Below are 69,566 nucleotides of genomic sequence, written 5' to 3'. Positions count from 1 at the left end.
ACAAACCGGAGTCAGCTGCTTAGAACATTTTTCAGACTTAAACTGTAGGAGAACAGAATTAAAGATTAATGCTGTGTATAACTCAGCATCCTAGAAGAAAGAGCGCTGAAATAATACAGCAATATTTCAATAATGAGCAGAACTCAGCAATGCAGAAATTAGATTAACACAAAGTTCCTTGTAGATAGAATACCAGAGGTGCAAAAGGAAGCTGAAGGGTGCACACAGGCCCCTGGGGGAGCAGGAGCAACCGTGTCCTTACTTTTCAATTAAAAAAAAGTTAATGCTGACTCATCAATTTGTTGGCCAGATCTGCAAAACCTCCTGAGTAGTATATAGATTTTGATAAAAGTATAAAACCAACAGATTTTATTATGTCTTACTCCGTGATGCAAAGAGAGGTGATGATTTTCATTGCACACCCTATTACATGCGATGTCAGACGTACCCTCAAACCATGACCTCTCGATGGGAGAGTGCTTCGGGAAGAAGCAACTCCAGCTGCTTCCTCCCAGATTCGAGGGCAGTCCTACTCTCATGTGAAAGCATTTTGCATCCCGGGACTTGGACCTCCCAGACCTTGCGGACCCCTGACCCACCGGCGCATCACCGGCTCGTCCTCTGCGGACGGGGATCCCTCGTGCCACGGGGGTTCCCACCCACCACAGGGCTTATTCACAGAAGCAGCTTCCATTGCATTAGATACTGGCTGGCCTTTGGGCAGGACTGTAACGAGAACAGGAGCAATGATCTTAGCCTCTGCTTAATTACCCGTGGCTGAAGGGAAGATGTGAAACCCGTGCGGCCGTCCTGCCTGAGCCTCTGCTGCCGGCTGTGAACACAAACTCATCTCAAGGCACGGCCTCGGGATCGGTCTCTGCTTTATGAAACAGTCTGGGCAAAATGCGTTTAAACCCAGAGAGACTAGCAAGGCAAACTAGTAAATATTTCCCATCTTTTAAGAAATCCAATAAAAGATTCAGATTAGATTAAAATTTAAACACACCTACACCACACTGGGCAAAATCCAGCCTGGCTGGACCTGACTGGCCGCATGCCCTGCAGCCTCTGTTTGCTCTGCTGCTTACAGACCGCGCCGGCCGAGCACGGCACGCGGGCTCCTGCCGAGAGCCTGAGACGTGCCACGGAGGGATCCCGGTTTGTCGCACAGATCTCTGTGGGTTGCTCATCAACCTGACATTGCTGCAAGAAGTTATTATTTCTTTTCCTGTTGTCTCCTGAAGCTGAATTTTAGTCCTTTTTTTCCCTGATGGCAATGCTGAGACGCATACTTACGGTTTCAGGAGCGCACGCAGAGTGAAAGCTCTACTTTCATATCTGAGTAAAGTTAAAGATACTGAATGGCTAATTTTGATGCAGCTTTATCTTTGTTCATGGTTTTGCAGAAATCATCAATGTGCTTATTCTCCACCTTGAATTTATTTCCATTTAAGCAACTAACCTGAGCGCGCTCTTGCAAAGTCGCGGAATGCTTGCTAGCGACAGCAATGGGAAGATGCTGCGCTAGGAAAGGAAGACCAGCTCCAAATCAGCTTTAGATTAAACTAGTTTTCAGATGTGTTTTAAACTAGTTCAGAACGTTTTCTCCCCAGTGTCAAAGCTACTGGACCTGTTCTTTGCAAGCGCTGCTCCGTGCCACAGCCCCGTGGGGCACCTGCCAGCGGGAGCACAGACACGGGGACGGGGTCGGTGGGAAGAGCTGCCTCAGGCGGCATCCCTACCCCGCCACGAAAACACACGGGTCCCAGCATTAAAAGACCAAGTTAACAAAGGTGTGCTGGCAGTACAGCCAAGCAGACAGCCACAGGTTTTGCAAGGGACATCCTAACATGGCAGCAGAGCGAAAGACCCAGGTTTACTCTTCCTTTAGGCATAAGCTGTGCTTTTATCAAATGGAAGGTCATTTGATAAAAGAAACGGCACTAAGCAAAAGCTGTGCTTGACCATAGTTGTTTGACATTTTGTCAGTCACTTTTTCATTTCAATGGTTTTCTTCTTACCTTTATTTCCAGAATTTTTCCAAATAGACTGCTGCTTTCTCACTGCCGAAAGCCGCTCTGGGCGGCTGCCTTGCCTGATCGGAAGCCAAAGCCCCCGTTACCGGCGGTCTCCCTGCCCCGGGCACAGAGGCTCAGTGCTCGGATGCTGTAGCTGTTTGGGGGGGCTTTGGTACCGGTTTTGGTGTCAGCCTGGAGCCTGTCCTGCTCTCCCCCATCAGCGGGCTGTACCTGGAGCAGGAGGGTGACAAATGAGGGACACAGATAACTGTCACTCCTTCCCACCCCCCCACCCCCCAGAGAAAGGGAGCGGAGGCTGCGGTGGAACGGGAGCCGAGGAGATCGGGGCTGGGGACTCAGAAAGTGCTTCCCCCTCGATGGACACGCAGCCCGGTGCCTGCTGCGAGTGGCACGCGGGGCAGACTCATGGTTACAAAAATCTGTCCCTGCTGCCGCCCTCAAATCCCCTGTTACTCGCACAGCATGCGACGCTCGGGCGCCCGGACATTTGGCAGCTCCCAGCTGCTGCTCACTGGTTTTATTTCTTTTTTGGCTGCCCCGCTTCCAAGGCCCTGGTCAGGGAAGGGGAACACGCACCCGTTAGGCTCCCCCACTCCTTTTCTTCCTTCGCATTTTTTATTGTCACACCGCTCCGTTCGCAGGACCGGTCTGTAATGTGCGGGTAAGAACTGGCTTCGTCCCCTTTGCGGGTGCTGTAGCAGCGTGTTACTGCTGCTGGGCAGCCCTGAGGGTCCCTGCAGCGCAGGCAGCTCACACCGTACTCTGCAAGCGCCGACCTCGCCAGCTCGTGCTGGATCCTCTCCGGGGAGCCGCTGCTGCTTCCCTCGCCACCTCCCCACCGCCGTGCTTTGCCCCGGGCTGCCCCTTGTCAGCACGCTGGTGTCATCCAAATCGCCTGTCAGGAACCCACCCTTGGGCCACAAAGTCCCTGCGGTGCACAGGGTGCCGCATGCCCCTCTCCTGGCAGGACCCCCATCCCCGTGACGACCGAAGCCATCCTAAAAGCAACCTGCGCCTGGTTCCAACCTGGTTTGCTTTGCGCTGCGAAGGAGGTGTCCTCACCTTCCCCCAGCAGCCGCAAGTCCGGCCCTGCGTCACCCCAGCATCATCCCAGGTGAAACTCCTCCACCTCACGGGTGAGATCAGACTCCCACGTTACGAAATGAGCGTGTTGACTGCGTTGGATCTCCTCTGGGGTTTTCCTAGGGCAATCGCCACTTAAGGAAATAAACACATAAGCAAAACTCAGCACACTTTTGGAGGCTCCAGGGTGGTACCTCATCTGCAAAACCACTCCAGCACTGCTGGGCCCGATACTGCAATTATTCAGCACTTTCTCTGCTGGGACACAAAACAGTCACTCCTCTCTGATCGCTGGCTGCTCATCTGCCGTCTTCTCCAGAGCCTGGTGAAAAGACCTCGTTTTCCTAGAGAAGACATTTACGCTATCTAGTGGTATCTCTGCAAGTTGGCGGAAAGGTTTCTATTACATCACAAGTTTACAGGTTGGCAGTTGAAAAAGCGGAGCAGTGACGTGTCAGTGAGCAATGAAAACCTTCTGTGAGCCCGGGGTCACAGGGTGCCCCGCAGATGCTTTGCCTTGCTGCAGGGTGTGAAGAGAACGGCCGCTGCACCCAGCCGCCGGCGCAGGCACCCACGGCCGCCCCGATCCGCACAGGCGCCTCCGGGTCTCTAACCCCGACGGGCACACGTGCAGCTCTCGAAGAGGATTTACAGTCTGGAAGTTTAGATAGCGTTTGACTGACTCTCTGTTCCGTCTCTTAGATGCTCCATGCCTTCTCCCCCTGCCTGCCCAAGCCTGTGCTTCCCGCGATGTCCCGTCTCCTAGGACGGTGACAAGCCTCGCTCCTCACGTGCCAGTAAGGGCACGTCGCTGAGAGTTACCTCTGCTGCTCGTGCAATGAACAACGTGAATCCTGGAACGTAAGAGGAGCAAAACCCCGCAGCAGCCCCCTCCCACGCCGCAGAGCTCTCATTCCGCGCAAGGCCGGTGTCCCGGAGCGGGAGCATCCTCTGCCCTGGCCGGGGAGGCAGCAGCCTGGGGCGGACAGCACATTTCCCACGGCAAAGGAAAGAGTCGGTGAAGTATTCAGAAAGCCGCGGTCTGCTTCCATACCTTATGGAAGGGAGATTAACGAAAACCCCGTGTAAACAGAGATTAAATAAGAACCACTACGCCTGACGGCAGTCTCCGCACGTCCAGGCTACCTGGCTGGCACGAAAAGCTGCACCGTCGTTGCAAAAGCAAGCAAAGCTCGCTTGAGTCCCCGTCCGTCTCCGCGCAGAAAGACACCGTGACCGAACTGAAGATTTTCATTCCACCCCCCCGCCAAAAAACCCTCACCTTATTTTTCTCCCTCTCTAAACAATATTGTGCCTTAAAACCGCAAGAAGTCGGGGGGAGGGAAACCGTAGTACCATTTTATGCTGACATTTCAGCGAACCCACGCAGGTCCAAGCCCCACCACGCCGGTCCCTTCGCCCCGCGTGGCCGCCGGAGGGATGCACTCGGGGCCGCAGGGCCCGGCCAGCCCCGACCCCGTTCCCCGGAGGCCCCTGCGGTCCCCCACGGCCCCCCACGGCCCCCCGCGATCCCCCGCGGTCCCCTCATACCTGCCGGCCGCGCGGCCCCGGCAGCGCTCCCCGCGGCGAGCGGAGCGGCCCCGCCCCGGCCCGGCCTGGCCCCGCCCCGGCCCCGCCCCGGCCCGCCCCGGCCCGCCCCGTCGTCACTTCGCCCGGGCCGCGGCCGGCGCGCGCGCGGGCCGCGTTCGAGTCGCGCGTTAATTTTCTGCCAGAAACGCTGATTTTTTTCGTAGCACCAACACCCCCCGCCCCGGAGCTGCGGCCGCTTGTGCTGCCCCCAGGACCCGCCGGGGTCAGCGGCGCAGGGAGGCCCGGTCGTGCCTCCCTCCGCTGCTGGGCGGCGGGCGCCTCCTGGGGTTCCTCCCAAAAAGCGGAGAAGGCCTGTTGGACTGGCAGGCGCGGGGGAAGGAGCGCTGGGGCCGGAGCTGGGACGCAGGCAGGCGCTTGGAAGGTGCAGGGAGACTTTGGCAGCAGGGCCAGGCCTCGCGGCCGCTGCCCGAGCGCTGCAGCCGTCTCCGGTGTGTTTCTCGCCCCGGTTTGGAGTGTCCCAGGCGCCAGGACGTGGCCCTGCTGCTTTGGCTTCCCTTGTGCCCGCCAGCACCCGCGACAAGCCCTCGACACAGGCTAAATAACTGCGGGTGAACAGCGCTAGTGTTTTAAAACAGTTTTATAATCCTTTTTTTAAAAGATCTTAAATTTTTTTTTTTAAAGCAGTGCAAGATCTTACAACCTTTTTTTTGTTTTTTTCCTTAAAAAAGTCTCCCTGAGCAGCTGTGTTTGCTATCAAGACTGCTGCTGGGCACGCTTTCCTGGGAGTGTTTTGTACACCGTGCGTCTTTCGGGTGCGGACTACAGAAGATGTTGATGCTTAAACAGAAGGGGCAGCAGTCTGCCTCGGCGGCACCGGCGGGCTGAGCCCGGGAGGTGACAATCTCTTGCCAGGAGAAATGAGCTCTGCTTCCATAAAATGACAACGAAATTAAAAGACGAGGCAGCTCTTCTTGCATCTGAGGGTGGGGCGTGAGTGGCTCGGACAAGGCCACACACCCTCATCAATCGTAGCCCCATTGTCTGTGATTTTCAGGGTGTTCAGCGTGCACTTTTGCATGTTAGGGCTTAATCTTAATCTTAATCTTACATGTGTTGCACACCGATTCCTGTTGATCACATAATTAATCCCTTGGCGGGGCTGGAGGGACGCCCGCCCCCCCATTTATTTTCTGTATTTTCTTATGCTGGGGCCAGCGCACTGCATGCCGTGAGGTGGGACCCCTGAACCCAAGAGTAGCGTACAAACACAGCTCAGAGGTAAAACCCTGAGCATCCTGAGCGACTGTGGGAGACGTTAACTCCTCACAACAGAACAGTAAACATGTAGAAACCTCCTTGGAACTATAAATCACTGCAGAGCAGCAAAAGCATTGTAAAAGGTAACGACTGCCTCTTGCTAGGAAAAGTAATCACAGGTTCTCGTTCAGTCAGGACTCCGTCAGACTTTCCCAAATGTCCCTGTGTTTCGTTGTTTGGGAACAAAAGGGATTTTTATTTTTAAATTGCACAAGTGTACCTCCTACCATGATGTCAGAAGTGGAATGCAGGATTGTGTTTAAACAGTATTTCCAAGTGAAGCTAGATCGAACAGGTTTCATGGTGAGTTCTGGGACTTGCCCAGTTTCTAACCTCTGTCCTGTCAAAATAATTGCCCTTCTATCGCTACTTATTTCCCCAGAGAACAATGTCTGTTACCGGCACTGGCAGCTCTAACGCTGAAAATAGCGCAGGCTGCACTTGTTCAGTGGTTTGAAACATCAGCTGTGAAGCCAGTGAAGCCAAGTGACCTTGAATTTGGCTTGACTTTGTGTTGTCTCTCTCACTTGCTTCATGACAAAGTTTATTTCATAAGCAAAAACCTCCTGCTAAAAATACAGCTGAAAAACACCGTGGAAAGCTCTTCTGCAGCCCAGGCATTGTGTTCCGAGTCAGGGTGTTGCGCTGGCACGATGCTCACGGCCAGCAGCTAAATACAGCTGCGAAACCGGGTCCGCTGGGCAGCTCAGCCCAGAAAATGGCACCGTGGGTCTAATCTGTAGTGTTTCGAAAGTATCAGCTGGTCCTAAATTTATCTGGTAAAATACTTTAATGGTGACTGGAGTGGCCACAAAGAAGGTTTTTAGGCCCGTACGTAAAGATGAAGAGGAGTGGAGGTGCTTGTGCCGGAGTCCGACGCAGAGATCCAAGGACAGCTCTGCAGGAAGATCGCCCCAAAATTACAATCCTGTTGGTAGCACTGAGTTCAGGTCACCGGAAAAAACATATGACTCGTTCATATCTGGTTCTGTGTAAATCTGCATTGCTTTTGGCCAAATTACGGCCTTTGGCACGGTGCGGGGACCCAGCCTGGCGCAGCCGCGGGGGCGGCCGTCAGACCCGAGGCCACTCCTCGGTGCTCAGGGGTTTCCTGGGGATTTGGAAAAGCTCTTTGGGCTCCAGAAACGGGAGGGAAGCGGCGCTGTGAATCCCGCGTTACCTGCCCGGCCTCTGCGGGAGCCCCCTCTCGGGCAGCCCTTCTCCCAGCCCGGTGCCGGGGCAGCATGGCCGGCGGCCCTGCCTATGGCTGACGATAGGCACCGCCAGCACACCCGCGCCCGCTAATTAGATTGCCATTTAGCAGGAGCCGTGAGATGTGTGTGCTACATTAGTCACGTCTGCAGCCTGACTTCCAGCTGGACGGCTCTGGGGTTTGCCGGCAGCCCTCCCGCTACCGGGCACAGGGAGGAGCGCGGCCGTCGCCACCGCTCGCCCCACGCGGGTGGTCGGCGCCGCTCCTGCTCCGCTCTGCCGAGGGAAGCCGGGCATCGCCCGCTCCCGAGCAGGGTGCAAACCGGCTCATTCAGCAAGTTAATTGCTCGGTTTATCGGGTGCGCTTTCAGAGGCGTGCTGTCACCGAACAAAATAGAGTAATTCAGTTGTGACCAGTAAAATCGCAGCCGGATGACAGCGAGCATCTCGCCAGCCAACCTACGCCGGTAACCGCTGCGTATAAAACCTTTTTAACTGACCTCTGTTTGCGTTACAAAGATCAGGCAGTAAAACCAAGACTGGTTTTGTTTTACAAGCAGCAGAGGGGAGGGAAGCGGCCCCCCCCCCGGCCCGGCCCCTGCACGCCTGGCACAGCGCAGCAGCCGGCGGCCACGGCCTCGGTCCGTGCCGGGGCTCATGCTGCTGCGGAGCGGGTACCACCGCTCTGCCATTCCGCGAGCCCAGCTGCTGGCTCCAGCACGGGAGGGATGAGCAAAACCCAGCTCAGGCACCGCTCCCTTCAGCCTGAGCGTCTCTGACGCTGGTCACCGGACCTCGACGGGCCCCGCCGAGGCTGCGCTCCTCGGGGTGGGCGAAACCGCGCAGGCTGTCGGTGCAGGACCGCGGCAGGCTGCGTGCTCGGGCAGCGTTTGTCACAGGTGGGGTTTGCCCCGACCCGCTCCGTAACTAATTGGTGTGACAGGGAATTCTTTACACTCATTTGCCTTTTCTGCCATAGAAGTTTACTGGAAAAAATAACCAGCCAGCCATGACTCCAGCGTCTAGGGACGCAGTAGCATCGGGTGGGGTCCGGCCCTGGGGATGCCACGCTGCCCCGATGCCAGCCAGGATGGAGCGCTGTCAAGATCCCTGCGGGCCATGCTTTACGGTCCTCTCCCATGTTCCGGGGGAAATGTGAAATATTTTGTGACCGATGACGTTTTATAACAAGAACAAGAGCGAGGGGTGATCACCCTGTGTGATTATCTAGGGGAACAGGTTGTACCCTTCAGGATTCGTTATGTAAACTTGGGTGAGAAGGTCTTAAAACACGAGCGAGGAAGGTACTGCAGGAAGAGGCATTGCGAAAGCAGCGTGATTCACCACAGCTCTGCCCGGTACCCGCATTCAGCCATGTTTCGCGACGATCGCATCTCCACTCGGACTGCGGCATGTTTTAAATCACCGGTGAATAAACCTAGTGTACGCACACACGTTTTTCCATCTCTAGAAACATATTTGGGCAAAGTACGTGAGTGGAAGGAGACAGAATTCTGTCTCCCGTATCAGCACGCTGGGTAGGGCCGGGCTTGCTCGGCTGCCTGGAGTGGGCTCTCGCGTGGGTGGCAGGCAGGCAGGTCGGGCATGACACTGCTTCGTGCCGCTAGGCCTGACAGGGCCTTTGCTGGCGACCTTCCCCTCCTCTGCTTCGCGTCCCACTGCTTTCGGGAACGCTGCCCGACAGCAAGGCTGCCAGGGCGAAAGTGGGGCACGGCACCGGTGGGAGCGCGCGTGGAAAGCTGCGCAGGGCCGGCAGCCTGCCTGCATGCCCGGCAGCGCAGGAGGCTTGTCCCGGCTGCGGCTCCCACCCGGCTCCTTCTGGAAGGGAAACTGAGGCAGGAGCGTAAGTCTGGGAAGACAAGGCGCTACGGGAGTGTTGCAGGGAAGTGCCACAGTGCCAGTGATGATACAGGAGAGGACAAATCCAGGAACACGTTGTCCGTGGCCCCAAGGGCGGGCGCGTTTCCCTGTTTATACCTGTTGCAACCGGCCGGGGAGCAGGAGTGGCTGCCGGGTCAGCGCCCCGAGCCCGCAGCTGCCCTCGCCGGGGCCGAAGGGAAGAGCTGCGGCGCAGCGTGGCCGGCTGCTGCACAACCCGCCGTGTGGCATTCCGCCCTGCGCCCAGAGCCCCTGCCCACCGCCCCCACGGCCCCCCGCCACCCCCAGCTCCCCGGGGCCAGGGCGTCCTGAGCCCGCAGCGCTCTGGGGGGATGAGTTGGACGCCTCTCACGTGCCCTGGAGTGAGACGAGCGGATGAGTGGGACGAGCGGGATGTGGGAGAAGAGCCTTTGCTTTTGGGAAGAAGGGGGACAGATGGAGAAAGAGATTTCAATAAAAACCCCGAGGGATCGGGGTGCCCTTGCTGCCGGGCAGTGGCAGTCCCAAGGGAAAAGCTGTTCAGGAGTGATGCGGTCGGATAATTGTGCCGTCGCTTCAGAAAGCACCCAGTGCCCAGCGCGTGCGGCGCAGAGAGCTGCAGACCCGTGCTCATTTTGGGAGCAATCATGTGGCCCTGGGCCGGCAAGTGCAGCCCGATGCCCAGCAGCCCCCAGCTAACGGGCGGCTGAGCAGAGCTCGGTGTGCGCGTGGGGCGCGTGGGGCGCGTGGGGCGCGTGGGGCTGGCTGGGCCGGGCCGGCAAGTGAACGCTGGCGCACTGGCGCGCAGGCAGAGCCGGGCGGGCGTGCGTGGGCGTCTGGCAGAGGAGAGGGCTGTTGCCGGCACTGCCCTTGGGAGCAGCGTGGCATTGAGCCGCCGGCACAGCGTGGGGCACGAGGAGACTTTGGCGAGCACAGGAGGGAAGTCCGCTTTCTCGGATGGGATTGCCCAGCCTGGCTGGCGATTTCTTCTCTCCTTCCCCTCCCCAGACTTCAGTCACACTCAGCCCCGACTCTCACTCTTCCTGGGGTGCGTCGGCCACGACCAGCGCCGCCTGCCCAGCCCCACTGATGGCGTTGCCCACGTGTGCCGGCCGAGGCGTTGGGAATCGGTGATGACTCTGCGCCTCCCGGTCCATCCTGTTCGCAGGGTGATGCTGGCGTCGGGATTAGTGCCGGAGCCATGTTACGGCACGTCACTGCAGAGGGCAACTGCTGCAATTGTGGGTTAGCCTCTGACTCATGCCCGCCTGAAACCGCTCCGGCCCTGCCACGGCTCGGGTCTGTGCTCGGGATGCTCCGGCTGTCGGCAGCCCTCCCGGGCTGAGGCTGTGTGAAAACGTTTCTGCAAAGCGCTGAGCGCGGGCCGGGCTGGTGGGGGTGGCTCAGACCTGGCGTCTGGCGTGGGGAATTGCTCCGGTGGGCTGCCCAGCTCCAGCCGCGTGGCACTTGCCGCTGCGGTTTCACCTGAGACAGGTGATGGGACTCTCAAGTCAAGGCAACCATTTTGTACAATAAAGTGCCTGCCTGCCGGCACCCTCCGGTGCCGCACACCCGGCCACCGCAGCCTCCCGAGCCGATTTGAGCCCCGGGAGTGGCGCCGGTCTGGCTGCAGCTCCAAGCAGAGGGCAGTCACTGCTGCCCGTCGAGAACGCCCATCGCTTTATTGTGCCATCGATGGGCTACCGGGGTCCGGCGGCAGCTGCGGCTGCTGGTGGCGAGGCAGCAGCGGTTCCCCAGCTGCGGGGCTTTGGCGGGGCGGGGGGCACGGGCGGCTCTGGCGGGGCAGAGCCCCTCGCTTGGGTGCTGCCTGCGAGGCCTGACTGGAGAACGCAGCGGCAGAGCCGCCGTAGCCCCACGAGCGCCTTCGTGGTGTCTGGAGGAGAAACCTCGGGATGCGGATAGTTACGGAGCTGGTTCCCCCTGCCCTGGGGGCAAAAGGGTAAAATGAAAACGTCCGCAGTCTCCAGGCTGGGTCCCGGCCTCCCCGGAGCTGCGCCTATGGCAGGGCACAGTGGGGCCTGGCAGCCTGGAAGGGGTTTCCATAGGCATGTGCAGAGATGCCTTTCCCCAGCCCAGCCCCATTTACCTTAATGAGGCTTTTAACTCCCAAACCTGTTTGTGGACCACTGCAACGTCACCCAGCGTGGAAGGGGGCCCGGGCAGCCTTTAACCCCCTCGGTGCTGGCCAGCTGTGCCGGCTGCACCTGCTGGGAGCAGCCTTGAGCAGCCATTACCCCTCCGGGCTGACACCCCCGGGGCTGCAGCACCCGTGGGGCTGGGGGCTGCGGGGCTTGTCCAGCTGGGATCGGGAGGGGGCCGGGCTGCGGCTGGATGCTCCCATTTGTCTCTTGATTACCGGTTGAAACGTTGCCTGTTAGGGAAACCCGACATCCTCCGGCCTGCCTCTGAGTCACCTCTGAGCAGTGGAACAGGCAGAGTCGGGGTGAGCGCCGGCTGTTCCACACGGGGAAAGCCTTTGCCCAGCAGTTTTGATTCTCAAAAGTACTTAAGCAGCAAGTCCCGCTACTGCAGATGGAGTTTGTTTCTGCCCAGCTGCCCTTCTCCCCATGGATTTCATGGCAGCTGCTTGCACACTTGTGCCAATGGAGCTGGGAGCACTGGGAAAGCCACCAGTGGGCGAGGCCAGCAGCGGGACGGATGCCTGGTCCGTGTTTCCACCGTGGCTCGGACAAGCCCATCTCCAAGCTCCTCGTGGCGGGCCGAGAGCCCGCGTAGCCGCTGCAGTGCTGCTGTGGGGCTGCGGGTAGGGCACGACAGCTACAGAAGTCAGGCACCCGCAAACAAAATGCCCGAGCTGTTCGGGCTAGGGTGGGTTGGGAAGATTTTGCTGAAAAAAACAGATCTGATCCGTGCCCCTGAAGGCTGCTGTGGGGCAATTACATACTGAGACAAAGCTGGGCCTGGGTACGGTTTTCAAACCCCATTTCCCTTTGGGCATCATTTGCTGCGAGAGGCACTGGCAGATTCCTGCCGTCCAGCAAACCTTCTCTGTGCAGCTGGATTTTCCTCCTCCCCAGCCGCCTCCCCCCGGCAGCTCCTCCATCACCCACGACTTTCACCCTGCAGCAGCGGCTGCTGCGGGGCCTGAGCGAGGTTCGGCCGCCGCGTCTCCCCTGCTCCAAAGGGCCAGTCCCGGCGTGCAGGCAGCCTTTCCCCGTGAGTCACCGGCACCTGCCCGCTGCGGGTTTGTTTTGACACCTCTCCCCAGCCCGTCCTTCGCCCCGGCGCCGAGGCAGCGCTGTGCCTGCGATGCTGCCTGCGCCTTGGCCGTGTCTTCGGGTACCGCAGCCGCTCCCCTGCAGCCCCATGGTGCCGGCGAGCGGGGGCCTGCCTGCTCCGAGCCCTGCCTGGGGCTGGCCGGGCTCCCACCACGCACCACCAGTCTCCTGGGAATACTGTCCCCATGGGAAGAGACCGGGGTGCCTGGCGGGCCCTCGGAGCAGTGGCTGCAGCAGTGGAGGGAGTATCATGGAGCCACAAATTTTACTGCCTGTTGTTCCCATAAACTCCGAGCTGGGTTTCTCAAACACTTAGAGTTTATGACGTTTGGTGTGTGTCAGACTGGGTTCTCGTACCATCCTGGGTAATTTGCCGTGTTTAAGATGACTCAGGAGTTCAGCAGAGTTCAGTATTTAATTCACAATGAAGAAATCCATTCGGTAGCTACTCCGTGGCTTTCTGCCTCCCGAGGATTATTCATACAAGGAGAAAAGGTGCTGTGCCTGCCCTGAGAAGTAAATGCAAAAAGCACCTACAGAAAACCTTTTCCAAAAGTTTAAAGTGACCGTTCATGCCAAAGAGCGTCTGGCAGGACACATGTCCCGGGTTATGGAGCAGGGAGGCCCTACAGGCAAGCTGCGGCGGGATGCTATACTTCAGCAGCTTCGCTCGCCATCGGATGGTATTTTCCTGTACTAGAACTGCAGTTATCGGGTACAAAGTTTGACCAGTCAATGTCAGTTGACACCTGCTTGCTTGCAGGATTGGTACCACTTAATTTATTTTAAAAGGCTTTTGTTTTGCTCTGGGAAACCTTTACAAATACAAAGTGTCTAGAAGCTGGTTGAAGCATCATCCGCTTTACAGCTCTCACCGAGGTCTGGCTTTGCTCTAACGAATGCTTTACTGCAAGGCTTCGTCTGTGTTGTGAATTCCCAGAGACAGACATGGGAACCAGCCTGCAGCATCCACAACCAACTTCTGGCTGCCACCATGACGGGAAGCGTGGCCGCTGATGGGCATCGGGGACAGGGCTACCCGCCGAGGCCGTGCCCCCTTGGCCCGCCCCGAGCTGCGCTGGCTGCCGGCGCCTTCCCCGGCCACGGGACCTGGGTGCAGCGCGGTGCTCCGGGCAGCAGCTGCAGGGGGTTCCTTCCTTTCCGGGGGGGAGGTGTGGGGGGGGGCTGATTGCATGATTGGCACCCGCTGATTTAACCCAGGTCCCGGTGCTGGAGGGCTGCCGGGAGAGGAGTGGCCTGAAAGGAAGAGGAGTCCCTGTGTGAGCAGTGGGGAAGAGCCTGTCCCGTCCCAGCAGTGAGCTGGGGTCCTAAAACCCCTCCTCGGTCCCGCCTGCGCGCAGAACTGAGCAAGCGTTGTGGGTCCTGTGGAGAGCCGCGGCCTCGCGACTGCTGTTGCCCGCACGGGTACAGGTGAGGCACAGAACCGTGGTGTGTCCCGCTTTGCAAGGTTTGCTTGCTTGAGCCCAGGGAGGTTCCCCCTGCAGTGTTCCAGGAGGCTGTGCCTCCTAAGAGTTGGAGTCAAAGTTGACCCCAGCAACTGTCTGCATCTGGAAGAAGGTCTTTAGTCAGGTGTTACTGAGCCAAACCGGCTCCCATACAAAGCAACGAAATGGAAAGGAAGGAGCTTATTCGAAGATGGTACGTCGCTCTGAAGTTTGCTGTTATTCCCACCACTGCTGTAGTCCCACCTGTACTGCAAAGGGGGTGGCCCTGCTGTGCACTTGTCTCTTGTAGGCTATCCCAGCCTTTTTCTCTAGCTCTGTTCCGCTGCTGTTGCAAATGGGGCAAGTCCAGTGGAAGGAGAGCTGACACTTGACATTGTGTTAGAGGTGACGGGGACAAGCAACGTCTCCCAGCACCTTGCCTTCGTGCCTTAGAGAAGGGGCTCCGAGGAAGAGTAAAGCCGATTATCTTTTCTCCTTTGGTCCCCAAAGGACTGTCCAGGAGTGGAACTGTCTGGAGACACCCGAGGTTCCAGCATTTTTGGTCAGTTTGTTGGCTTAGTGCCGCTTGCTGAAAGGTCTTTTCACCATGCATCTGCTTGCACCCCCCCAGCTCCCCACAGCCTACTCCTGAACCAGGTTTAGCAGCACTCTGCAACTCAGCCCCACCTCTGCAGAGGAGTGCAGAGCACGTGGCATCCCCATGGCAGGCACAGGCAAGTACCATGATCTCTTGGGATGCCTGCATGGAATGAAACTCACATATTCCTGATAAAAAAAAAAGTAGTTACTAAAAAATATATCTTTATTTTTTTTCAGTTTATCAGCTATTTTAAATAATCCAGTTAAAATGTTTTATTGCACATTAAAGAACCTTTCTGGATTCTCACTGTCCTATGAAGTAAGCTTATAGAGAGAAAGGAAGAGAGAGACTTTTCTTACACTTACACACACACACTCTCCCAATCACTCTTGCTCTACAGAAGCCCTCAGCAGCCAACCCGGTGTAGGCTATAGTCATCCTCAACATCTATGCAGTGTGCTCTAGGCAGCTAAGAATCGGCTATGGCAAGAAAGTCCGGCGCAGGACTGGGAGTGAGGGGAAGGGTGATGCTGCTGCAGTTGGGTGCCCTGGAGCTCTCTCCACAAGCACTCCGCAGCCGTGCAGGCGCAGGCAGCAGCCTGCGGCCAGCCTGTGGTGTGGAGGGGGTCTGGCGTGGTGGAAGTAGCACGGCTTGGCGCACAGGAGGCAAAACGCAGACGTTGACACAACATGGCGGAACGGAGGGGGCGTAAGCAAGGTGGACGACATACCAGTGGGGTAGATCTCACCCTTCAGGGCTGTGTGCCGAGCGCAGGGCAGCTCCAGCTGCCGCTGCAGCCCTGCGTGGCTCCGTCCCCTCCCCAGGCACAGCCAGCTCTGGGGCAGGCAGTCGGCGAGGTGAATGGGGTGGCTGCAGGAGGGAAGCCCTTGCTCGGGGTTGCGCAGCAAAAGAGCAGCCAGATCCCTTTGAGGTTTCTGGGAAGTCACATGTGGGCAAGGCCATGCGCTGCTTAACGAGCTCCTCTGAGGTTATGTTTAATGGCTGGCTTGAGCGATGCAAAATGAAACAAGCTTGCAGAGAATGCAGTTTGTTACTGCAATCCAAACTGGATTTCATGCCCTTTTCAGATGATTCTTTTGGGATGACTTAAGTTCTCATACTCAAACTATGTAACAACTTGCTCTACAAGCACATCTATGGCTATCCTAACTTTTCACCTCAGAATAATGAGCTCCTTGGGCCCTCTCTGGAATCAAAATTCAACTTCAGACCCTTCCTTTTACCCATTTTGTGATCTTCCCAAAACTCTGTCATGCCCCTTCCTACAAACGTCACGCTGCATTCCTCAGAGCCCTGGGTTTTTCCCACAAGTCAAGCCACACAGCAGAGAGCAATTAGTGTTAATACTCAATGTGGCATCAATCTTCTGCTGTGGAGTAATTCCTGCCCACATACAATGGGGTGTGTGCAGTTGGCTGCTAATGTATGCCTCTGTCTGGCAAGACATCCCAGCTCAGTGCCACATCCTGCTCCAGCCATCTCCTGCAATGATTAACATGAGAACTGATGTTGCTTGAAGTTCCTAATGTCTCTGAGCCCTTGGCTTTTGTGTCTGAGCTTTGCTCCGAGAAGCTCTGACTGCAAGTTCAATCCCTGAATAAGGGTCTGACCCGACAGCCCTTCAGTGCTCATTGGGTTGCGTGCCTTTCACCCTGGACATGTGAGTCCAGCACCCACCTCTTATTTTGGCACCTGGATGGGTGGATAAATAAGTGTCAGTGTTGCCCAACCTCTAGTGTATCAGGCAGCTGCTCCGTGAACGCAGTCTCTAGCCGCAAAGTGCTGTAATTGGGGGGGGGAGTCCTGGGCAAGGGGTTGTCCTGGGGCAGCGGCAGGCGGAGGGCAGTGTTGAAGGTGGGCAGGTCCTCATCAATGCAGACGGGGTTATCGTGGCCCTGCCTCTCCAGACCGCCGGCCTGCGGTGGCTTCCCCGACCGGTCCCTTTTTCGGTCGTTCCACCATTTCTTTGCCTTTTGCCATTGGCGCCGCATTACAATCGAAAGCGAATCAATGAAGAAGACCTCAACGATTTCAATGACGCAAACAACTGAGCAGCTCATCCAAAGGCCCAGCTGGCCCCCGAAGTTTGAAAGCAGAATGACAAGCTGGAAGAGAAGAGAGCACAAGGTTATCTGCTCCTGCAGGTGCCGGGTGCATGTCCACAGCACCGCTGTGGCGTACAGGGAGGCTGCGCCAAGCTGGGGCACCCAGGCTTTGCTGTGAGCACTACCAGTGCAGTGGGCCCTTCCTCTCCTGCCTGCGTTACCCTCTCCTGCTCTGCTTCAGCAGGAGCTCAGCGCTGCGCTTGCTGCAGGCAGCCCGCAGGCTACCCAGGTGCAGGGCTTGGCACTGGACAGTTTGAAAAGTGGCTCGGGACAAAAGGGCTGCAAAGGGCAGGACCGGGTGCCCTACGGTGCATCGTCCATGGATGGTTTCCTGCCCCTGCCTGGATGAGACTGCTCCCCTGGCCAGATGAAAACTTCCAGCCTGTCTGGGAGGAAAAGCTGCGTCTTCCTGGGGCTGAGTGGGGAACTGCTGTGCTCACTTACTGTGTTGGCGGGATTCTCTGAAATGAATCTCTCGTTCAGGTCTTTGTAAAACACCATGAGGTTTGCAAGGTCTGTCCTGAGAGGAGAAACAGAAGGCAGGCTGAGGGTTTAGTAAAACAATAACATGAAACATACTGAAAAACTATGCAAATAACCAGTTGGACCAGTAGGGCTGGGCTGCTCTAAGGGAGCTTTTTCCCCAATTGCCATCATTAGGGCTGCTGAGATTATATCTGAGCTTGAGGTGCAAGCTAGAAACACATATATGGTAACTTACTTGTTCAGCTTCTTGTTGATTTTTTGCCCTTTGTCCCAAGACAGAACTCTAAGCATCCAGTCCTGGAAAAAAAGACAGAAAATACTGCTATAGTTGTGTGTGCTTATGTAGAAATCCCCTGGAAAGGAAGCTCATGCTCCACACCTCCTCGGACCAGACTGGGTGCCAGACTTGAATGTGTGTGATGGGCCAGTGAACTCATGGAGGGGAAGCCCTGACCTGGATGCTACAGACTGAGCCTCTGGGAGGAGCATCACTGAAGTGCTAACAAATACCCCAGAGGCCACCTGCTTCCGTGCTGAACCTCTCTGGGTTTATTTAATGCCTTGTTGTGCTGTGGTGCTGTCACGGCAGAGTGTAGTTAGGAACTGACCTCTGACACGGTGGACGGCCACTGGGCAATGCTGGTGGTGAGCGCCCACTCCTTGAAGCTGGAGAGAGAGGCAGGCTGTCAGTTGTGAGCTTGAACTCCCACGCACATGCAGCATTTTACCTCCAGTTGTGGGCAGGACTTACCTGCAGGCGTCTTTGCAGATTTGCTGGCAGCCTAGCTGCTCCTTCACAAACTTTTCGTGCAGTCTGTAGTAGCAGTACACTGCAAGAAGGGAGCAGGACACGTGCATGAGAAGCCAGAAAGAAAAGAAATTATCTTTTGCTACCTGTGCTGGAGTGGGGCTTGTGGGGTGTAGGTGGCCTTCGTGGCCATCACCTACATGGTGGGGATAAAAAGATTTACCCTATAAATATTGCAAAATACTCTGAGAAGTGGTTGTTATTTGCTATAGGCATGAACAATTGCCTCACCCGGTCAAGTCCTCCACTCAACACTTCTGTGGTGTGCACAAATGACAAGCAATTAGGACAACTGTCAGAAGTCAATCTAAACAAAAGAGGCAGGTTCAGGCTCTACGGCATGGGGTCTTCAGTGGGCTAAGGCAGATTCGCCTCTTCCCAGCGTGCTGCGTGGCTGGGCTGGTGCTGGTGCGGGCAGGGACGTGCCGGCCAAGGACAGTGCTGCAGAGGGATGTGGCTGGCAGCGGGCGGCTGAGGCATGTGCAATGCGGGAGGTGTTTGACTACTTACTCCAGTTGGGGTTTTTCTTGTAGTTACAGTACTCTGCCCCAGCAGGTAAGGGCTGTGCGTACTGGGCACAGCCACACGAGTCCACCATGGCCTTCTGAAAGCAGGAGTGCAGGCAAATCTAGGGGAGATAAACCAAGAGCTGGTGTCGAAGAAGCACAGGCTGCTGCGCTTCTGCAGCACCAAGGCCCAGGCTCACATAACGTAAAAACATCCTCTGTTTACGATAGGAGTAATGAGATGGGAATCCCCTTTCCCTGGGCTCTGTTGCGAGTGAACACAAATACAGGCAGAAAGTGCTGTGAAGGGCTTAGGCTGTAGTGCAAGAAATAAGAATATAATCCTCCCTGGGGGGAGGATTCTGTGAATGCCCCCTCTTCCCCTATAGCCATCAAAAAAGCTTTAGTGTTGCAGTTGTTCTTTCCACAGCCAAGGAGAAGGTTTTCGGTCTGCCATGGCACATGGTCCATGAATCAACAACTAGGTATGGGAAGTGAAAAATGTTAGTGAAAATGTTTGCACCTTCAACCAAACTGTGTTGGTGCATATTTGGAGACCCGAAGTTGTAAGGATTAATAGGGCAGTAGAGTCAGTGATTTGTGCTAAAACACTTAATCAGCTGGGACAAGCAGGAACTGAGCTTCTCTTTTTGAAATCCCTGTCGTCAAGCCTTTTGGTCCCAATCCTCCTGAGCCCTAAGTTTCAGTGAAGTACTGTTATTAAAAACCTGAGATAATGTCTGTGTGATCCTACCTGGCAATACATCACAGAAGATTTCAGGTATAATACCCCATAAAATAAAAATCCAGGCTTTGCAGTAGGCAGCAGCAGAATTACAGTTCTCCAAGTGGAGAGTGCCAGAACAACTGACACTCTCCAAGAGGACCCAATTACAGAAACCATGCAAAATTAGTGGAAACTTACTCTGTAAACAAACATCCTGCTATCTGGATACTGATTAGATGGTATCTGTTATTCTTGGAGTCCTAAAGGTCACAATTTCTGGCTTCAAGGGTTACTAAGCTGCAACACTTACTTGGCCAATATTTTCCAGTCTCACATTGCTTGAAAATTGCTTAATGAGCTAATGTTCTCTCTTTATCTAACTGGGCGCCTAAGGGAACTTCAAACATCAACCACTTAGGAATAAAACTTGGATTTTAAGAAGTGCTGTGCTATTTTACATCAGTGGTTAAAAGCAGTGACCCTACACCCAGACTGTTCACAATCTTAGATCCTGAACTACAGAATATTGTAAAGCTGTTTATTAAGGTAGTTTTCAAGCAACAGATAAACACAAATGTAACAGATTTACCTGCAGTGAGTAGCTCTTGTTATAGAGATTTTCTACTGGTATGTCAGCACCAGTCTCCGTACAGTCACTGTAAGGTTTGCTCAGCTTGCGAGACCGAGTCTGAGAATCAGAAAAGAATAAATCTTGGTTTTTGGAGTTCACAGAGAAACCAAAGGATTTAGTGGCAGTTCACCATGATTATGAAACTGTAAGTGATGGGGCAGGTTTGAGCAGCATGTTTACCTTTTGCCATCTCAAATGATTTGTCAATCACTTGTCAAAACAAGGGTTTTTTTTTGTTTGTAATGTCCGTTTCCCAAAACACTGCTCTGGCTGGATTTTCTGCTGTCTTCCTTGAAAACCTCTGCAGGAATGCAGAGATGGTATAATCGTAACAGTGATGACTTTTCAAAGCAGAGTAATTCATATGTATGTTTTCTCTCATTGCAAAGCCCTAGAGGCTATGCATCGTTTATCCTGCATGTATGTTTGTGTTTTGAGGGAAGGGGGGTTGTTGCTTTGGGGTTTTCTTGGTTTTGTTTTGTTTTCTGTGAAGACCCACACCTCCATGAGGCTGTTGTTGCACTGGCTGCTCCTGTTCTGTAAGTAAAACAGCACTTCAGGCTCCGCTAGTGCTCAACGGTGCTCTCTAAAATCACTCTAAATCAAATGCTTGTATCTCCTTCAGGACTTTTTCCAGGTACTGCTTTTGACCCTTCCTCTCTGATGAATGCTAACACCTTTTCCTGTTCCGCAACCTCTGTCTGGATAAAAGAGCTCTGAAATGCCAAGTGCTGTGCCTGCAAGGTCTGCTGAAACCAGGGCTGGAAGCCCTCAAATTAACCAGACCTGACTGAGGCTACATCGTCTGCTTCCTGCAGGCTGCCTTACCTCACTCAGCCCTAAACTCTTACTATCTTTGTGCAGCAATTATCCACTTTGTAACAGCGAAAGTGGCCTGAAACAACAAGAAATGTCATCCATTTAAGAATCCATTCACCTGTCTTTCGCTACAGAGTTTAAAATTAGAGGCTGATCCTACAAAGGATCAATTTAGTAGGAACCTGAGAAACGCCTACTTACCTTTAAGGCACTGACCATAGATCTATAGGTTACTGAGGTCAAACCTGATAGCGAGCATTGCCATTTTTGTCTGCAGCAACAGAAGGCTACGAGCATGTATGGTGCAAGTCAGCTCTTTTAGAAAGATGCTCAAATCTCTTTGAAGGGAACACAGAAATATGTTATTTCAATATTAGAGATGGGCTATTTCTGAAAACTGAATGAAACCAGCTTTTACTATGTTTTTAACTTCTGCAGACAATCTAATGCCAGGACGTCTGCCTCAGTCTGCTGCTGGATCTTCTAGCAGACGATAGATCCTTTTTATAGAAATTTTTTTGTCATGGCTTATACTCCGACAAAAGCTTACTTGTTCATTCAGGTACTGAAATAATTTCCAAACTAAATATTTAACTAAAGCACTGAAACTCCTACCAAGCAATGCCTTGTTTGCATTCCAAACATCTTGGAATATTTTTGGAGGTGGGGGGCGGAGTCCTAATACACAGCAGAAATACGTGAGCGATAACCTAGACACTGACATTCACATTTGGAAAACAGCAATTGCTACGCTCAAGCCTGTAGTGTGCAGCGTTGTGTGTGGCACATGTCCGCTGTGTCCTCCTTCATGTGTTTGGATGTGGGTGCAAGGACTGATCCACCACCTCGGTGGTGCAGCCCTGTCCTGACAATCGCAACTCCTTCTCATCAGGCTGTCTGGAGTCATCCTGTACTGGCAGTACAGTGATCAGCAGCTCTTGTTTTGAGTTCAGGCATTGAGTCCAGCTTCTGTTTCGGCAGTTACGTTAGGATGCAATCAAATCACTTCCTCATGCCAAATCTTTTCAACATAGCCACCGAGATACGTACAACCTTGGTTTTTACACTATATGCAACTGTCCAAATCTACTGTGCCAGGAAAATATTACATTAAGTATTAAGACTCTGTCTGCAGTGACTTTCTCCTGTACAGTGTAATAGTTATAAAGGAAATAGTCTTGCAAGACTTTGCCTCCTTTATACCATTCTGGTTCCGATACCTTCTATTCACTTTTTGTTTGTTAGGTAGCATTTATCCCCACTGGTTAGACCAAGCAGTTGCTGCCAGTTTTCCAAACAGCTGGAGGATAGTTAACTATTTGCACATTTTAAAAGTCAGTCAGCCCTGTTTTTAATGTCTTTTCTAATGCAGGGACTATCTAGATCTGGCACACCCAGCCAGGACAGATAAGCAGGCTGGCTGATGCATTTGACCCAACCATCAGTGAAGAAAAGGCAGAACTGAAATGCTCACTTAACAGCCCATCCAGATGAAAGGCGAAAGTCTGGCTTGCTTGATGGCACTGCTTTCACTTCTCTACCATGGAAAGAGGCCCCTGGGACAAATGCCTTGTCTGCACTACACTAATTGGGAAATATGGAGCTGCAGCCCTGCCTGCCCTTGCTGACAGCAACGGCAAGATGCTTCACTAAACTGGCAAAGGAAGAGTCACTGCCCATGAGGTTTTCTTTACAGCTGGGAGAGCAAGAAACCCAGCAAAATGAGACCTACACCCACAAAACAGTTAAATGGGTTGCGCTGCAGTCATCTCTATGGACCTGACCCTAACGCACGTTACCCACAGCTCAAGCTTGTTCTCTTCTGCCCCTGGAAGCTGCGTGGGATGCAAACGCCTCTGCTTGTTGCTCAAGTGAAACGGGGCACTTGACAACACATTTCTGTGCTGGTGCCTTTTGCTGTGAAAACAAAACAAAAAAAATCCCCTGGAAAGCCAAGGGGTGGGAGAAAAGGAAGAACAAACAAAACCCCAGTAGCTGTCTGGTTTATACAGAACTCATTTTCCAAGAGCCTCTGCGCAAAGGGAAACTTTGCTCAGAAAAGTGCTATCACAGGATTTTCCTCGGGGCACTTCAGCTGCTCAACTATGAGGTATTAGATGCCTCCCAGTTACTGGCTACGTTCAAACATCATACTGGTTCATATTTACATCTGTTTCAAGGAAACGGTGCCGTGCACCTGGAAACCAGATTGCTGTCACTCACAAAGTGCATCCCTATGGAGGTGGCTGCGGCAGTCTCAATTTCTGTGCCGATGTCTTCAATGAAGGGATATTCGTTTTGGTCATGGACAATGATCTTGGCTCCTGTGGATGTCACCAGGAAGGGGTTGTAGTCTGCTTCATCTATGTACAGAACAACCTGTAATCCTGAAGAAGAGACAAGGAGGGAGCAGAGTTACACCAAAAACCAGAGCCATTTTTTCTGGTCAGGGAGGGCAGCACAGTTTACTTAGCATTATCTGGCCTGAAGCAGAACTGTAACAACCAAGCAAAGCCTCTGCAGTGCTAGACTGAGGCAGCAAGCAATGTCCATCCGCGGCCCCAAGTACAGCAAACAAATAATGCCTCCACAGAACGTGGCTGAAACTTACTTTAAAAAGTTATATAACTAGGAAGCAGTAATTTCAGATGGAAAACATTAGTGATGCAATGATATTATCTTTGTATTCTCTGGCAATAGTTTGCACTAGTTCAAACAAGCATTTCCCCAATCAGCTTGCACATCTAGAGCCAACACATCAGTCACTCTCCAGCAGGATCCAGTTCGCTGAACTGCTTGTTATCAAATAGTTCCTCTGCAAACTCAGTTTCCTTACCGTACTCGCTGCCGCCGGTGGAGGTGCTCAGGATCGTCCCGTTTTCTCCACTGTTGAAGGTATAGCAATTGCCGTGCAGGGGATGATGGAAACGAGTGAAGTGCCTGAAAGAAATCAAACATTGTTACGATGCCCTCTGCAGTTTTAACTGTCTGTGGGAGAATATCAGCACATTTGGGCTTTTTGTTTTGGCAGAGACATAGCAGGACTGGATGATTTTCTTTTTTTTGGCAAGCAATTTATTCTGCTGAAAAGTGTGTGTCTTTTTCTTAATATCTTGACACTACGTGGAAATACGATCTGGCTTAATAGCATTGGGAAATTAAAAGTTTAGGAGGTTTTCATCCAGGAATGGGGGCTGACAGGGTGGGGGAAGTGGATTTACAGAACTAGCAGAAAGGTGGTGGTGGAGGGGACAGAGTCCTCTTTCATTTGACAACCAAGTGTCTAAAGGAAAACGAATCTTAATTTTTCAGAAAAGATGTCTTAGACACTGTCATGCAGGGGAGGCTGAGGACACACCTCCGTGATTCAAGCACATTCATGTCTTTCCTGTGAACATCCCCTCCCACTCAAGCAAACGTCTTCATTCCAAGGCAAGATGTTATGCATTTACATGATTACAGCCACATGCGGAATGCCTTCAGTAATGAGCTACAGTGCAGCTTGCTTTGTGCACAGCAGTGAGGAAATTGCTAAACTCATGTACAAGTGCAATCTTATCCCCATAACCACACAGGGGAACTCTGCCATTATCCCCAGTATGAAGGGATAACTGTCCTGCTACCAGGACACACAAGAATTGCACTGCCACAATCATAAGTGGGTAGATTTGATTCTGGAAAAAAAAAAGGGGGGTTATCTGAAATGTGGACTAAGACAGATTAAATTAAAGAGCATAATTAAAGTTCATGAAGATGCAAATGTTTCCTTTCACTTAAAATTGGAAACGGTTCCTGCTGGAATTCAGCAAATACCAAACACTCAATTCCTACATGTTATGTACTTGGCAATAAGCTGTTAAGATGGCAGGTATTTTCTGTGCACTGACCTTTTGTCACAAGATAGGCCATCAAAGAAACATGTCAGTAGAAGGTCATCAGCAGAGTAACTCAATTTTTCTTTAGTCTCCAGGGGAATTTGTGCCATGATGTTCATGTAATGCAGCTTGTACCATTCCTGGATAGCATTAACACCAGAACTGAATGTATAAAGTGCACACTCGCTGCTGTTGTTTGCATCGCACTGATAATTACAAAGGGGAAAAAGCATTTCAGATGAAATGAAACTACGCATTCTATGAGGTATGTGTGATACCGTTTCTCTTCTGCAGTAATAACCAGGTATGAAGTTATAGTGTCAGCAAGGGGACAACGGGGCATCAAAGACCTTTCATTCAGGGCTAAGGGATACGATCAAATGATTAAGGCCCAAAGGAAAGGTCATGGAAGGCACTAAGTCTATCTGGCTAGACTTCAGGAAGGCATTTCTCTTCCAGAGCGCTAGAGATGAATCTGCAGGTAGCCATGGAGGCATGGAAGAACGGGCAAAAGAGCAGAGGGAGTATTATTTCACTATAAAGCCACCTAAGCTTTATAGTGAAAATAAAACCAGCTGGAGGGATACCAACCCAAAACACCCCTTTGCTGCCCCAGAAGGAACTTGCTGGACAAGGAAGAGTGACACTCACCAGCTGAAAGCCGATGATATCATTTGAATCCCCAGAGTTCACTATGGACGAATCCTTGTGAAAGACACTGCCCTCTATTTTCCTCTTCTGGCCACTGCGAAGGTCAGTCGCTGTCTTAGAGAAGTCCTCAAACTTCAGCAGAGGGATGTGTTTGAAGAAGTTGCTCTCTGTGCTGTTCCACTCATCCACTGACCGGCGCACCTTGGACTTGCCCTCTGAAAATCCATAGAAAGTCTCCAAAGCTTTTTTTGTCTCTTTGTCCAATTCAGATAAATAGTCTTTCATGGAACTGTACCTGCATTGGAGATAATGCGATAGAAAGTGACATCCCATCTCACCTCACCAGCTAGCTGCAGCATTTTACCCGCTGCACTACGAACCTCATCGCTCAGGACAGAATTCTTTGTCACGGACTCACATTGATCTCTCTCACTACTACATCGATTTGCATCGGTGTGGGAAGACACAGCTATGCCCACAGAGAGATCTCGGGGCAAGGACCATAAGAAGCAAAGCAGACTGAGCTACAGAGAAAGCCCTTGCAGACTCTCAAGCTCCTTGAAGGTTGTGTTAGCAAGCCCGAGGAGGCAGAGCATGTGGAAATAAGACTTCTGCACCTGTGCCAAGAGGCACCGAAGAGCTGGATTGCGAGTAGGGACCGGGGTGGGTAGCTGGCAGCAGAACCATTAACGGAAAGTGTAAATTCGTGGGAAAAAAAGTATTGTTGAATGGTAATGTCAAAGCATCCTCTAAGGAAAGAAAGAGGCAATAGAGGAGTGACAGATGTTCGCTTTCCATTCTTCAGGAGATGGCGTTGCTTATAATCCTGCAACTTTGGTCCTGGGAAAAAGGGAATTTGAAGAGAACCGTGGAGCCAATCAGGGACTGTCTCGAGCGGAAAGCTAAATCGACCGAGCCTAGCTCAGCAGGCAGCAAGTGGAGGGCGCGATTATAATCCACACGCGTCTGAAGAGCATCAGCACAGAGGGGGGCAGGTTACTCAAAGGGCCGTTGGGGGGGACACCCGCGGCTGGGAACGACCGCCGGCGAGCAGCGCCGCGGGGCAGCAGAAGGCCGGGCCGGGGGATGGTGCCGGCCCGGGGGATGGTGCCGGCCCGGGGGATGGTGCCGGCCCGGGGGGGTGGGCTCGCCGGGAGCCGGGGCGCAGCTCTCCCGCCCCGCGCCGCCTGCCTTACTTGTAGGGGTTGATGTTGCAGATGGTGACGGCGGGGAACGGCAGCTTCTGGAACTGGACGGTGACGGAGACCGAGGCGCTGTAGTAGTTCATGAGGAGCTCGGCGCACTGCCAGAGGATCAGTCCGACGGCGCTCAGCGTCAGCAGGATCCAGAGGAACCGGCGCAGGCGGCCGCGGGAGACCACGATGCGCCGGCAGCCGTGCGTGTTGGTGTTCAGGCAGTACCACCTCATCAGCTCGCTCAGCGTCGGCGCTTGCGGGCCCTTCACCGGCAGCGTCCTCTTGATCCGGGCCGTGATCTTCTTCCCGGGGGCCATGGCGCCGGCGGCAGCTGCGGGGAGACAGACCGGGAGCCTGAGCGCGGCGCGGCGGGGCGGGGGCTGCGACCGTGGGGCGCAGCGCGGGGCCCGGCGCCGGGGCTGCTCCTGCCTCGCCGTGTTACCGCCGGAGCTGCCCCCGCCCGCCACCACCGACTGAGGAGCCGTGAGCCGGCACCCGGCGGCTCTGTGCCGCACACCAGCGTTCCCCGGGGGAGATCGCGCCCTCCGAGGCGGCCCGTGGCCCCCGCGGCGCCCCCGTCCCGCCTCACCTCGGCCGCTCTCCGGGCCCGGCGGGGCCATGCTGCGCTCCCGGCCCCGGCGCCGCTGCCGATGGCACGGCGGGCGACCGCCCCGGTACCTACCCCCGCCGCCCGCCCCGCCCCGGCCCGCCCCGCCGCCGCACACCGCCCACGCTCCACGGCCGCGCAGCGCCGCCCCATGGCGGCCGCCGGGGCGCACGCGGGGCTGACGGGAGCGGCGGGGCCGGGCGGGCACCCCCTGGCAGGGTCCTGCAGGCCGCAGCAAGCGCCGGCCGCTGCCGGCGTCGGGAGCCCCGCGGGCTCGCTGTGGGTGGTGCGGCGCGGTGCCAGCCCACTCCCACGCGCCACTTGTCCCCGCGGGGACGGGGGCAGGAGAGCGGCGGGGCGGGGTCCCGGCCGCCAGCCCCGCCCCGCCAGCAACAAAGATGGCGGCGCTGCGGCGGCGCCTGCCCGTCGCTAAGGTAGCGGCGCGGTCACGTCAGGGCGCGCCCCGCCCCGCCCGCTGCATGGCGGCGCCGTGAGGCGGCAGCGGCGGCGGCTGCGGCCGGGCGGGCGGGCGGGCGGGATGCGGCGGCCGGCGGGCTGAGCGGCCGGGCGGGGATGCGCGCTGCGCCGCGCAGCCATGTCGCGGGTGAGCGGCCCCGGGCCGGCCGGCAGCGCCAAGGAGAAGCGCTCCTTCAGCAAGCGGCTCTTCCGCGGGCGGGCGGCGGGCGGCGGCGCGGGCTCGGCCCCGTCGCCCGCCGCCGCCTCGTCCTCGTCCCCGTCCGGGCGGTCGCTTGGCGGGTTCATGAGCCGCGTGCTGAAGACCCTTTCCACCCTCTCGCACTACAGCAGCGAGCCCGAGCCCCGCGGCCCGCACGCCCCGCGCCTGCCTCCGCCGCAGGCGGCCGGCGGCCTGGGCAGCTGCTTCCCGCCGGGCCCGCCGCGCAGCCCTGAGCCCCCGCCGCGGCCCGCCGGCGGCCCCGAGGCCGTGCCCGGCGTGGCGGGGCTGCGCAACCACGGCAACACCTGCTTCATGAACGCCATCCTGCAGTGCCTCAGCAACACCGAGCTCTTCGCCGAGTTCCTGGCGCTGGAGCAGTTCCGCGGCGGGCCGCCCCCCGCCGCCCCCGGGCCCGCTCCCGACGGCCCGCCGCCCGCGCCCGGCGAGGTCACCGAGCAGCTAGCTCAGCTGGTGCGGGCGCTCTGGACGCTGGAGTACACCCCGCAGCACAGCCGCGACTTCAAGGTGAGCGGGGCGGCCGGGCCTGGTGGGGCCCCAGGCCGGAGGGGACAGCCGCCTCGTCTCATCGAGGTGGGGACGCCGAGTGCGAGGCAGCCGTGCCAGCCAGGTCTGGTCCACCCAGGAGCAGCCCGCGACTGGCCTCGAGTGCCCTTCTCGGCACGGGGACCCTCGCCTGGCCACCCTGCTTGGGGCTGGGCTCTGTGCGTCGCTCTGGGGGCCAGCCGGCGAGGCCTGGCCGGCCTGTGCTGGCCGTGACACCAGAAACTCTGTGTTCCCCGTGTCACACAGGCATCGCAGGCTGCCTGCTCTGGTGGTCAGGGCGTGGCGGCGCCTTGTTGCTGGTCCGAGCACTTACGGTGTGAAAAGCCCTCTGGCCTCGCCAGCCGCACGCTGGTAGCTCTGGAGAGCTGCTCCAGCTTCCCGCCATCCTTCCAGAGAAGCAGACCCCCAGGCACCAAGTGACAGTGTTGTGTGCGCATGACATCAGCCATGGCGGCCACCCCTCTGCTCTCCAGTTGTCCCCAGGGTGAGCACCTGCAGTTGGGGCACTGCCACTCTGTTCGTTACTGATGGTGTTGAAAGCCGGCTGATGGCTCTGCTGCTTGTTACTGGTGAAAGTGTCCATTTTGCTGTTTCATACCTCTGTTGTGCTGCATTTAGAAAAGTTGCAACTAATTGTTGTGGCGCCGGGAGCTGTGAACGTGCACGGGAGGAGGAGGCTCTTCAGAGGTGGGTCTTGCAGTCTCCCCAAGCGCTTGGGAGTTTGGGCTGATTTGGGGAATGTGTTGCAGGAGTACAAGATCGTAACCTCCTGCTTGTACTACCTCATGTTTAATGCTGTGGCATTCTCCCTGCTGGAGCCCTCGCGCTGCGGTTTGATCCGACAGCATCGTCGCCTGCCCTGCCCCGCCATGTAGTGCCGTGCCCCGCTGCCGGTGTTGTGTTCGCCTCAGGAATTGTTCTAGCAGAGGGCATGGTCATTGCACCTACAGTTTAAAAACACCCTGCAATGCTTTTGAATGAAATAAGACACAACTGTTTTAAAAGCACTCCAGGCCTACCTCGCTTCTCAAAACAGTTAAGAATATTGTTAAGTTTTACTGTAACAGTGATTCCCTGTCATATAAAACTGTTTGGCCAATGTGAAAGAATGAGAGGGTAGATGATAGCTTCCACACCATTGACTTAAAGACCTTTGCTTTAGGGGAGTTTTTCTTGCAGAGTGCGTTGGAGAGGGGATGCACAGATGCATGAAAATACAGCAAGAATGTAGTTCACGCGTTCTCGGGCTTTGTGCTTTCAGTTCAGATGGGGTGCGGCAGGAGGCAGAGACCGCAGGTACCAGTGTCTGCTCTCCCGCGGTGCCTGTCGGATGGTGGGATGTCCGAGAGGCTCCTAAGGTGTCAGCGGTCTTTGGCACCCTCAGTCGTTTGGACTGATGCATGGCCACCACCTCCTCCCTTTGCTTCTCCTGAGTTTCCAGGCAGTTGCATCCACTCTCACCCACAGCCATGTAGGGGTATTCCCTGGGGAGCCCGCCTGTTTGCCTTTGGAGCGAAGATGTCTGCCCTCTCTTGAGGATGCCTGGTGCAGGTGGCTGCACAGGTGCTGGGTAGGGACCGTGTGCGACGCCGGTGTTTTCAGAAGAGTTTATCAATGGAGGAGCGCTTGGGGAGCGGATCTACTCAGCTGCGGTTTCGGTGTGTCCAGTCCTGGCAGTACTGCGGGACACTCACCTTTATCATAATCCTTCACCACTCCTGTTTTGGCAGGAGAAGAAAATGTGGATTTCTTCTGAGTAATAACAGGAATAAAAGCTTGCAAAAGCAGAATTATCTTTTGCCAGTGTAACTGATAAAATCAAAGGGGAAAGCAGACTGCTTTCTAGGCCAAGACAGGCTGTTTATGCTGGCCTGTGGTAGAGGTGCTCAGATAAGAGTGACAGAAGGAGAAAGAGAAACAGGTCTGTAGATTAAATTAAGGCCATGTTCCAAGGTTGTGTTTTTTTTTATAGTGGAACTTTATTTGCTTATTTCCAGGCATCACTAGCGGTAAGTGAATGCCTTTCTGCTCGTTGTTGATGTAGCTGGAGCCCATCAATCTTCTACCTGCCAGGTCCCCTGGAGGTTTTTAAGAAGCATCTTGCTGTGGGGGATCTTATCCCAGTAGGTCTTGTTCAGTGCTGCACAATGTCAACAGCCCGTGTCTTACTCTGAAGGACTTTGTCATTATGTCAAGTGCTTGGCTGTTTCCTTACAGGGGTCAATTACTTTTAATAGTAAATTAACGCCTCTAAAGACAGTAAAGTGGCCTGAACCTGCTATTAAATTCAGTGTTCTTAATTAAAATTTTTCAGCAGCAGATTTGCACAGTTAATTTGAAGATGTAAACAACAGGCTTAGATTTGAGAAAGGTGAAGATTGATGTTTTGTCTCTGGAAACTGCTGCTTCTCCCCAAAAGAAGAAGAACATCCCCCCAAGCTTCTTTTGGATAGAGAGTGGAACATTCCTTATCTTCATTGCTTCAATTTTTTTTTTTAAGGGTGAAAGGTGTTTTCAGGAGAGTCATTTTGCGCTTTCACTCCAACAGAAATAGCTATTGATGGTAATACTTATTTGGTAGTCAAAAAGCTCTTCAGCTAGCATGCTTAGAAGTCCACGTGTGTTGGGTTTTTTGCCTTTTTTCCTCTTTTGACACTGAATGTAATTGGGTGAAGACACTTCCTGATTCCTAAATACTTATCTGTAGGTGCTAAGCATATTTTAGGATAATACTTATCCTCTTGCTCGTTCTTACATCTGTAGGCTTTTTTCTTGGGGCAGAGGAAACTGCTTTCTAAGAGAGTGTCTCTCTCAGTCCTTGAAGACAGAGGCCTTTGAGGGGGTGAGTTTTGAAATGCTCTTTACCCTTACCTGTTTTTTCTTGGTAGAATTTTCTCCCTTTTTAGGTTGGTCTTCAAGAAATAACCCATCCCATGGGTTCATGAATCATGTAGTCCTGCTGCTGAAAACAAGGAAAATGCAATTAAAACAAGTGGTTTGTATAAAATTGTTTGTCTTGTAATTGCAGGGCTGAGAGAGAGCATTGAGAGAGCTAATGTACGGTGAGGGGAGGTGAGGTGTTCAGCCAGCCAGCAGTTAGCACGTTGTCTCTGGTCAGATCTACTTGAAACACAAGGATCTCTGCCAGCTTCTGCATTTTAAACCTGACATTTCTCTCTGCCATGAGAAATGTTTTTTAAAGAATTTTCTCTTCCTGGTCTGCAGCGTGGATCCATGCGGAGCACGCTCAAGTGTTTGCAATGGCTTATCCTTGGGGCAAGGATCTACTGTGTAAAGGACAGCAAGGAAGACTTTGGGAGCACTTGCTATCTGTGATTAAAGTAGAAGTGCTGTGGAAGTTGTGTGTATCCTCTGCTAATCCTGCTATGGAGCTGTTCGCTGCCCAGGGGTGTGTGCCTTGATTACTGCGGATGCAGCAGGCGAGGAACGTGGGGAGGCATGTCTTCACGAGCACTGGAGAGCTGGAGGAGCGGCGGGTGGTGGCTGGGGAGCAGGAGGTGTAGAAGGCTGTAACAGTAGGAAAAGGTCAGGGAAGGAATGACTGGGACGTGGAAGCAGAGGGTAGCAGCACTGGGCTGGGAGCAGAAGGGAGCCTGTGCACCTCTTCCTAGTGAGACAATACAGCAGCACTGTGGCAGAGGTGATGGATGTTGGTTTTTTATTTCTGCTTTGGATGACTTTCCTGTTGGTCCTGTGCTCATTTGCAGTTTGTTTTAACAATCCTTTTCTTCCGATTGCTCAGTGGTTTTTTATTTTCCTGTCTAAAGCAAGTTGCCGCTTTCATAACAAGGGCCAGTATTGCAGCTTGTGCTTCCTCTTTCCCCTTTGTGATGGTGTGACAATGGTGACAAACATCTATTGTATAAGCAGTAGCTGTGCTTTGGGTTTGTTTTTTTCCAGGGAGCTGTCCCATTCTGCCTGCAAAGTTCCTGGGAGTGTCAGATAGTGAGGACAGAGCACTCTTTGTAATGGGGAATCTTAAGCGAGAAGGATTTTTATTTAAACTAATTTGGCTTGAAAAATTGTATGTACTTACCCAAATCTTCTACCTTTGCCTGCCTTGGAGTTCTGGTCTCCTGTGGATGATGAGGCTGTTTTCTGTTTTGAGGCTTTCTTTGTAGCAAAGCCAGTTGCACACTGAAGCATGTCACTGTTTAACAAGATCCTTTGTATGGTAAAACTGTGTTGATTGCATTTTTTTGGTCCTACAAGATGAAGGCTGCCTTATTTTTATGACCTGCAGTGTGTACAGCAAATACAGCAAAATCATAACAGCTTGATTGAGTTGGATTATCAGAATTAGATCTGAACCCAGAATGAATCCCTGTTAGTAGAGCAGGGATTGTGGTGCCATGTTAATGGTGCTGCTTCCATTTTTATTTATTTATTTTTAAACCTGTGTTTAGTGTAGGATTTCATAGTAGCTGTGTGTAACTCTTACTGTTTCAAGGTGCTCATGTTTTGGAAATGGACTTGGTGTAAGTATTGCACTTGGGACAAGCAATCTGTCAACTGTGTTGGTCACTTTCTTGTGAACTAATAAATAACTCCCCTGAATTATGAAGGAACTCCTGCAAAGTATTGACATGCTCAATATCTTTACCTTCTGTTGTAGATTAAATGACAGCTGTTCTCAGCATGGGGCTGCTTGGTGCAGTTTGGGTGTTGGAAGCCTTCAGTCCTGCTGTTAATCAGAGCTGTTAACCACGAGCTCTTCCATTCACTAGAGCCCTTGTGCTTTGCTAATGGGGCCAGTTATATGTAAAATGGGATCCCCTGGATCATATTTAATTATCTTACTCTCTGCCTAGTGCATCAACCAGTTATTCTGGGCAGTGCCAACTGCTTATTCCTAGAGTATTTCTGCAGAACAGACTGTCCTCCCTTTATACAAAGAGATGGAAGAATGGGACGTGAAAGAAGTAGTGCAAGACCCTTTCCTCCTGGTCCCTCGTCCCTTGGTTCCTGGTGTTTCAGTTCCTGTGTTCATCTAAAAGGGCTTTGAGTGGGGCCAGGTAACATGGGATCTTGAAGTGCTTTGTTCCAGTTCAGCCCAGGTGCTCCCAGTGGTGGCACTGCAATAGAGAGACTTGTCCTGCTGCTGCTCTGGGTTTGGAATTGACACACTTTACTTGAAACAAAAAGCAAGTTATAAATTTTCTAGATCATTATTGTGACACTTCCTGACATCATGGGAATATGTTTCGCTTCACTGCGTTCACAAAGGTCTTTGGCAGTCTTTTCACATTAGACTTTTCTTTTTTTTTTTTTAATGTTAATGCTCAATAAGATGGAAATTCATTATTGTATGTGGGGATTTTTTTGTTGTTTTACTTTTATCTTTGTGCATATTTCCTTACAATTTCTTTACCCCTCCCACCTTCTCCCCTGCCATAAACCCCCTGAGAAGGGTTTCCTGCAGCAAGATCCCGGTTGCCTTAAAGCAGCAGTCTGATTTACCTGTCAAATCCAAAGACTTTTCTGGGGATTTCTGGGTTATACTTCAAACTTTGATCTGAGTAAGTGCAGCAGACAGCCAGGGGAGCAGAGAGCCGACCTGCAGAGTCCGGAGGTTGGACACTGGTTTGCTGAGGGGATTCTGCTGGAGCGGGAAGCAGAAGTGGTGCAGCTGCTCGTCTCCAGAAGTGCAGGAGCCGAGCAGAGGGAATGGCGAGGGGGAGGCAGAGGAAGAGCCCCCAGTGTAGAGCAGCTCTGCGACCCCGCTGCGAGGTGGCCCTGGGGGCTGACGGCTGGATGGATCCTCTGTAGGGCTGGAAGAGTGATTGTGCATCGTTGCCAAAATGTGATCTCTGTCTTCTGAGCACTGAGGTTTTTATTTCCACACTGCCTCCGCAATAGTACAAATAGTGAAAATATGAAAACCATGTCGTGTCTGGCAACTTGTGAGAAGGGGTGAGGGAATGCTTGTTCTTAGGCAGCTTAATTGGATCTGTGCATTGCTCTGTGTTGTGCTTTGCATGCTGGCATTTATAAATGGCCACACTTGGTTGTGAGTAAGCCTGTTTTGTGCTTCCAGCTGACAGCGTGACTGCTGCAAAGCACTGCTTTAATGAACTCTTTTGCATATGATTGTGTCAGTGAAATTAGCGTTTGTGTTGCAGCATCCTTGAAGTGCACGGGGAGGCTGGTGTGAGCAGCACTGAGCAGATCCCTGTCTCAGGGGCCCGTGCTCTAGCTCAGGACCTGAGGCAAAACCTGGAGAGAGCGGGAGAGGCACAGGTATGCAGCGGGAGCACGAGCTCCTTCGGCTCCTGAGCCCAGTCCTTGAGCCTGTCCACTACACCAGCATTTCTTGACTCCTTTACTGAACTGCTTCACATTTGTGGCATTCCCCTGCTCCTTAATCCCTCGCTCTTTTGAATCTCATTTATCGCTCTTCTAGCATAGCAAGAAAACAAAGTTTTTTTGTAGAACAAAATCAGATTTGTGCTGTTTATAAGGATGAATTCTCCTGGCAGTCAGCACCAACTCCTGGTGGTTCCTTCCAGCAGGCATGACCGCTCCTGGGAAACAGCATGCCTGTTTGGCAACACAGCTCCCAGCAACCCCCCTTTTGTATCCAGGTTCCTTTCCTGCATGGGGGAGGTGGCTGCGGGGTGCTGGCCCCGGCTGTGAGCCCTCTGGCTGCTCCTGCTGCGCTCCGCTGTGTTGGGGAGCTGCCAGCGGCTCTGCCCACCAGTGCCTGCATGGAAGAGAGAGCACTGTGTGCATGCACAGCAACCCTGGGAGGTGTCATCTTGACAAACTTCACTCTCCTTATGCATTGAAGAGAGGTGGTTAATCAGGATTAACTAAGGCTTCAGCCTGGAAGGGTCAGAGTAGCTGCTAATGCAGGATAGATGTCAGGCAGGGGCTGGTGGGGTGATGCGTCTTGGCTGGGCTTGTTAAACGCAGTGTAGAACCTGCCCTGGTCCTGGCACGCTGCACTCTGCTGTGCTCCTCTTGTTTTTGCTTTTTGAAGTGGAATAATAAATGTCTGTGCTTATTTCCCTCTCTCTGGCAGGCAAGGGCCTGCCTGTGTGGGGAGCCATTCTGTGCCAGTCCTGGGGATGGCTGGCTGCCCGTGGAGCCACCGTGCTCTCCCGTGGGGTGCTGCTTACGGAGCCCCAGGTACCTCTGGGCTGCCCTGCAGGGCAAAGGAGGAGTGTTCTGTCCCACTCTGTCTGCTTTGACAGACTTTCTGTCTTCAAAATTACCTTTTTCCTGCCTTTTGGAGAGCTGTGGTAAAGCTGAGCAAGCAGAGATCTCTTTTGTCCTTGGCTGGACCAGCGCCTTGTCTTCCATGCTGGGCAGGAGGCAGGCAGGCAAACCCTGGGCTGATGCTGAGCTCGGGGGGCCATGAGCCCAGCTCTCCCTCCAGAGCGGTGCTGGGCCCTCCGTGTGCAGGGAGATGCTGCGGAGGCTTTCTGCTGCCAAATCCCCAGCTCCTGGCAGTAAGGGTGGGTTGCTGGGTGCACTGCCGTGCCAGTGCTGCTGGGGGAGGCAGCTGGCATCACTGTGAGCCTCCATGGAGCGGGGAGTCTCATTGCTCCGAGGCTCCCTAGTTTCCTTTTTTTCTGCTGTGTGCAGTCTGCAGCAGCCGAGCTGACGTGTCCTGAGTGCTGGACGCTGTGTCTGTTGGTGGCAGCCAGCAGCAGGGCCCTGGCCAGGAAAGAGCGTAATGGTCCCTGCTGGCACTTGCACCTGGGTGAAGGGTCACTGCTGGCCTTGGCTTTGTCCCTGGCCTGGGGAACAACTGAAGGTCTGAACTGCACTATTTCCCAGGTGTTGCTTTCCCCAGGAAAGAACATCTCAATTCAGAGAGGGGAAATTGCTGTTTCTGTGTGTGAGCAGAGGGAGTCATTTAGATAAACTCTCTTCATGAGACGTCTGCTGTAGAAGTTGCCCAAACACAGAACTATGCCTGTGGGTTTAAAAAAGAAAAAAAAAATAATCTGGTTGAACATAACTTGATGATGTTCAATGAAAGATAAAGAATAGCCTTTCTTTCCTGCTCACATGTGTCATTGTGTCAGGTCTCTAATGAGCTGACTTCATCCGTTCATGTACAAAAACCTTTCCACAGCTGCTTCCTACTCAGGGGCACACTGGAAAATAGCAGACTGACTTTTTTCCTTTAGTTGTCTTTGTGATCTGGAACAATAACAGCAGCAAAGGAGAGGCCAGTAGTTCAGCTATGTTTGGATTTATTTATTGCATCTATTTAGAGCAATAGATGAATGATTATTAAACTTTCGGTGGGCTGATAAAAATGGGAATATGTCTTTGCCGTAAATCTGCTTTATAGATGGACAGGGACTTGTTTGGTTATAGGGTGCTTGCATTAGGGGATTAGATAAGCGTATGCGATCGATACGAAATTATGATTTTCCCCTTCTTATCTCTTCTGGTGGTGCCGCTTCCATTCAGGGTGCCTGCATACTGGTGCTTGCACATCATGGGGAAAGGAAGATTCATTCCTTCTCCTGCCAAGCTTAGGGGCTGAGCCGAGGAAAGGGGCTGGGGGTGCACGGCTGTACAGTCATGAAAAGGTGATGGGAGGGAACTTCAGAGTCTATGCCCGCTCCTGGTATCTCACATCTGAAACAGCTGCAGCAAAATCGTTCTTGACGCATTCTTAATACCCTCCAGTGATGGACGGGGCCTGTTCAGATGCACCACCTATACTTACAACAGAGCCAGATTAGGAGCAGAGGATTAAAGGCTGTGGGGGGTTGGTAAATGTGGTGGTTTTAATGTGTTTTTATGTGTTTTTTTTAAACCCATTGCTTTTAGCGCTGTATCTGCAGCCAGCTGCAATTGCTGTTGCATTACTGCAGTGGATTTAGCATAAGTAGGACCAGCAGAATGTGGTGTTGTCTTCTCTTACTTCAGGAGCAAAAGAGGAGAGAAAGTTTGAGGTTGTGTTTTGACTTATACCTATCGTTGTGTAAAGTAATCTTTCTGCAGCCTGGGTGGCTGAGCAGGTATCTTGGGGAAGGCATGTTGCAGCTGTGGCCTCCTCTAAACCGAGGTTTCTGCCTGAGCAGCGTGGATGTCACCGCTACAGACTAAGTTGAAGTACCTGAGTCCTGAGCTGAGAGGAGGCCATAGCATGTCCTACAGCAAGGGCAGGAGACCTGCAGCCTCTGGGCAGCTTTGCAGCAGATGAGCTGGAAGGGGAGTCTCAGAAAATAAATACAAAGCAGTTCAGGGTCAATGATGCTTAATGATGAGCTACTCCTTGCTCACTTTTCCCATCAAATGTTATTGGAGCTGTTCAGGAATTGCCAGTCTGGCTTGCCAAGAGGTTGCAGTCCCCCATCTGTTGCACAGGGCTGTAGGGTCCCTATCACTTGTTCATACAGCCCGCTGCCCTCGGCCTGAGCGAGCGGGCTGGCTTGGGAGACAGGGAAGTGTGTGGGGCTGTATTTGATTGCTGAGCCATCTAGCTGAGTGGAGGCTGTGCTTTAGGAGTTCCTGGTATTTTTCTTAAATTGTTAAATTGTTTATTTTGAGTCAGCACCTTTATCTCTCACTTGGATTTAACTGTGTTCCTTAGTACTGACTGTTCTGCACTGTGTGTCTGTTGCTCCTCCTTTACACCTTGCCTGTCTTGGATTGCTTTGCTGTCCCAGCATCTTGCAGTGTATTGAGAGGAAGGCACATAACATTTCACAGAGCAGCAGATGTAGAGGTTTAAGTAATAACAGATCCACTTGTAGCAGCAATGTCAGGAAGCATGAGTAACGCTGGGAACATGCCACTGTTGCTGGAGCGTTTTTGTAGCAGAGTCTCTTGTGAGGGAATTGCATCTGATATTTTGTAGTACTTCCTGAATCACTTCCAACATCTTGTGATCTGTCTCCACAGGCAGCTCTTTATCCTTGGTCCACTCAGGCTGCAAAGTGTTGAGGAAACCAGAACAATTGTCATAGAGATGCTTCTGAGACGAGGAATGACACAACTACAGCCCAAGGCACGTGGCTGTTGTGAATCCCTGGGATTCTCTCTGCTGTGGGGTGTTACGGGCCTGTGTGGCTCGTGGTAGGATGACACATCACCAGGGAACGCATGTCAATAAAAGCCAGCAAGGGTCTAGACTGGAGTGATGTGTTGGTGATGCTGGGAGAGAGGTGATAAGAAACACTAGCCTGGATTCCTGAAGTCTTTACTTACATCTGTTTCCATACAGAACCCCCCACTCGCCTTTTTTTCTTGAAATACCAGGCTCGCTTCCTCCTAGCAATACTAAAGACCCTATTTAGTATCTTCAACTCTGTCTAGACTAGGACTTAAAGTGCGGTGGTAGCACCTGGCTAACTTCATTAAACCAAACTAGACCAGATAAAGCAGCTGCCTCTTAGCATTCTGACTGGACGGCGTTAATGCTGACCTGATGATCATACCTTTTTATATCTTAGTGCAGAGAGGCCCATACGCTGCTGGGGGGGGCATGTGTGCATTCCAGCACCTCTCTTTCTCTGGCCCTCTTCAGTCAACTTTCTGCTGAGAAGAATGAGCTTGGTCGTGCTGTGACATGCGCTGCCTCTGGAGCCCTCCTCCCTCGATGGTGGTACTGGACATTGTCGCCTTGGTGTGCTGAGCTGGGTGCCGGAGGGAATGGGAAGGATGAATAAGGCCATTAAAAGGCAACTGTGTTACTGGGGAGGTGTGGACAGCAGTTCTAGAGAGAAGATGTAGTGAGAAGAAGCACTTAAGACTGGACTGAAGTCTCTGCTTCACACTTCAGTGATTGATTTTTTTTCATCTGGAACCTGACACAGTAATTCAAGGACTAACTTTAATTTTCAGTGTAATTTTTTTTTGTGAACAAATACGATGTTTGCAAAGGAAGCTTATAGATGTGTGTGTTAAATTCTTCCCTCCACCTTTGTCTGGGTGTGTTCAGCTACACACGGCTGCTGTGAATATTAGCCTTCTCCTTGCTATGGATGTTTTGGATATTTTGGAGTATAAATTTTTCCCGATTCTAGATGACCCACTAAATCCTGTCAGCAATGGCTGACAGTTAGTTGGGACCATGGACTCAGGTCATGGTGTCATGGGGATGGAAGGGTGACTGGCTCCAACGCCCCTGCTCGCGGCAGGACCTGGGTCTGCGCAACAGTGCTCCGCAAGACCTGCTGCTGGTCCCTGCTGGCATCCAACAGCAAGGAGCTGCCTTGTGAGCGCCCTAAGACGGGTCAGCCTGGAGCTTTCTTAAAAATAAAAGAATGCATGGTGCTCTGATCAAGAAACTAGTGTTCCGTGAATCTAATGGGAGAAGTATAAGACTGGGAATTGTAATAAAGTTAGTGGGAGTGGGACCCTCTGCCACAGTATCCAGCTGAAGGATGTTCAGTGATGCGAAGGAGAGATCTGGTTATGGGAACATCTGTGGTCTAGGCTACTCCAGGCCAGCTGGTAAATGATGAGGTTGTGTCTTTACCTGGGACTTGGGGTGGTGGGTTTGTAGCACAGCTAAACTACGTTTCTCTAGGTTGTTGCCATCTTGTCCTGATATCAGCTGGATGAGTGTCGAGTGTTTTGGTATCAGACCAGGATCTGCAAGTATGTTGACTGTATTTTCATGGTTAGTGTTAAATTTCATAAACTGGTGCAACGTGAATGATTCGCTAGGCTTTCTGCTAAAGGGGGCAAGAGTTATCAGGCTGATACTTGAAAGTTTTTTGAAGATCTAATTTTTTGGTTCATGTTTTGTCACTTTTTTTCCTGGCAATGCATCTTGTTTTGCTTAATGGGAACTAGGAGTGGAGAAGGCTGTTTGGCCCCCTTTGAGTCCCTACAGACTACTTCAGATTTTTCTCCCCACTAAATTGGTTTGCAGCAGTGTCCCAAGCTCACATTACGCTGAGCACCGAGCAGGGGTGTGCTGGGCTGGCCCCTGTGTGGTGCAGAGGTGAGCATTCGCTGTGGACCGTTTAAAACTGTTTTACATATTTTATGTGGGAGGGTGCTGGTCCCGGTGCAGGCAAGGGCAGTAAATCTATTGTCCGAAGGGCTTGCACATATGTAATGAGAGCAGATTATTTCTGTTTTCCTTTATTTTGCTGCCTTGAGTCAGGTGGACAGATTATAAAGGATAGAAAGTACATGTTTATCAGTCCTTTCCTGTCTTTTTCATCATTACCACCCCCCTGCTTCTGGTGACCCCATTTTCTAGAGGGATAAAGCAAGCAGCCCAACCTCATTTCTCAAATCTGTTGCAAAGTCTGATTAGAGAAATGGATGAGCTGTGGTACTGTGCCTGTGCAGTGTGCCTGTGCAACTTGCCTGGCCTCTCTTGGCGCTCCTCGGGGTGGCTGGTCTGCCGCAGCCTTCCTGCATGGTTCTTGCCCTGCAGATATAGTCTGGTCTCTGCTGGTGCTGCTACTCCTTTTTTGGGGACCCTGCTCAGACAAGTTTGTCCTGTGTAAGCACTTTCTTTCTCTCTGCAGGGGTACCAAAGGATGTAGGTGCAGCACTGCCAATGTGGCACATCCCAAACAGGATTTCTTTTCCCCATAGCATGCAACACAGGAAGGTTGGGGAATTGCTGTGACTGACCTGACCTTTACTATGAGCCTATTTCTTAGCTGGTATTGAAAGCCTGGTATTGACTTTGGTTAAGATTGGTGGAGTGGGAGCATGGGGGTGGCTGACCCATGACCCTGTGTTAGATGGACATCCTGCCTGTTTCATGAGCAGCAGGCTGGTTCTCCTGGCTGCAGCCTGGTGCCTCCTTGGAGAAGCAGAATATCCTGATTTTCTACAGCAGTGGTGGCGGCTGCTGCTTGGGAAGGAACCCTGGCTCAGCTGCTGGGGTTAACCCACCATGGCATGTTACTCCAGAGAATATTCCTGCTGAATGCAGATGCTGATGCCTGGCTCCCATCCGCCAGAGCCTGTGCCATGTCCCCCAGTGCACCATGATGACTTCTGGCCGGCCATTTGGGTGTTTTTGTGGAGGTAAAAGTGAGATCAGAGAGCTGGAGCAGAGAAAGTGTTTCCTGATACTGGTTGTTGATGAGGAACAACCTTGCCCTAGTGAATCCTGGTGTGGGCTCCCGTCGGCTTTTCAAGGAGGAGGAGATGTTGTCCTGAGGAGGGGGTGCGTGTGGCCTGGCTGACAGTGCAGACTTCAACATTATGAAAGGTGTCTCCAGAGCTGCAGGGCAAGGATAAATCCATGAAGAGCAGATTTTGGTTGCTGGTGAGCTTCAAGCCCTTCCTGTTTGTGTCCAGAAGAAAAACAGGTTTGAGCAAATCTACTGGGTGTGCTGCTGTCCTCCCGAGACAGCTTTTCTGGAAATTCAAGAGTAAATTAGATGCATTCCTCAGGCTCTTAGTGTGTATCCAAAGCAGTGCCAGTTGTGTATGTTGTGTCTGTGACCATCCGGATCCTCCCTTGTTTGGAGTTCACTGGTCCAGCAGCACCCATCAGGTACCGCACCGCTCTGGTGTTGGTCACTCTGTGACGCTTCAGTTCCTTGTGCTTGCTCCAGCTAGAGGGAAAGCTGCACCTACCCTGGTCCCCTGGCTGGGACGGTTGTTGACAACTCTGTATGATGCCAGTGTAAACTGCGCTTTTCCTCCTGCTCAGTGGTCCGTCCTATGCAAGTTTCAGGTAGAGGCAATAGGAGATGGTATGTAGGATGAGTAAGTTGTGTATAGTAGACACTTGATACCTAGTGGAGAGAATTACATGGTGACTACTGCTTATGTGCTTAAGAGAGTGTCTGATGCAAAGTTTCCCCTCTCTGCATATTATTGGGATGATCAGTTTGTAGAAGCATCTGTGGTTTTGATCGTGGCTGATTCCTGGAATTGTATACGTATATTAGCATTGAGCATCTAGGTTTTCGGAAATCTATTACCTAATCAAAGCAGGAATGAGCTAGACAGGGTGAGTGGACATTCGGAGACTAAATACTTGTTTTGCTTCAGCTTAAACAAAGAGATTTTGGGAATTGAACAGTTCCAGACCCTGTGGTACACGGATAGGTATGATTAAAAATACCCTTTGGTCTATGTTAGCATGGGGAGTACTGCCTGTCGTTGTCAGTGGATTGAAGTAAGCTTGCCTTGCTCTTGACTTGTGTGGAAGTATTGTAGGTTGATCGTTTTGGTGTTCATCTAATCTAATTGAGTCCCAAGTTTGCTATAAACATTTCTGTTTAAATGATGATGCAGTTCCTCCGTAACCACTGCCGTAACCCCTCTGGTCTGTTCTGAGAGCAGATGGCAGTTTCTCTGCCCAGCAAGGCATTAGCTTATTCTCTAATTCAGGGTGTGCGTAGGGTCCTGCATGCGATGCTAGGTCCTGGCCTTTCCCCAGGTGGTAGGGGGAGGCAGTGCCCCATCCAGAGCAGTCGTCAGTCCTTGGTTTTAAGTGCACTGTCAACTGTGACTGTCTGACTGTGAGGGCTTGGTAAAGGGGAAAGCTTGATTCTTGTCTATTTGCTGTACTCTGTCTCTGTCTCTCTGCAGAACATCGTGTCCAAGAACGCTATGCAGTACCGTGGGAATGCCCAGCATGATGCGCAGGAGTTCCTGCTTTGGCTGCTAGACAGAGTCCATGAAGATCTGAACAATGTAGTGAATTACAGTGGCATGCCTCCACTCAAGGTAAGGGATTTTGCTGAGGGCCAACATGGGAGAGTAGCTATAACCTTGCATACCATCTTTCTTTTTAAATTAGATGTCCCTGTTTGGCTTCTCAACTCTGATAGTTTGTATGAAACAAAAGCTTGGGTTAAAATACTGTTTGTTTCTGGCCCTGTGAATGTAACTAGCTGTTTCACTAATCTCTGGCAAGTGCTGCCCAATGCAGTCATTTGTCAGTGGTCGCATACTGCTCTGCGAGAGCTGGGAGGTATTACAGGGGAGCGGCTGCCAGACACATCTGTTGGGAGATCCCTGCCTTTCCATGGGCTGCCCTAGCTACCTCACATTCCTGCGTAACCACTTGTGTGAGCAGAGTGCACTTGTTATTTAAAAATCTTGTGACCTTTTTCTGGTGGTTTTGGGCAAGGAGGGCACAAATTTGACAAGGAGTACTGGGAGCCATCTGGTGTGGTAGAACTCCATGCCTGGGTGCGCTTCTAGGGTTTGTTCTTCTCTTTTAGCCACCGCTGGAGGATGACGTGCTGCTCGAGGGACCAGCCTTTCCAATCAGTAGTACTTTTGTGCAGGAACTCTTTCAAGCCCAGTACAGGTATATTTTGTAAATTTTGAGGCATTATTGGTGACCCCAGTATAATTCTACCCTGATGCTAACTCCTAGTCCAGTTGAGACTGGTGTCATTGTGTTAACAGCTGTTTCTGAATTCCTGCTGAATGAAATCTGAACTAAGATCTTGCTCCAGAGGAGAGAGAGAATTTCACTACTTCAAATTTGGTATATTCTGTGAAAATCTACAGTATGTACCACCTCTTCACCTGCCCTGATGCATCCTGAAAGCGAGTCAGTGCTCAGTGGAGCAAAGACTCAGGACAACTCAGTGCTGTGAGGCTTACCCTGCCTGTTCAGAGGAAAGAGCCTGTGGCAAGATCTGGAGGTGCCTGGAGGCTGCTGGAGAGTTACGGATCCCAGGTGTCTTGCAGAGTCTTCTTCCTGTTATCTGGCACTTGGAAATTCTGAGCTGAATCTTTCACTCTCCCCTCAGGGCTTTCCAACGAATTTCCCATACTTCCTGGGAAGTGAGCTTCCTAATTTCAGAACTAACACAAGAAAACTGCTGGAGCATGTCCAGAGAAGGGCAACGAAGATGGTGAGGGGTCTGGAGCACAAGTCTTATGAGGAGCGGCTGAGGGAACTGGGGTTGTTTAGTCTGGTAAAGAGGAGGCTGAGAGGAGACCTTATTGCTCTCTACAACTACCCGAAAGGGGGTTGTGGTGACGAGGGTGTTGGTCTCTTCTCCCAAGTAACTAGTGATAGGACAAGAGGAAATGGCCTCAAGTTGTGCCAGGGGAGGTTTAGATTGGATATTAGGAAAAATTTCTTCACTGAGAGGTTGGTCAGTCATTGGAACAGGCTGCCCAGGGAGGTGGTGGAGTCGCCATCTCTGGAAGTGTTCAAAAAACGTGTGGATGTGGCGCTTCAGGACATGGTTTAGGGGACATGGTGGCGCTGGATTAATGGTTGGACTTGATGATCTTGAAGGTCCTTTCCAACCTAGTGATTCTGTGAAAACAGCCTAATTTCCAGTGCTCCTTGATGGCTTGTATCTGTACTGCTATAAGAATTTTAATTGGTGGGCTTTCACCCCAATACTTGCCAAGGCTTTCTTTGCAAAGGAGAAGCCTTAAGTGTGGTATAAAACACAAAGCCAGTGTAAGGTGCAGGTTAATTCTGAATGTGAGAAATGTATTGTCTGGAGTTTTTCCTTTCTGAGTAAGAGATCTGTATATCTACAGTGCTGACTGTCGCCATCTCTTTCCTGCCACTTCCTCTCTGCAAAGAGAAAACCCCTCCAGGTCTTCCATGTTGGAGCTAATGTTGCTGAACTGTTAATTTGCAGTGATGTTTATTAAAAGCCAAATTCAGTGAGTGGAGTGAAGTCTTTTCCTGGCATGCCCCGTAATGAACTTTGAGACTAATTCCTTTGAAAGGATCTAGAAATCAGTAGCACATCTTTTACAGCAAGTGTGTCTATACAGCCTCTGTGCAGAGCCGCTCTATATGGAGAAAGAAGAGTAGAAAGGGGCAGCCAGGTTGACATGCAAAGACTGTTATTTGTGATTTGATGATTTATCCATTCCTGATAACATGAGGTATAACTCTGTCCTATTTTTGATATTTGTACTAGGTCCTCTCTGACGTGCCCTCATTGCCAGAAGCAGAGTAACACCTTTGACCCTTTTCTCTGCATCTCTCTGCCGATTCCTTTGCCTCATACACGGTATGTAACTCTCTTGAACTTAACGTTGGCTGTTTCCCATGCATATAGTGTTGTTTAATTTGATGCAGAAGGAGGAGAGATGTCAGCAAAATCTCTCTGGTAAGTCTTTAAAAAAGATAGATAGGACCATATAGGGCTTAAGGTTTTGCTTTGCAGGTAAATTGAAAAACTGAGCCTTTTACATGTTTCAGAATGGCCCTCTGCCCCCACTCTTAACTTCTTACAGAATTAATTTTTGGGAGAAAAAAACATCCTTGATTCAGGTAACAAAAATATTTTGCTTTTGACTTAATTTATAGCATTTTAAAATTAAAAAGGGGAAATGGATGAAACACTTCTTTTTTTACTTTCTTTAGAACAGTCTCACTGATGACTCCAGTTTCAAAAGGGAATTTAAAAGCTTTCCTGCAAAATGTTTTGCTTTTTTGAAATACAGCTGTTGCCATTAAAGAAAAAAGCTGGGGGGGGGAACAAAACACCAGATAAAAAGTTCAGAGTGAAGATAGAAATGCACAGCAAAACTACCCATTATATAGATAAGCGACTCCTTCACCTGATGTTTTGGATTTGGAAAACGTGTATGGGTTCAAGAAGCAATGCAACAAAATAGTGAAAAGATGTATTGGTCCCGATCTCTTCTCCCAAGTTTGGTCTCTTCTCACAAGTAACTAGCGACAGAACAAGAGGAAATGGTCTCAAGTTGCTCCAGGGGACGCTTAGACTAGATATCAGGAAAAATTTCCTTACTGAAAAAAGGTCAAACGTTGGAACAGGCTGCCCAGGGAGGTGGTGGAATCACCGTCACTGGAAGTGTTCAAAAAATGTGTGGCTGTGGCACTTCAGGGCATGGGTTAGTGGGCATGGTGGTGTTGGGTTGATGGTTGGACTTGATGATCTTAAAGGTCTTTTCCAACCTTAATGATTCTGTGATTCTGTAATGATTCTGTGATTAAATATGGTCACATTTGGTTCAGAAGTCCCTGCTCCACCACTGAATGGAGGCTGAGTGGGCTTTCCAGGGAAGGGTCCCTGGTAGGCTAGCTGCCCCACTCTTCCCTTCCCGAGGTGGTAGTACTGGCTGCTGGTGGAGTCAGGATTGAGTGTTGAGAGGCAACCTGGAGCAGCTGTTCGCAGCTCTGAGTGCTTTAAGGTGCTGCCTCAGACTGTCTTAAGCTGCATTACAGGATCCCTGTTGGAAAATTATGATTGCCTTGTCACAGAGATTTATTTTTAACTTTATGGGGCTTTTTTGAGAAGATGTTCTGCTTATGGGAGCAACTAACACCAGTCCACATAGTAAGAAAAGGAGTCTTTGGAAATCAGACATACTTTCCTGGCTGTGGCTGAGCCTAACTCCAATGTGAGGTGGATCTGGACTGCCAGGAGGGCCCTGTAGCTTATGGGCAGCCTGGATGCACCCAGGTTGGGCTGACTCTGTTCAAGGTACTGCCAAGAAGTGCTCAGCCCAGCCTCAGCAGTGCCTCCCGTGCTCTCTGCAGGCCACTCTACATCACTGTGGTGTACCAGGGGAAGTGCTCTCACTGCATGCGGATCGGGGTGGCGGTGCCCATCTCTGGAACAGTGGCCAGGCTGCGGGAGGCTGTCTCCTCAGAGACCAAGATACCCACGGAGCAGGTAATGGGCTGGTCTTGTCACCCATGTGCCCTGCCTTCAGCGGGAGGGAGTGTGGAGGCTTTCATCCCATGTTGGATATATAAGAATTGAAATTTGCCACTCATGGTTGAATGGGAAGCAGGGTAGCAGTAACCTGGATCATGCTTTTCCCTGTGCATTGGCTTTTTGAAACCTAGTGACGTTGGGATGGCCATCGGTGGAGTGTGCAGACCTGCCTGATCACACGGTGATTCATGCGCACTGGCAGTGAGGGAACCATTGGGCACCTGTGGGGATTTCCTCTCTAGGAAGAGCTTCAGGAAAGCTGTCAGATCCCACAAAAACCTTTCCATGTGCTGCTTTTATCCGAGGTTCTCCATTATGGCATCTCCGTTATTCCTTTCCAAGGAACTGAGTTTCTCGCTCCTGGCCGATGCCGGGATGTTTTGAGGAATGCCATCCTATAGCAGGAAAATCCCAGTTGAGAGATGGGGCAGCTCAGCTGAACCAGGCACGAGTGGTTTAATGGGTTCTGGTTTGCTTCTGCTGACTCTAGATTGTGCTGACGGAGATGTACTATGATGGGTTTCATCGTTCCTTCTGTGATACTGATGACCTGGACACCATTCATGAAAGCGACTGCATTTTTGCATTTGAGACCCCAGAGATATTTAGGCCTGAGGGTATCCTTAGTCAGAGAGGTAAGTCAATAACTCTGTTTAATGCCTACCTCAGGTGACTAAGTGAGGGAGGCTTATTTTGGAAAAGGCTATACTTGAGAATAGAAGTCCCACAAGTAGTTTATATTTTGGTGTATTGATTTCAAATCTGACTTTGTCCAGACTCATTCCAGCAGACCTAATGGTATTGTCAGCCAGGAGGTTATCAAGAAGCAATGTACACTCCTTTCTTTTTCTTCCTGGGGCTGATTCTGCAGGCCAGGCTGGCTTAATGTGAAGTTTGTTGTCAGGCTTAATTTAAAGACCTGCTAGGGACCAGATGAAGACACTGAAATTTTATTATTTAAAATCAGATTGCCAGTGATGAATAAACAGTCTTGGGAATGAACAAATGCTTTCAAAGCTCAAAAATATCAGCTTCTCTGCACCTCCCTCTCAGTGAAAGGGAATAATTGCATCCTGGAGCAATTAAAGGCAAATTTTATTATTGGAAGTAACAAGTAGGGTTTCTGTCACTTTAGCTTTTCTTGTGGGCAAAGCTATGAGTACTTGTACAGGTTACTGTGAAAAATCAGTTAGGTGAGCACTTGTGTATAATTTCTTTCTGTAAAGAAATAGTGACTATGACAAGTAGTTTCTCTTTGAAGCCTTCATACAAGTAATAAAAATGGTCTTGGTTCCATATTCACCTGCTCCTCTACAGCCAAGGGAGGGTTTCTGGCGGGGGCATCAGGGCACTAAGGGCAAATGACATAACAAAATGTTTCCTTTCTCCTAATTTTTCAGGAATACATGTGAACAATAACCTGAATAACTTGAAATGTGGCACTGAGCACGCCCGAACAATATCTCACTCCTTAGGAACAGTGAAGTCTGGAAAACTGGAGCAGTCCTCTACTAAACCAGCAGCAAGTGACAAGATTGTCTTGCTGGTGTGTAACAGAGCGTGCACTGGACAGCAGAGCAAAAGGTGAGGGGCAGCTTCCAGTTAGAGTTACTCTTCTGGCAGCTTCCTTAATTTACCTGGGTTTTACTCACCATGTAGCGAGAACACAAGGTGAAGGAGTAACAGCTTGCGTTCCTAGCTTGCATTAGGTTGATCAATGTAACATTAATGAATGCAGCAAAATATTCCTAAATTTGGTGAACTTCACATAGTCCAGTGTTACTGGGAAGTGGTGAATGCAGACCAGTCGGAAGGCCACACACCGCCTCTCTGTAAAGGTATCTGGTTTCAGACAGAAGCAAGCACGTCTGATCAGATCCTGTGATGTGTGGAAATTTTTAATTGGAGTGCAAACAGGGGCTGGGGAGAAGTGAGAAATGACCACGACAAAGGCATTTCTACCAACCACGGGCTGAGAACTATCTCAGCTGCTGAAGTTTGTTTCACAGAAAGTTATCCCAGCCAGGTTGCAAAGCTCTGCAGCCTGAAGCAAGCCGCTTGAGCAAAGAGCAAGCCCCGCTCTGCATGGGCAGCCATAACACCATTTCCTCAAAGTTAAGCACCTCTCCTCTGGAGACAAGTTTTGAAATGCCTTATTTCTGGGGAGTTTCATACAAAGTGTGCCAAGTGAGGAGAAGAGTGGCATTGTCAGAGTTTGGGGATCCAGTTGCTGAACAGAATAATCTTTTAATTGCTCCCTCAAATGCTACTCCTTCCTGTAGATTTGGCTTGCCCTTTGTGTTGCATTTGGAAAAAACAATTGCTTGGGATATTCTGCAGAAGGAAATTTTGGAGAAGATGCAGTATTTCCTGCGGCCTGCAGCCTGCATGCAGGTGAGGCAAATGGTTCGTCTGTTTTGAGACTTCCAGCTCTGTGTGACATGAACTACAAGGGAAGCCAGTTACTTGGAGCAATAAACGTGCCGCACACACTGAACCGATGGCTTCCCAATATTTCTTTGTGCAATACTGTCCAAGTCTGATATTCTACCACTTTGGTGCTTTTGTCTGAAATTTGCTGAAAGGTACAGGTAAGACTACAGTGATGAGGTGAAGAAATTGCATGCTTCACTTCCTTCCTTGCCCCCAAGAAGTACTTGAGAGATTAGTGCTGCTGTCTGCACTGGAAATCCACTGGTTGGTGGTGTTTGCCTAAAGGAAAAGCTGAAATATTTGCTTAGTGCCTGCGTGTTTCTGATGAGAACTCCCTCGGAGCAGAGGGGTGAAGAGGGGTGTCTTCTCTGGTCGCTGTAGAGGAGTTGTTGGGTACAAAGCCTCAGTTACTGTACCTCACCCCTCTGTTAGCGGCTTGGTGTAGGCATATTTGAGAAAGCAGATACACAAGTTTTCGTGTAAAACACACGTTCTAGGGTAAAAGTACGCGTTGGCTGGTGCTGAGAGCAGGTCTGCACATAGGTAAACTGGGTTTGAGTCACTGAGATGTCTTCTACTCTGTCTGTTGCAGGTTTGCCCATTCAGCTTGCGAGTGGTCAGTGTTGTGGGCATAACGTACTTGCTACCTCAGGAGGAGCGACCCCTCTGCCATCCAACAGTGGAAAGGTGGGTTGGTCCTTGTTCCCAGGAGTGGAGAGGTGTTTGTCAGCTGGGAACTCAGTGTATAGCCATGCAGAAAGGGACCGTCTTGGTGTGGATGTGTGGAATGGACTTCACGGGCTTGAGGAGCAGGGAAAAAAACTGAGTGTCCTCAAGAAGCTGTGTGAGGATTGCCAAGTTGTGTGTCATGCCATCTGGAGTCTGTCCTCCATGGAAATGGAGAAGAGAATGAAAGTATTGCTCCCCCCATTTTTTCTTTTTTAGTGACTGTTATTGTTTAGAAATTTTTGCAGATGCCTGTTCTGTAAAGAAGTATATGTTTATTTACTGAACTGATGTACTTAGGTAAATGCAGTTTGCCAGCTTTGATATGTTCTTTGTTGTATTAATTCCTTTGACTCCTTTGCAAACTTGAGCTGTGTGGGAGAGGAGGAAGGATGAAGGGCTAGTGGAGAGAAGTTATATGCATGTAACAGATAACATAGGCTTCAGATTGAAAGGTAATCTAATTTCTGTTTGCTGCTGTCTCCAGGGCATTGAAGTCATGTGGACACGGGGGAACTGCTCATGTGAAATTAGTGGTAGAATGGGACAAAGAAACTAAAGAGTAGTAAGTATGAAGTAGAAGGCCTTAAAGCATGTTCACCTTGAGCGATGCTTGCAGCTTGCTTGTGTGAATTGTTCACCCTTCAGCAAACATGACACCCCTCAGAAACTCCACCTTGTGCTCTGGGCTCTGTCCACAGAGACAGACCAGGGCTGGGTACACTAGATTTCCTCCAAGTTGGAGTCCTCTTCTCTGTAGCTGGGGTTTTGCATTACAGAGCAGGTGTCTTGCCTGTGGCTCCTTCCCCCACAAATCATATTAGTGTGAGAAAGTTTGTGGGCAGTAGCTTTTTCTGTCTGAGAAACTGTAGTGGGTGCCCACTGAAGCTGTTTACTCCTGTGTTCAGTTGCGTTGCCCTGGCAGGATCTCTTGCCAGTCAGCTCTCGCTCATGTGCAGTGGGACAAATCCAGGAAAGAGCTGCTGATTGTACCTTTAGGATGGCTCCTCAGCAGCGTGGGGAGCAGGTGGCTGTGCTGGTAAATGCATTGTCTCCCTGATGCAGCTTGTTTGTGAATACGGAAGAGGAGTATATTCCAGACTCTGAAAGCGTCCGCCAGCAGAGAGAGCTTCATCATCAACCTCAGACCTGCACTTTATCTCAGTGTTTCCAACTGTACACCAAAGAGGAGCAGGTAGGGACAAGACTGTATAGCAGCTGAGACTTGGAAGGTCTGGCTGGTGCATGTGCTGCATGAACTCCCATACTCAGCGGAGTAGCTGTTTTCTACAAACACTGATTTGCTGAGACAGGAGAATACATTTGTAGCACAACGCTGGTTACCAGTCTTGCTAATAGAGTTTCTCTGCAGTGATGTGGGAGATCCTGCTTTTGGGTTTTTTGTCCCCCAAACGTTGATAGGAGTTCTGCAGTTTCCTCCCTGTGAAATAGCAATGTCTTTTTCTGGCATACGTTATAAAGGGTTAGAACAGCATGACTTCTTCATGGGAATTTACTGCTCTGCCTTGGAGCAGTTGTGTGTTTCCAAGCCTGACCAGGGCTGGGGTGGGCTCAAGGCAACCCCCACTGAGTGGGATCCCTGAAACAGCAGTGCAGTGACCACCAAGCTCAGTTCTCCAGAAGCATGGCCACTCTCCTCCTCTATCTCAGCTTGTGGTGTGAGGAGGTTGAAGTGGCAGGAGGATGGTGTGCCTCAGAGCAGACTAGAGATGGGTCTGATCTGGCCCTTGCCTGGAACACATAAGTCCATTTCTTTGCCAGAGGTCTCTAACCTGCTGTAAAAAGGGATGGTCTGTGGACCTGTGATTGAGCTGTAACAATTTTGGAGCCTGTTTTGTCACTTCTTAAAGAAGTGAGGGAAAAGTTGTATTACAGCTTGTAGCTCTCTGGCTTCTGAGTTTTCTGAGCGCTGGGCTGCAGAGAGAAGTGCATGTTGTGTTTGTGTCTTTGAAAAGACACATTCACCTTGGTGGACAATGAAAATCTCTGCTGTTTGCAGCTCTGCCATTGGGACATAAGGAGGAGGAGGGCTCCCAGAGGGCAGTGAAGGTGTCGGAGGTGAAATTCAAAGTACACCTGTTGTCCTTCTCTTCTGATTCTTTCTTTGCTGCTGGATTTCTTGTGAGAATACTTTTAGTCAGGCCAACAAGCCTGCCTGCTTTTTGCCTTTGTTTTTCTTTCTCCCCCACTTGAAAGGGATTGGTGTTTGTAAGGTGGAAATAGCTTGTCTGCACAGCAGCACTAGCTGAATTCTGTCTTGCAGTGGGAAGTACCTCCTGTGTGAGGCACACGTCTCTCTGCTTGTCACTATGTTGAAAAGCATCGTTGGGAATCCCACATTCCCAGTGAGCTTGATAAATGCTGGAGGTAGATGGGGTGCAGGGGTCAGTGTCTGCATTGGGCCTGGGGCAGCAGAGGAACAGCAGCACAGTGAAAGCTGCCTTGGAATTTGAAAACCAATACCCACTCATGCCTCTTCCTTGTAGCTTGCCCCAGATGATGCATGGCGATGCCCACACTGCAAGCAACTGCAGCAGGGTAGCATCACACTGAGCCTCTGGACCTTACCTGATGTTCTCATCATACATCTCAAAAGGTTTAGACAGGTAAGGGTGTCTGCAGTGATGCTGCGGGACTGCTGCTCAGCCAGGGAGTGACATGACTAGACCAGCTCTTCAGAAGCAGCTTGTTCTGCCCTATGCATTCCTCTCCTGAGTTTCTGTTTTCCCCAAGCATGGTGGCCTCGCTGCCACTGCAGCTCATGCTATTCTCTGTTTATGCAGGAAGGAGACCGAAGGATGAAACTTCAAAACATGGTTAAATTCCCCCTGAGTGGCTTGGACATGACTCCTCATGTTGTTAAACGCAGTCAGAGCAGCTGGAGTCTGCCATCTCACTGGTCACCCTGGCGGAGACCTTATGGTCTTGGAAGGGATCCTGAGGACTATATCTATGACCTGTATGCTGTCTGCAATCATCATGGCACCATGCAAGGGGGCCACTATACAGGCAAGTATCCTGCAATATTATGTATGTTGGATCCTTTCAGAAAGAAAACAGTTACATTTTTCTCTTGAGTGTCTATAGCTTCATCTTTCTTGATGAAAGGACCTAACTCAACTAACAAGGGCCAGCTGTGTAATACTGGAAGGGTAACTTTTATGACTTTGAGGAATGGAACAATGCCTGTTGACCCCAAATGTCGTACTGTACATTTCTTTCTCTGCTATTTTTTTTTTTTCCCTTCAGGGTAACATGAATGTCCTTTCATATTTCAAAAATGCTCCTGGCCACTCAATGCAGAACTTCTGTAGTTGCAAGAGGCTTGTTATACATAGAAAGTATTTGCTCATTGTCTATGTGCACAGCCAGTTTATGAACTCCTCTTTGCTTGTTCCAGCAGATCCCAGAGCAGCCACAGATGGAGTTGCTTGGTGGTTCTTAGGATCTATATGACTTGACATAGCAGCCCAGAAAATGTGCGTGTCTGGTTTTGCCCTCTGATGTACGTCTCTGGGCTGTGTTGTCCTGGGTAGGCTCAGTCAGGAGATTCACTGATGGAGGCAGACTGCCACAAAAGACAGAACATGAAGTGAATGGAGCCACCCCAAACGGCGTTCTGTTTGGAGCAGTAATGTTGGACAAAGAAAATCCTGAAATGTGAACTGTTTACTGTATTCTGGGGGTCTCAGGCCTCCATCTTGCCAGTCAGACTGGAAGAGGATGTGTTGCATGAATAAACCTGTTCCTTTCATTCTCCTCTGAATCCATCGTACCAGATAAGGTCACATTATCATACAGCAAACCTGAGAGTACTAGAAGGGAGGAAAGTCTAATAGTAATGTATTTTCTCTCAGCGTATTGCAAAAACTCGGTTGATGGCCAGTGGTACTGCTTTGATGACAGTGATGTTCAGCAACTTCCTGAAAATGAAGTCTGCAAACAGACAGCTTATATTCTTTTCTATCAGAGACGCACAGCGATCCCATCATGGTCTGCTAACAGCTCTGTGGCAGGTGAGCCCCACTGGCATTGTCAAGGAGTCGTTATAGCTTATCTTTCATGGATAGCTTATCCTTCTGAAGAATTTTCTGCCCAGCTCTGCCTAAGCCCCCACTTTCTGTCCTAGAACTTAGTGAGGCTTGCCTCGGTCTGCTGCTGCGCATCAGAGGCCATGGGAGACTCCCACCTCCTGTTAAGGCCAGGTGTAGCAAGGAGGCTGTGGAGATGGAGGAAACCCCTGCCCTGCCATGGGTAATTCTGCTCAGAGCTGCCCATCTCAAAACCATGACATAAAAATGTGACTAGCTCATTCCTTCCAGCAGTGCTGTTGTTCCCAGGTAGGCAGCCAGCAGCTGAATGTGTTGGTTGAATCCGGGATGAGCTGGAGGCAGACACAGGCTTGGTGATTTGCCTTTGGAAAGGAAAGGATTGGCACTGTGTTTTTGTGGCAGCTCAAGGACTGCCCTCTGCCTGTGTGCTGTTGCACTGATTCTTTTGGTTCACAGCATACTGGGACAAGTGCAATTCTGTTTTTCACTTACAACCATAACTATTTCATAAGAGTAAAGACTTGTTCTCTTGGCAGTGTCTGGATGCTGTGGCTGTGTGGGCTGGCTCCAGACTCCAGATGTCTGTCAAAGCCAGTGCAGTGCAGTACGTACCTGACTTTCAGTGGCTTTCCAAGGTTTCATGTGTTCTGCAGCTGCACGCTACTGGCCTGATATCTGTGCCTGATTCCTTGCAGGCTCCACAAGTTCCTCGCTCTGTGAGCACTGGGTCAGCCGTCTTCCTGGTAGCAAGCAGCCCAGCATTGCTTCAGCAGCATCATCGCGGCGCACATCTCTGGCTTCGCTCTCGGAATCGGTAGAGCTGACTGGGGAAAGGAGTGAAGATGATGGTGTGTATCAACACTGCAGTGTGTGTGGGATACTGGGCCACTAGCTTTTCTCTTAGAAGATCCCTACTATAATAGGTGCAAAATATGTAGTTACAAGGGACAGTTACTCTAGCAGCTGGTGAAGACAGGCACTGTGTCAGTAGGAGCAGATGGGTTCTGGCACAGGTGAGCTTTTCTCTGGTGTGCAAGGATGGAAAAGAGCAGGTCAGGAACCTTAGGGAGCCTTTCAAAGACAGGAAATGTCAATGTCAATTGACAATGAAACCCCTCAATCAAGAATTTTCTGCGTTTATGTTTTTTCTGGGTTTCAGTACAGCGCCTTTGCAGGGAGGCTGACATTGCTACAGCTTAGCATAGGTACTAATTGCTGCTGTGCTGTAGATGACTGCTCCCAGGGAGGTGAGAAGATACACAATTTCACTTGTGTGTGCAAACAACTGTTCAGTTCCCTGCTTTTCCCAGCTCTTCCTCCTAGTGCCTTGTAACTTTTGAAAATGGAGCTTCAGCGGTCAGTCTGAGCATTTTGAAGCGGGTAGACAGATGTCCCTGCAGCTGTGTTGTGATAACTGTCAGATCTAGCCATGGTAGTCACAGTTCTAAAATGCTTATTGTTGTACTTTGTGTTTGTAAATACAAATAGCTTGCTTTATCTAAAGAGGTAGGAATCCTACTTTGCCTTTTGCAGAATGGTATGGGAAAATATTCTTTCATACAGAAAAATGTATTTCTGGGAGCACGATCATAGTTGGTGAACTCATTGCTGGTTTCAAGGACTTTCAAGGTGCAAAACCTGTGTTTGGTCTCCTGCTGCTTAGAGATGAGACGAAAATCTGGATTTTCAGTTACAAGCTTCAGAGAGTTACTTCTGGGTGACCACCAGCAAATAACAGTTGTTGAATTCCTTATTCAGCTTTTACACAAGAAGCTGTGCCTGCAGCAGGCATGAAGAGATAGGCATACAATGTGGTGTAGGTGGGCTGCCTGACCCTCTTAGGGAAATAGTGTCTGTGAATGGGTGGGATAAACCAACTGCAGGCTTGGCTTTCACGCTGAGGGTGTTGCTTCTTTCTCTGCAGGAGGATTTTCAACTCGTCCTTTTGTCAGGAGTGTCCAGCGTCAGAGCTTGTCATCTAGATCTTCTGTCACCAGCCCACTGGCAGCGAGTGAAAACGGTGTCAGGCCCTCGTGGTCACTCTCTGCAAAACTGCAGTTGCGCTCCAACTCTCCATCCCGCTTCTCTGGAGATTCCCCTGTACATACCTCTGCTTCCACCCTGGAGAAGATCGGGGAGGCTGCTGATGATAAAGTCTCCACCTCTTGCTTTGGCAGCCTGAGGAATCTCTCTAGCAGCTACTTGGAGCCCTGTGATGGCAGTCGTCGAGAGCATAGGACAGCTCGCAGAGCTCCTTTGGCTGTCATGGAAGGGGCATTCAGGGAAGAGTCTGTTGTAAGGACATCTAGCTCAGATCTTTCAGATGGTTATGGTAAAAGCTCTGTACAGCCAGAGAGGAATCACCCTGCTTTGGACCCTTTTGATAACAACAATCAAATCGCCTATGTTGATCAGAGTGATTCTGTGGATAGCTCTCCAGTCAAGGAGGTGAAAGCCCCCAGTGGGACAGGGCTGGCTGCAGAGAAGGCAGATGGCACCCCTAAGAAGGTTCACAGCTCCAAGGGAGTTTCTGAGCCAGACAGAAGTTTGAGGAAGGGGAGGACAGTCTTATCTACCCAAGAGACCAAAGTCTCTCACTCTTCTCCTCCATTAAAGAGTTCCCAGAAAGTTTCCCGGTCTAGAAGTAAGACGGACTCCTCTAGGTCCAGTGGGCGACATGGGTCCCCTGCTCCTACTCAGGCTAGGAAGGACCATAGCGTGAAGCCCCTTGAAGTGGCTGTCCCATCAGCTCAACAGAAGCAGAAATCATGTTCTTCTCCATCCTCCACAGCTGCCAAGAAAACCCCATCAGGCTCATTGACTAAGGGCTCTTCTGGGAAGAGCCGGACTTCAGAGCGAAGCCTCAGCAGAGAGGGCTCTAAGATAAGTCTGGGGTCGGATAAAACAAGTGTTACCAGCAGTTCAAGAACGAGCTCTCCACGGATAAGCCACTCCAGGAGTGACAGCAGGGCAGTAGACAGCAAGCACGTGCGGAGTTCTTCTATGGCCAGCCTGCGGTCTCCAAATGTTGGTGTGCGTTCTGGTTTGAAGAGGGACAGCAAGTCAGAAGAGAAAGGATTGTCTTTCTTTAAATCAGCCTTAAGGCAGAAAGAGACCCGGAGGTCAGCAGACCTGGGAAAGACAACGATGCTCTCAAAAAAGACAGCGAGCGGCAGTTCCAAGTCAGGCAGTAAAAACGTGCTGGAGGACAAATTGGAGAAAGGTATTGTCCCACCAGCCTCTCAAACCGATGCCAACGTTAGTGCAAAAGAAAAACTTGTCCCCAAAGGTGCCGCACCCAGCAAACATCCTCTGCTCTCCAGTCGCAAGTCCAAGTCTTCCCAGCTAGATCCCGGAGTCCAGTGTCCTCCTTCCAGTGGCAAGCAGTCTGCTGAGAAGCCACTGAAAAAATTACCTTCCAGCATGCAGGTGTCTGTACGGCCTTCTCTGGAACCTCAGTGAAATGCTGCAATCCAGGTGTCTTTTCTTCTGCTGAGAAGCTAATTTATTCTGAGCTCTTGTTTTTTTGTTCATGTGCCTAATGTATGTTTTGAGAAGTTAACTGCAAGTTGTTAAAGCGCCTTTTGATTCTGCCATCAAACCAAATAGCCACAGGCAGCCAGCACTGATGCAAGTAGTCTAGCTGGAGTCATTGAACGTGAATGCAGCTGTCCCATAGCACTTGTACAGGAGTCTCTTTATAGAAAATGCAACAACTTTCTTCAGATTCAAGGTTTGAAATCTGAAACCCAGTTGTACTTACACTAGTGTGCTTTGTAGAGCTGTGAACTGATATTCCTTTGGTCTTGTTCTGAGCAGGCTGTGTCCACGCTGGTGTATGGCCTTGTTCTGAGCTGTGGGGAATGCGAAGGAAACTGGAAAGGAGAGCCTGCAGCTGCTTTATGCTCTCTCTCAGCACCCTCTCCCTGCTCACCTCCATTTTTCAAGCTTTCTAAAGGGCAATATTTCAACACTAATGTTGTTTCTCAGGTATATACTCAGCCAGTATAGGAGGGACCAGCATTAGTGGATGGACAGAAAGGTACCTGTGTGTTTGTGTGTATGCGTGTCTGTGTAATAGATTTCATTTTTGCATTTCAACAGCAGAAAGTTCTTTTTTCCATGAAATGTAACCTGCATTTTTTTTCTTGCTATGTCTGTGAAGAGTTTTACTGTGTCCATAGCTAATGTGACCTCTACCCTATCCTCTTTAATTACTTTCTCTCTTCTGAAATACTATACTAAGCAACAGAAGAAATCACTAAGCAGCAGCTGGTTGCCAGCTCGTACCTGTGAAAGTGCTGGGCAGGAGATGGTTGCAGTGCTGTAGGAGAGCTGTCTTCATGCACCTGAATGGCAGTGATGCCATGCTGTTAGGACCACCGTTCAAACTCCAGAGAAGAAGCATTTCCTAATGTGCTCAGACGCTTAAATGCAGTGGTGTGAATACAGCATCTGTTATTTATAGGAGTAATGTTTAGATAAGCCAAATGTTGTCTTGTTTTCTCAGCCTTCTCTGAGCATGCTTTGAACAAGCCTCTTCGTGTGGTTGGAGGGGCTGTCCCAAAATATCGTGGAGCAGTTTTCACATTCTCCAGAGCGCTGCTATGTTCCTCCCTTCAGCATGCTTGTCACCTTCCCTGGCGGGTCTGGCTACCCCATGTCTTAGCGAAATAATCCCCATTCTCGTTCGGATGAGTCTCTATCAGGGTTAAAACACTACATCTAGTGACATCTTTGTTTACATGCCCTTCTTACAGGGGAGATTCCTCAAGTTCTTTAAGATTCCCCTTAAAAGGTGAATTCCTCAGTCCTTTTATATACATGCAGTGTAATATTTTTTTTTTAAATTTCACATGTTTTTATTAACCTGCTGCATATCCTTTATGTACAGCACCGATCTGTTGTGTAGGTCACGACATGCAGCAGCTGGGCAGTGTGCTGGGCACGCTTGTCTTCTGAACGAGGTCTTTGCCTGTCGTACAGTCTTGTGTGGCAAAGCTTCTCCAGGCTTAGCTTGTGGACAGACATATTTGTACATCTCTGTCAACGTAACAAACAGCCCTCAAACAAGTAGTGACTCTGAGCTAGTCTGTTCCACCTCCTCTCTTGAGCTGATGTGCTGATGACCCTGCAAGAAGCCTTGCTCCCTGGTCTGCTGGGCATGTTGCTGCTCCGTGATCGCTTTTTATACTTGGCTTACCACATGTCTGCAGCAAGCTTTGGAGAGAAGTGTTTTGGGGTAGCTGACACCTTGGAGAAAAGGCAGTGTGTGTGTGGACGTGAGCTGGGTGTGCCACAGAGCTCTGTTCAGTGTGTGTGATGGTGAGCCCACCTGCAGTATAACCCTTGCCTGTCCCAATGATGTTCTCCAGAACATACCTTCACGCAACCCAGAAGCAATGCCAGTAGCCTGCATGTTTTAACAATATGCTGGACTCTGTGCCCTGGACTATGTTTTTAAACCCAAACATGACCACCATCTTGATGCATTTCTTCTCCCTGGTATTGTTTCAGTCTCATTTATTGCAGCAACAAGAAGCAAAGATTGCATTACTTCTTAAATGTATGACTTGGATTACTCTTGGATTATTTTTTGTTATATCCAGCAGGGCAGATAAGACTTGCTTCACATTGTACTACTTAAATTACTCCCTGAAATGTTGATGTTGAAGTATTTGTTTAAGGTTTTATCTGTATTAAGGTCTTGCACTGTGTTGGCTCTTTTCATGTAACAACTCTCCTAGCAAGAATGCAATTCTTCTAACTAGTGCTTACTTGGTTTGGTATCTTTTCATAGATGGAACCTAGTTTTCTGTGCATTTTACCATGGGACATTTATGAAAGGTTATTTTTATCAAATGACATTTTCTTTTCATCCCATCGTTCACTGAAGAAGTTTAAACAGGAAGCTGGTGTGTGGTCTTTGAGGTGTGTTTGCTCCTATATTGCATGCCTGGACTGAAGGAAATTTGAAGCCATGTCCAAGTAGGCGTTTTAGCTGAATGACAGTTCAATGTGTTTGTATTTGGGGCATGAGAATGGTCATTAGAGCTGCCATTTGGACAAAATGGGAATGGGAGGTCCTGGTGTTCCAGCAGCTGATGTTAAAAGCAGTTGAACCTCTGCAATCCCATGATATGCAATCTAGCTCTTTTGTATATTCCCTATAATTCCTGATGGAAATTGCTGCCAGCTCCAGCACTGTCTACTCTGTGTATGCTGCCAGACTGGGTTTTGTACCCATCCCTCTGAAAACCGTAGCTCTAGTGCGCAGGCTTCTCACTCCGCAAATGAGTGCGGAGCGGGCAGAAGAGGCTGTACTGACGGTGCCCTCGCCTTAAAGCAGATGAGATGCTGCCCTTCTGTGGTGGGCTGCCAGCACATGGTGTGTTTTCTGGCTCAGGAGGGCTTGACTTAGGGTGTCCTCAAGCAAAAAGTTTTGACTTATAAGGGTGCACTGTAGTTCGTGTTGAATATAAGGCGCACACTGGGCAAAATGTGCAAAGCATGCCCTTGCAAGACTGGAATGTGCAGTCCCTGTTCTGTGGCTGTGTCGATTCTGTAACAAAGCCGTTAGGAAAGCAGTCGTCTGCTGCCACTCTGCATCTCTGCCTTTTGGTATCACAGATTTCCAGTAGTATATGAACTTCCTTGCACAGGAGAGGGTTGAAGGGTGTGAGTCCAGGAAACAACAATGTTCATTGTAAGTGTAAAACCAAGCCTCGTTGCTTGGCTAGAGTCATGGCTCCATCAGTGATGCATAGTAAATCTTTCTAACACTGAATGTAGGTTATTGCAGGCCCTACTTGAAGTGATTTGGGGAAAAGCAACGTCAGTCTTCTCCTTTCTTTAAAGCAGACTTATTTCTTAGTCCTTTCATGCATAGGAATTCCTGTCTATGTGTATTGCGTTGTCCAGGTGTAAGGATGTGGCACGGTACTAGGGAACGCTCCAGAGAGGGATCTTCCAAGTCCTAGATGCCAATACCACCTTGGCTTTGTGTATTGATTCTCAGAGCAGTGAAGGCTTGAGGCTGAACTGAAGCAGCCACTTCTACATGGTCACCTCTTAAAATTTGCGTTTGGCTTCAGAAGCACTCGTGCCTGTGGAGGAGGTGGGTTCTGCCATCTTCCGAAGGTCCCCGCTGGCCAGGGATCTGCACCTGCCCCTGGGTGGTGGCACGGGGGGCCGAGAGGTCTCGGCGCTGGGCATCTGAGTGGGATAAGAATGGCTGCTCTCCGGGTCTGCTTTGCCAGTCACACACAGCCATGGTATGTGCTGAACGGCCCCTGGTCTGGCTGCCTGTGGGGTAGGGTGAGCTGGCCTGGCCTGGGGGTGGTGGAGTCTGGGACCCCAGTGCTGGTGACCTGGAAGCAAAGGTTTACAGGGCAGCTTCACGCTGGTGAGCAACGCCTTGAAAAGGGGAGATCCAGCACTGTCCCTGTTCTCAAACAGCCCTGAGAGCTCCAAGGGAGAGCAGGCTTCAAGTCCTCTGAGGGTTTTATGATGTTTCCAATCAACGCTGGGTTGAACTTACCTGCATCGGCCATGTGTAACTTGTTTCGCATCACATCTCTAGTCTGATGCTTGCTCCTGTTCCTGAAATCAGCCCTCTGGGTGCAGGGAGGCAGCGCCTTCATTCCAGTGCTAGATTCCTCCTGGAGTCACCTGAAGAAATTATTTTTACCCTTTTTGGGATGTGTCTTTTGGATAGTGTTTAGTAGTATACTAATTATAAGCACATTTTGAATGATGTGTATTAAAGGGGCACCTTTTATTTGTATTAATCACCTTTGATAGACGATTTGGTGCCTGCAGTTCTCTGTAACTTGTAAGTGTCTCACTTTGGGTGTATAAATTGTTAACCCTTTCAAACTTATCAAAATGGCTAAATTAAAAAATGCTTAGGATAGAAAATTAGCAGCTTAATTACAGTACACTTATTCCACTGTAAGTGCCCTCATCCGTCTTAGCTGCAGGGTGGCTTGCTTTCCAAAGCTGAAACTTGAGCATGATCAACCATTTTTTCTCGGTAATAAAGGCAGTTTTGCATGGCAGTTCTCTCGCTGTACCCAAATGCATGCACTTACTAACTATGCAAGCATCGAATACAAACCATAGACTGTGCTTTCAGTATCAGAAGCTGCTGGGTAGACTCCAGAGCACTGCTTTGAGTCTGTACTTCTGTGTCTCGGTGCAGCTGCGTGTCAGCACATAGGAGCATGTCTCTGGGTTCCTGCTTTGTTTGCACATCTTTGATTCTTTCCTTTGCAGAATTCTGCATTACTGACAAGGCTGGAGTGTAGCATAACGTCAAAGGGATCTGATATGTTGAAATGAGAACAAACTGGTTTTCTGTATTGTATTCTTTTTTTTTCTTTTTTTTTTTAACAGGGAAAACCTGATCAGTGTTCTGTATGTAGCCTGCCATTTTCCATGTAACTTTAATGACAAGTTCTATGTTGTGAGAAGTCACCTGTAGCCGTACAAGCACTGAAAAAAAGAGTTTTTGTTGAATTTCTGCGCTAAGGGAGCAGTCTCCAGTTGTTGGTGTGCTGCCCGTACTGGTAACGGGGCTTCTGCCTGCCTTCCCAGGAAGAGCCAGGCCGAGCCCCAGCTGCCCGGTGGGTGGCTGTGCTTCCCGTTCGCGCTCCAAAACCGCGGCGGTGTTTGCGTGTGAGCCGTGCTCCCGCTCGGCATATCCCACTGGGGTTGGGGCCCACCGGGCAGAGCAGGCAGCTGCCTGCTTGAGGTGGCCGACGTGGGGACGGGTTGGCGAGGTCTCGCGAGCAGCACGGTGGGCGAGCAAGAAGTGCAGGTGCCGGGATTGCTCCCGGGCTGCGCGGCTCTGCCCGGCGAGGTGCCATCTCGCAGCAGCGGTCAGAGTGGCGGCTGGGTGTCGGGCGGGTTCTTGGCTCCGCTCCCCGCCACGGGCTCTGTGCCTGGCCCCCTTGGTCAGCCGGCACAGAGGGGTTTTGGAAATGACATTCCAAATAATTTTACTGCTATCTTTTTTGTATCTTTGTCATTTGCCTACTAATCCAAGATGATTTGGCGGTATCTAATGTTATCTGTGGAGGGAACTGAAATTTAGTTTTAATCTGTGGTGAGATGAAAGTACTACATGGATTTCTTAATAAAAGCACCATAAAGCATTTACTATTAGGAGCTTTATTTTGTAAAATAAAAGCACCTGAAGACTTGTACAATATCTATATTAGGTCTAAAAGTTTAGGGAGCCTTCTATTTTTTTAAAGGCGATAGCACTCAATTTATCTGCAAATAGTGGTTTTGGTTTTTTGTTTTTGTTTTTTTTTAAAAGAACACAGATTAAAACTAAGTGTAAACACAAATTCCGTTTCACTCTAGGCCCTGCAGCACAAACGCATTGCAAGAAAGCTAGTGTTAGGTTTGTATGGCATTTGTGCAGTGCAATAAGAAACCATTTTTAGGTGCTACATTGCCTTGGGTAGGGTGACACAAGGGAATACAGGCTACAAGTGGCTAGATTATTTTCTTGTGGCCTTCCAAGTATTAATTTGTACAGATTTGCTCACCAACTGTGCCTCACCATTGGTTAAAATTGAATTTTAAGTCCTGTTGCAAATGCAGTATCTCTTCTGGACACAATGTCAGATTTTACACTGGAATATCTACAGTTCTAAAAACTGCATGTCACATCACTGTACACTGATACTGGGACGTGGGGCTTGCCCACACCTTTGATATTCTCTTCTGTATTTTAATGTTTTTGAACTGTACAGTAATCTGGAAAGCAGGCTGTCTTTACTTGGGATTGAACATTGTACCATAAATTTTAAATTATTTGAGGACAAGTGCATGAGACTGTGTCAATGCCTTTTATTATTTATTTGTATGTTTTATTATTCAAGGTGTATGCACTTTTAATATGCAGAATTTATATTTTTATGTTAAAAATCATTTTCTTTCAGAAAGAAGAGTTTGAATATGAGGAATTGGAATTAAGTGCAAAAAGGGGAATATGTAATAAAATACAATAAATTTATTACTAGGCATCCTGCCTGAGTGAGTGTTTTTCCAGGTCCGCATCATCCCTGGACAAGGCGGCAGTGGCTGCGCACCCTGCTGCTCTCGCTCGCAGGACGTGCTGCCCGGCCTGCTCCCCTGCGCCGGGACCCCGTGGGGGTCGCGCGGGGGCACCCCTTTCTTTTTTTTTCTTGGGTTTGTGTCGGCCTTATGGAGCTGAGCGGTGCTGGAACGGCAGGTCCTGCCGCGTGTGCTGGCCGCCGGCTGCGCTGGGGCTCGCTCCCCTGCAGGAGGGGAGTGTCCCTCGGGGACGGGGTCGGTGTGTGCGTGGGGTAGCCATGGGGGGCTTCAGTGCCGGCTCTAACTACGCAGCTGTGGTGGTTAGAGCTCTGCCTAGCTAAGCTGTGCCCCCTCCCCACGCAGGCATGGGAAGGGGGCAAGGGCTCAGTAACTTCCCCCGGCATCCTGAACAGGGCTCCTCTCCGTTCCTCTTGGGACACAAACCTGGTGGCTGGTTTTGGACGTAGACCTGTGTGCCTCGCATCTGGGCTCGGCCTCCCTGATCCTGCCCAATGCCCTGTGGAAAGCTTAGGCCCCCACTCAAAGGCCATGGCTGCCCTGGCTCCCCTCTGTCTGTGAGTCTCTGATCATGGTTTCCCATCTGCCTTGGCCCCGTGGCCCAGGGCTGCTGGGGCTGCGCTCCCCTCGCCGGTGGGTGCAGGTCTCCGGTGGGAGCGTCCCCATGCCCCCTCCCAGGTGCAGTGCTGTTGCTGGCCGCCCTCCACCCTGCTCCTTGTTCCCTGGCCGCTGTAGTGATGCAGCGTGCGGCTCCGCTGCTTGAGGTTTGCTTCAATATTAGCCTTTTTTAATGATTCTTTGTTGAACTGAGGCTTAAACTGTGCAAGAGTGATAGTAACTGAATATTTAGTTGTGCACTCCTCTGGCTCTGCATCCTAATTAAATGCTGTTTTTCGTTTAGCAGGGTGTGCAGCGGTGGCTCTCCTGCTGTGGAGGAGAGCATGGAATGCAGATGTGCTGCTCCTGCCACCTCTGCGCCCTGGCCGGGTGAGGAGGATGGGGCCAGGCGGGGTGAGGATGGTCCTTGCTGCCAGCTGCTGAAGGGAGGACCTCTCTGTCTCTGTCTATGCTGGTGGCTGCATCGTCTGCAGGTGACACCCTCGGCTGGGCCAGCTGCTGCAGCTGCTGCAGGCATGGCTGGGGAACCCTCCCCGTGGCTGCTGGGCTGCCCGGGCTCCTGTCTGGAGGGCGAATGTGGTGTGAAATGCTTTAGCAATGCAGTGTGTCATCTGGGCTGAAGAACAGGAGGGAAAAATGGAAGACATTGTGGTTGGATCTGCCTGGGGGCATTTCCACTGCAGACTCCGATCTTCTTGCTTGAGTGAGCCATCAGATCAGAGTAGTAAGGGTTGGTGCTTGTGCTTCACAAACGTGCCTTTAAATGCAATTTTTGATTCTTAAGGGTCTTTTCCTCTCCCCCCGTGCATATTTTTGTGTTCCCGCTCTTTGAGATACAGCATCACATAGGTGCCTGAATACACAAAAGCAGCACTCCAGCTGGGGGAGCGGGCTTGGAGTTTTGGCGTTGCTGCTGGGGCTGTGTCGGTCTGGCCAGGCCGGTCGTGTCGGCAGGGAACACGCTGCGGCAAGGCAGCGCGGCGCCCGCTGTGCTGTCCGGGCTGCTGTCCTCGGCTGTGGGGCTCTCGTGGGTTTCCAGAAGTATGACTCTCGTTGTGGAGTCGTGGCTGGCTGCTGCTATTCGGTTGTCGCCTCTGCTATGGGGCTAGAGCAGATGCTCAGCTCTGCCACGTGGGGGGCAGGATGGCTGGGCATTTCCCCTTCACTGAAGTTGTTTGCAAGCTGCTGCTCATAGGGTTGGTCTAGTGCAGGAGTCAGCAAGGGCAGGGCTGAGCGCGGATAAGGTGGAGAGCCTTCTGCTTTATTCTGGCCAGTTCTGGGGTGAAGCACTGTTGCAATATGCTTTCAGTGTGAAGAAGTGCCTCAGCCCAGCCTCCTTATGCCTGCAATAGTTGCTTTTTCCCTGTAACTCTTGATGCCTCCCCGTCTCAGGGCTGTAGAATATTGTCACCTCTCCAGCCCTGGGGACAGCAGTAAACTGCACCAAGCTGTATGGTGGGCTTGTAATCTCCAGCTCTCTGGACAGAATGGGGAAGGGCAGCTTTGCCGCGGAGCGCAGGCTGGCGGGGAGTGGAGCTGCCATCCTTTCAGATGGAGCCGGCAGGATCGTGCCACAGGGCTTGTCCCTGCCCCGCTGAGCAGGCAGCAGCCTGGCCAGGAGCCCAGCACCTCCCCTGATACCAGAGCTCCAGTTAAAGTGGAAAATGTGCATCTAACGACCAGTCCTGCCCTTTCCCTGATTGCACTGAGCTTCCTTAAATTACAGCGCTGGCGCCTGTGATTGCTGTGGTCTTCCAGCAGCCAGTGCTAGAACCACAGCCCGGCTCCGGGAGCTGCAGAGCCGCGGCCCGCGGGCTCCCCGGCTGCACATCCCCGGGGTGTCGGGGCACTGCTGCCTGCTCCCGGAGGGACTGGGGGGGCACTGCATCTGCCCCTCTGCCTGCAGGGAAGGGTGCTGGGGCTGCTGCTCCCGCCTCGGTCCGGGGGCACAGGGACTGCTGGGGGTGTGTTACAGCCGGTTCTGCTCCCCGCTGCAGCCGGGGACCTGCTCGGGCTGCCGGGCCTGCGCTGCTCCCCGCCTGGCTGCGGTCCCCGCTCTGCCTGCCGAGCCCGAGTCTGGCTTCGGCGTGGCGGCCGGCCGGCGTCCCCAGCAGAGAGCACGGCGGCTCCTCCAGGGGAGCCTGGCTCCTCCTGGGGCAGGACTGCTCCCAGCTCCCAGACACCAGTTTGCCAGCCCTCGCGCGCGGTGGGGCTGGGGGACGTGGCTGGGGGTGAGGCGGGCAGGGTGCCGTCGGCGCGGGGCCTGTGTGGGGCAGCAGCAAACTCTGGAGCGACGTGTTGGTTGTCAGCGCTGGCCGCATGGCCCTGCTGCGCTGGCCGCATGGCCCTGCTGCGCTGGCCGCGGCCGGCGGGACTCGCCCGTGAATCACAGAACCTTTGGGTGGGAAGGGACCGTTCAAGCTCATCTCGCCCAACCTCCTGCACTGAGCAGGGACATCTTCAACTTGACCCGGTTCTCAGAGCCCCGTCCAGCCTGACCTGGGCCGTTTCCAGGGGCAGGGCATCCACCACCTCTCTGGGCAACCTGGACCGGGGTTTCACCGGCCCTCAGCGTGAAATTTTTTTTTCTTATATGTAGTCTAAATCTGCCCTCTTTTAGTTTAAAATCCCCCCGTGGTCCCCAGATCACAGATGTGTTACCGCTGTTGCTGACCTCCCGTCGCCCAGCTGCAGTTACGGAAATACGGAAGCTCGTTCGTTCGCTGAGCCGGGCCGTGTTACCCCTCGCCCCAGCGTGTCCCTGGGGCCTGGGGGGACACGCGGGCACTGCCAGCCCATGCTGTGGGACCACACGTGCGGCTGTCGCCCACGTTTCCATCCGTCACGCTGGGAGCGGTGAGCAGAGCCGGGGCGGCCCATGGGCGTTGGGCGGAGGAGCTGGTGGCTATGCTGGGCGGTCACGGCATACGAGACCCATCCTTTTATTGCGTACCGGAGAGAGTAATTACTTCATGTCTCGTATGGAAATGGGGATGACAGATGTCATATTAAATCATAGGGTCATCACTTATTTATAGGTGATTACATTAAAGAGATATTAATATAGCCAAAGGCTTCGCAGAATTAGAGTTAATATATTTTTGTTTATTATATTTGCCAATATTTCTCCAATCCAGCCGGGTTTTTATGGCCAGTTATTAAATAGAGAGCCTGCTGCAGTTCCCATAACCTAGCTGTGAGGGTGGCGAGAGGACGATTGGAAAACACTTGAGAACTTTGATCTTTGAGTGATTAAATTTTATTGCCTCCTTGTTTATGAGGGTCCGATGGCAGGTGCTTTGTGCGCCGCAAGATGAAGCGAGGGCAGGTTAGGACTCGAGCCGTTATTAAATCTGGGTCAGCAGGGGAGGCCGCGTCTGGGCGCAGAGCTGGGGCTCGCAGATGTTCGGGTCCTCGGCTGGGATTACCTCTCTGCTAAGCCAGGATTAGATTCCTGTGAGACGAGGCGCAGATTTCTGACACCCCGGCGAGGCAGGGGGGTCCCGGGGAGCGCTGACGGGGTGGCCCAGGTTTTCCCCCTTGTCCCCGTGCCCCTGGAGACTGGCCTTGGGCCCAGCGAGGCGCCCGTCCCGCAGGGCTGCAGCTTGCCTGCGGCTGGCTTGGGGGGCACCAGTGCACCCCCCCAGCCCTTGTGCAAACCAGGGGAGCCAAGAAACCCCCTTGCTCGGTGGAGGACCCGGCCTGACGGTGGCTCCGTGCGAGGACGGCGGCTGGTTGTGCCGACCGCGGGGGCCGAGGGTGCGGCGGATCGATGTGCGAGGAGCTGCCCGCTTGCTGCCTGCAGGCAGCTGCTGTCTGTCGGGATATTTATTAACACCCGTCTGCCTCTGAGAGCCAGAACAAAACCCAATCTTTGGAGGCCGTCAATAAATTATAACATATTAGACACTGTCATCTGTACCCCTGGACTCTTAAATTTTGTTCTAATTAGAGTATCGTTTTTCCTTTCTCAGCACTTTTTCCCCTCTGCTGGGTATCGATCCTGTCTCTGTGGGGATCTGACCAACTGTTGACAATTTATGGTAACATAAAACTAGTACCTCTCCTAGCAAAAACCCAGCTTTTAATAAAAACCGCTGACACCAGCCTCTCGCTGGCAGCCTAACCTGATTACCAAATGGATTTAGCAGTTAAGGCCGTGCTGATGCCCTGGTTGTTTTGCACATAGGGATTTTTACCGTAACACTTAACGGGCTTTCAATTGTCATAATATTTCATAAATACATATGTACCTAATTGAAAGCTTTGAGGCCAATAGGAAGCCCTGAGAGTGCTCCCGAAGCCTCGCCGGGCTGGTGGACACTCAGCTTTAATCTGATGGTTGCGGGGCGCAGCCGTGGGGCTGTAGGGTTGGGTCGCTGATGAAACCGCTCCTTCCATCTGCCGGGGGAAACTTCTGCGCGGGTTTCTGTTGCGTGCAGAGGAGAGGCTGGTGCTGTCTGGGATATCCGGTGATCTCTCCCATGGACACCCGAGCGCGGTGTTGTGCTGACGAGACGCGCTCCTCGCCGTGCCGCCCCTTGGTCCTCGGGGAGCTTGCTGTGCCTTCGCGGCCGCGGGGGTGGCGGCTCAGTTTTGCAAAGGCCGTAACGCCCTCGGTGCGAGGCTCTTCGCGACGGAGGGCTGGCTGGCAGCTCGGAGCTGGTGGTGCTTAACTGCCCTGGAGCTGGGAGAGCTCGAGCACCCTGCGGAGCCCGTCCCGCCTGTGCCACCTCCCCTGGGCCGCTGGCTGCCCAGGCGGGGGGCTCGGTCCCCGCGAGCCCCCAGGGCAGCTCGCACGGCCGCCCACCCGCATTGCTCCGCACCCTGCCGCTGCGGGGGCGCGAGCGCTGCCCCGGGGTCTGCCCTGCGGTGTGGGGTGATGGCCGCAAACGTGGGGAGCAGAGGCTGGCTGCTGCCCCGAAGCAAATGGTTTTGCAGCTCCTGGGGTTTGCTCGCG

At 51.4% G+C, this 69,566-nt stretch overlaps 2 protein-coding genes across 2 annotated transcripts; one reads left to right on the top strand and one right to left on the bottom strand.

Annotated features, from left to right (window-relative positions):
- Nucleotides 1–16,123: 16,123 nt before the first annotated feature.
- SCNN1G (sodium channel epithelial 1 subunit gamma) lies at nucleotides 16,124–26,832 on the bottom strand (the record flags this gene model as incomplete). The annotated part of the gene is made up of 13 exons (XM_082006954.1): nucleotides 16,124–16,513; nucleotides 16,958–17,033; nucleotides 17,235–17,296; nucleotides 17,608–17,665; nucleotides 17,751–17,829; nucleotides 18,318–18,435; nucleotides 19,630–19,728; nucleotides 22,714–22,877; nucleotides 23,327–23,430; nucleotides 24,378–24,571; nucleotides 25,017–25,311; nucleotides 26,213–26,543; nucleotides 26,802–26,832. 13 exons carry the CDS (start codon nucleotides 26,830–26,832, stop codon nucleotides 16,124–16,126), a joined length of 2,001 nt encoding a protein of 666 aa, XP_081863080.1.
- A 582-nt stretch (nucleotides 26,833–27,414) lies between these two features.
- USP31 (ubiquitin specific peptidase 31) lies at nucleotides 27,415–57,361 on the top strand (the record flags this gene model as incomplete). The annotated part of the gene is made up of 16 exons (XM_082006919.1): nucleotides 27,415–28,020; nucleotides 42,574–42,711; nucleotides 43,212–43,300; nucleotides 44,895–44,987; nucleotides 46,487–46,622; nucleotides 47,158–47,302; nucleotides 48,068–48,251; nucleotides 48,950–49,061; nucleotides 49,693–49,787; nucleotides 50,314–50,391; nucleotides 50,892–51,021; nucleotides 52,334–52,453; nucleotides 52,631–52,856; nucleotides 53,705–53,863; nucleotides 54,595–54,747; nucleotides 55,824–57,361. The coding sequence occupies 16 exons, from the start codon at nucleotides 27,415–27,417 to the stop codon at nucleotides 57,359–57,361; spliced, it is 4,002 nt and encodes a 1,333-aa protein (XP_081863045.1).
- Nucleotides 57,362–69,566: the final 12,205 nt, after the last annotated feature.

The sequence above is a fragment of the Phaethon aethereus genome (genome assembly GCF_964289735.1).
Source record: "Phaethon aethereus genome assembly, chromosome: 15".
Lineage (NCBI taxonomy): Eukaryota > Metazoa > Chordata > Aves > Phaethontiformes > Phaethontidae > Phaethon > Phaethon aethereus.
The sequence above is the reverse complement of the archived record's forward strand: the minus strand, read 5'-3'. Positions and strand labels throughout refer to the sequence as shown.